The 71763-nt window shown below is 34.9% G+C and overlaps 6 protein-coding genes and 1 pseudogene across 8 annotated transcripts in view; 4 read left to right on the top strand and 3 right to left on the bottom strand.

Moving 5' to 3' along the window:
* The first annotated feature begins 17657 nt into the window (after window positions 1–17657).
* On the top strand, window positions 17658–25850 carry LOC109009333 (auxin response factor 4-like). 3 transcript variants are annotated; one of them, XM_018989780.2, is made up of 12 exons: window positions 17664–18467; window positions 18650–18706; window positions 18923–19108; window positions 19226–19310; window positions 19388–19478; window positions 19849–20013; window positions 22621–22740; window positions 22840–22915; window positions 23438–23600; window positions 23693–24432; window positions 24513–24703; window positions 25388–25850. In XM_018989780.2, exons 1-12 carry the CDS (start codon window positions 18126–18128, stop codon window positions 25536–25538), a joined length of 2367 nt encoding a protein of 788 aa, XP_018845325.2. In that variant the 5' UTR covers window positions 17664–18125; the 3' UTR covers window positions 25539–25850. The 3 variants fall into 3 exon arrangements, with proteins under 3 accessions (XP_018845327.2, XP_018845328.2, XP_018845325.2); XM_018989782.2 differs by lacking the exon at window positions 25388–25850 and having other exon boundaries at window positions 17658–18467; window positions 23693–24412; window positions 24513–24662; XM_018989783.2 differs by lacking the exon at window positions 25388–25850 and having other exon boundaries at window positions 17658–18467; window positions 24508–24599.
* A 5861-nt stretch (window positions 25851–31711) lies between these two features.
* LOC109009331 (isovaleryl-CoA dehydrogenase, mitochondrial) lies at window positions 31712–40273 on the bottom strand. Its single transcript, XM_018989778.2, has 15 exons — window positions 40003–40273; window positions 39633–39716; window positions 39500–39557; window positions 38465–38589; window positions 38331–38375; window positions 37279–37327; window positions 37063–37172; window positions 35912–35988; window positions 34966–35016; window positions 34802–34866; window positions 34349–34503; window positions 34204–34244; window positions 34065–34119; window positions 32728–32784; window positions 31712–32222 (listed from the first exon to the last, which is right to left on the bottom strand). Exons 1-15 carry the CDS (start codon window positions 40108–40110, stop codon window positions 32076–32078), a joined length of 1227 nt encoding a protein of 408 aa, XP_018845323.1. The 5' UTR covers window positions 40111–40273; the 3' UTR covers window positions 31712–32075.
* A 1848-nt stretch (window positions 40274–42121) lies between these two features.
* On the top strand, window positions 42122–45370 carry LOC109009330 (pentatricopeptide repeat-containing protein At2g27800, mitochondrial). The gene is made up of 2 exons (XM_018989777.2): window positions 42122–43884; window positions 44420–45370. The coding sequence occupies exons 1-2, from the start codon at window positions 42566–42568 to the stop codon at window positions 44451–44453; spliced, it is 1353 nt and encodes a 450-aa protein (XP_018845322.1). The 5' UTR covers window positions 42122–42565; the 3' UTR covers window positions 44454–45370.
* LOC109015958 lies at window positions 44757–45377 on the top strand (annotated as a pseudogene).
* Window positions 45378–46136: 759 nt separating this feature from the next.
* On the bottom strand, window positions 46137–56744 carry LOC109009332 (protein disulfide isomerase-like 5-1). Its single transcript, XM_035690463.1, has 5 exons — window positions 56502–56744; window positions 56163–56221; window positions 55863–56038; window positions 46631–46736; window positions 46137–46451 (listed from the first exon to the last, which is right to left on the bottom strand). The coding sequence occupies exons 1-4, from the start codon at window positions 56613–56615 to the stop codon at window positions 46642–46644; spliced, it is 444 nt and encodes a 147-aa protein (XP_035546356.1). The 5' UTR covers window positions 56616–56744; the 3' UTR covers window positions 46137–46451; window positions 46631–46641.
* Window positions 56745–59764: 3020 nt separating this feature from the next.
* On the bottom strand, window positions 59765–62452 carry LOC109009328 (vicilin-like seed storage protein At2g28490). Its single transcript, XM_035690421.1, has 5 exons — window positions 61879–62452; window positions 61444–61625; window positions 61029–61109; window positions 60495–60917; window positions 59765–60399 (listed from the first exon to the last, which is right to left on the bottom strand). Exons 1-5 carry the CDS (start codon window positions 62246–62248, stop codon window positions 59884–59886), a joined length of 1572 nt encoding a protein of 523 aa, XP_035546314.1. The 5' UTR covers window positions 62249–62452; the 3' UTR covers window positions 59765–59883.
* Window positions 62453–70561: 8109 nt separating this feature from the next.
* Window positions 70562–71763, top strand: part of LOC109009327 (pentatricopeptide repeat-containing protein At2g28050) — a 1636-nt gene continuing 434 nt past the window's right edge. Inside the window, exon 1 of the mRNA XM_018989773.2 lies at window positions 70562–71763. This exon is cut by the window's right edge and continues 434 nt beyond it. Within this exon, the coding sequence (XP_018845318.2) occupies window positions 70624–71763 (1140 nt within the window). The 5' untranslated portion in view covers window positions 70562–70623.

Below are 71763 nucleotides of genomic sequence, written 5' to 3'. Positions count from 1 at the left end.
ATTTCACCATCTCCTTATAAACAACATTAATTATATCAATCATGTCTTCTATATATGGAAGCATAGTTTTGAGTTCAAACTTACGGTTTCAAGAAATTACATAAAAATAAACTCACAAAGTGACACGGTTTCATACAATTCATTAGATTTACTTCACGATAAAAGTAATTTTACAATTTAACAAAGCATATAAAATCACGTCTCTCTGTAAGTTTACATTTATATAATCTTTTTGTGATTAAAGTATTTCTATACAGCAATAATATAAATATCAAATAAGGGTGAGAAATGGATTGGGGGAATGGTCCCCTCTTAGTTCAATCCTTTTCTTATCACAATAAGTACTTAGCCGTTGATGAAAGCTACTCTAGAAAAATATCTAAGCCCCAGACCACAAGATCTTTTATCCATTATAATGTTTCTGAGTTCAGCATTATCCTTAAGAAAAAGAATTTAATGATGAATGTGTGACCTTACTTTTTTTTCTTCTTTATAAATTTTTTTGTGTTGTCAAATATTAAACTTTGCTAAAAGCACCTACCTAGTTATGCTTGTTTGATGCCCCAATTGCAAGTTTGTAATCATGGGGATACCATTTGTCCCCTAAAACAGGCCCACCGGCTCTATTTTGGGAATTTACACACTTTTCTGGACTCCTTTTTTGAGGCACATGATAAGCCGAAGTAGACTAGCTAGCTTTTTAAGATACACAAATAAATTTTAGTGTTTTTTTACTTTTTATTTTTTTTTTAAAAAAAAAAATTAAACTAAGGATCACGTGGGATTAGAGTCTAAGTTATGACTCAAATCCGTCTCGAGGGAGGGCTTGCGCCGGTTCCCGCCATCTAAAACCCTCCTATCTAGTTCCCAACAGGTAAGATGCTATTATGATCATACGCTCAAACAGGAAAATCAGTTTTGATTAATTGTATCATCCTATTGATCTTTTTATTGAGGAAAAAATAAGATGATAAAGAAAAGGACTAGAGTATAGAGAATATTATCTCAACAACTTTGGAGGATTAGTGTATGCCAACCACCACTGGTTGCATGCATGCATGCCTGGTAGGGTCGACATCGTATAAAGACTTGGGCTTGGGGGAGACAATGACACATGAGAAAGGGTACGATGAATGCGGGCGATTAGAAACTAAAGAAAGGAAAGCTAGCTAGCTAAAACAAACAACAAAAAACACAGAGCACCAGACAGACATCATGTGTGCTTCACAGAATTGATTGAAGTTGAATTCACACCAACATTACATACCGAATAGTGTTTGTCAAGGATTGATCAATGCATGAGAGCATGCAGCTTGCACAAAGTAAAATGCATGGCTCCTCTCCTTTTTATCTCTCTGCATCTATCTTTCGAAGAAAGACTAGTACATGATGACTTGTAAATATATATATATACCTTTTAATAAAGTGGCTCTAATTATATATAAATAGAAAAGAAATTATATTTGTAATTTTAGGGTATACAAGCCAACACACTCTCTTTAAAAAAAGCAGGTAAATCTGATAATTACCATATGAAAAAATATATATTTTTTAATGATAGACCCGACCTTTTTTTAAAAAAAAAATACAAAGTGGGCATGGTACTTGCACACCCTCACTACAAGAAAAATAAATATTTATGATGAGTTATTTGCGACGAAAATATATATATAGATGGCTACATTAATTACAGCCTATAAAAAATAAAAAGAGTAAAATCAATAGGCTGTAATTAATGTAGCCATCTATATATATAAGCCGTCTAACTGGGCAACATTAAATTTTTAATAAATATGGTAATATCCACGGCGTTTAGGCAATATTAACTAAAACGTGCCATGAGCTAAATAGCTTTATTCTTACACACAACACAGAAAAAGTTCAATGTTGGGGCACAAAAGATTATGAAAATTTTTTCTTATCAGTTATTATTTACCATTTCACATTGCACATTCTATAAAAAACACCTGACCTCACATGATTTTATAAAAAAATACCGTACAACTCTATGAGATGTGCGATCGATGTGAATAATTGCTGATTTGTAAGAAAATTCAAAAATTATACATCTCAAAATTAAGTAGCTTTTTTAAGGTATAATGATGGGTGTTAATATTTATTAATTTGCTTAAAAAGTACTACTACTTATAATAAGCTAACTCTGATTAGAGTGCATGAAATTAAACTTGAAGATGATAACCTATTAATACATGAGGCCGATGTCATGTCATACTATTAATTAAAAATGATCATCAAATTCTCAATAAAAATAGGATTTGACTTGAGAGTTTTGCAGGCTCGCAGCAGCTAGCTTGTCAAAATCTTCATTAATATATATCATTATGTAATCATTAATAGATAGAACTCTCGCAACCCAAGCTGATCATGTTTCAAGATGGCTTACAGAAACTCTTCCAGCTTAATTTAGTACGTACTACTTGTGTCCTAGCTCCATTACTAATGGAATTAAGGTGTACGTGTAACATTCGGACCTCAACCTATCAAAACACAATCAATTATAAAAAGGAGAAAAGAAAGAAGATCAAGGTACTGCTTTTGCGACTGAAACAATATATCATGTATATATCCATGATTCACATCACTTGATGTCTACAAAATTAAAGACAATTTTGATAGGGACATGCATGATCACCTAAAAAAATGCTTGTCTCTGCGTTTGATCACCTTTATCCGATAGCTAGCTTGCTTATGCATGCAAGTTTCATGCAGATCAGATATCATCAATAAATATATATATATATATATATATATATATATTTATATATTCAAGCGTACTTCATGACCCAAATCAAACAAACGTCCTAAATCACATAATTAATATATATATATATAGTATAACTAATGCATGTTCATGAGCGTACGCGCATACGTGCCTTCGCTGCATGCATGAGGTTATACGTACACTACAACACAATTGCTTTTTAGTGACGGTTGGAAAATTGTGACAGTCCCTAGACCGTCACTAAAATGCATTTTCTGTGACAGTTTTTGGAAACCGTCACTAAAGATAGAATGAGATTTTTTTACATTCGAACGTATGGGAAATATGCGTTCGAACGTTACATATACGTTCGAACGTTATGTCTGTTTACGTTAGAACGTAAAATGTTTTGGCGCAACCGTTCGAATGTTATTAATTTTACGTTCGAACGTAAAATGTTTGCACCAATGTTCGAACGTTAAGTAATAACATTCGAACGTTCATTGTAAATTTAAATTAAATGACTTTAATTTAAAAATTATGTGATTTTTATTGTGCATAATTTGTGAACAAGTCTAAAAAATTGAATTGTATATATTTATATATACACACTTTGTAATATATAAATATATATTATTGATTTATATATATTTGAAATGCAGTGATTTAGTATTAAAGTTGGAAATTATAACATCAAAGAAGATTAAAAATTGAAATTAAAAAACGATAAAAATATTCAATAATATTTTTCGTTACAAATATTAAAAATAAAATACAAAATTTGATAGAATGTAGTAAACAACAGTCAGATGATAACGTTATCCGCAAAAGTCGAACTCCGTACTTCCTCAGTCAAGGTATCAACCTTGTCGTTGAGGATAGTTACACGATGGGTGAGTTCGGCAACAGACGCCGATATAGCCTCGAGCGATCGATCGATCTTATGATCAATATGCGCAGTCAGCTGTGAGATGACCGCATCAACCCAAGCAGGCCGCACATCTCCTGCAGATGTACTCGGTGTATGCTGACTACTACTCCCGACATGACCTGGCTCAGGCTGCGTTCGGAGGAACTAGATCCTCTACAGGGGGTGGCTGACGTCCCCTCGCCTGTCCAATGCTACGTCGATGTGTGGTCATGTCGAGGGGGCTCATATGATCTTTGACACGCTCCTCTGGCTGGGTCGGCACTTCCCCGTGCAAGTAATAGTCGGCTGATGAGGACACCATATGGGAGATTATCCGTGGAGACGATGCTCGCCTCGTAACGGATCCTCTCAAAAATGTGCAGTGGCAAATCTATAGGATCTCCACGTGCCACTCGTATCAAAAATTGTGCCCGAAGCCGACTAAATGTGGTTTTATGAGCCACAGGATCGACATTTGTTGCAACAATAAGGTGCAACATGCGGAAGAAATGCAGCAGATGGTTCTGGTTGAAGGCGTTCTTCCGCTCGATCTGCATGCGATCCCTCCCGGTGAGGATGTAGAAATCCTCGTCTCGGTCATCATCCCGAGCCTCGACGCCAGTATCCTCAGCCTCTGACTGGCCTGCATCTCTGGCTGATGCTGGCTCACATCCCCGGCCAGTAGATGATGTAGAAGTGCCTACATCCTCACGGGGTGTTGAGTGTGTAAATGTCTCAACTCCTCGATGAATCCCGAGGTGCTCGCCGATGACATCTGCCGATACCTCAATGGAAACACCGCGTACAGTCACGGTGTGAGAGGATGCATCCGGAGGCATGTCACACATCCCCATATAGAATTCTTGAACCATTGAGGGGTATACCTTCCCCCTCAATGTGCAGATATTTCCCCAGCCTCTACTGAGGAAAACATCTCTTAGGTTCGTCTGCTGCCAACAGAGTTCGTCGAACTCATTAATTAAGACCTCTCTCTCTACCATAACAGTACGAGCTCCGATACGGGCAGTGTCCGACGTGGCTTCTTCCCTCCCTCGTTTTCGTGTATGCAGTGGAAGAGTCATATCCTGAAAATAGAAAAGGAAAAAAAAATTATTTACAATAATGCATTTTTTTGTATTAATTTTAAGATGCTCTGTATTAACGTTCGAACGTTAAAGATAAAAACGTTCGGACGTTAATTTATACGTTCGCACGTAAAATAATGTAAATAAATTTACGTTCAAACGTAAAACAAATACGTTCGAATGTACAGATGTACGTTCGAACATAAGCAGTAAACAAATACGTTCGAATGTACGTTCGAACGTATTTGTTTTACGTGTGAACGTAAATATGAACGTCCGAACGTCGAAGCATGAATAATGTAGAAAATCACTACGTTCGGATGTTATAATTAAACGTCCGACCGTATGTGATTTACGTGCGAAAGTAAATATTCACGTTCGAACGTATGTCGTTTAATAATATTCACGTCCGAATGTAAGACGATTAACGTTCGAACGTGGAAGCCGTAACGGCTCTGTAATTTAAACGTCGTACGTTCGAATGTCTTGGTGAAACGTTCGAACGTTTCGACGCAGAATGGCTGAGTCGACTCAGCCATTATTGAAATCTCGAAAATTTCTCTACAAGGTTCTAAATGCCGAAATGTCACCATGTAAATGAAGTATACACTTCAAGAAACATTTCTACGGTGACTATTCGGCCAATGACTGGCCGTGGTGGCCGGAAAATGAAGTTGAAAATCCGGTAATACTTATCCGGTTTTAAACAAAACTCAATCCAAATCTCAATCTAAATCTCAATAAAATACATGTTATTTGCATAAAAGATGAATGCCTACCTTTTAGTGACGGTTGTGGCAGAGTTGACGGCGGCGGTGACGGAGGCGTGGCGGCAAAGAACGGAGAAGACGATGGATACGTAACCGAATGTCGTTTCGACGTTCGGTTTTGGCCTTATATACACAGAACGTTCGAACGTACTTATTATTACGTTCGAACGTTTGTCAATTTAATTTCCAAAATTTTATCTATAATATATTATATTATAAATGTTTAAGTTATATATTAGGATGTTATATAATATTATTGACAATTAGATTATTGGTTTTTTTGTGAGTGCTTGTTATATTTATAAAGTTTAGCAATATGTTTATACATGTTGTTGTGATTTTATGCTTACTCTTGAAATAATTGTGATTATTGTTTGTGAATTTTGTGAATAGTTTATGAGTTTATGGTGTTTATTGATGAATTAATAAGTAACAATTTAATATAAATTATTGATTTATATATATGGTATAGTTTATATATTATATACGTTGATGTTCTCATTTAAAGTATATTATGCTATCATACTATACAATGTTATTGATGGTTATAGATATATAAAATGTAGTATATATATTATACTATAAGTTAGTATATAATAAAGAATTTAATAAGTAACAATTTAATATATATTATTGATTTATATATATGGTATAGTTTATATATTATATACGTTGATGTTCTCATTTAAAGTATACTATGCTATCATACTATACAATGTAGTATATAGTTATAGATATATAAAATGTAGTATATATATTATACTATAAGTTAGTATATAATAAAGAATTTAATAAGTAACAATTTAATATAAATTATTAATTTATATATATGGTATAGTTTATATATTATATACGTTGATGTTCTCATTTAAAGTATATTATGCTATCATACTATACAATGTTATTGATGGTTATAGATATATAAAATGTAGTATATATATTATACTATAAGTTAGTATATAATAAAGAATTTAATAAGTAACAATTTAATATATATTATTGATTTATATATATGGTATAGTTTATATATTATATACGTTGATGTTCTCATTTAAAGTATATTATGCTATCATACTATACAATGTAGTATATAGTTATAGATATATAAAATGTAGTATATATATTATACTATAAGTTAGTATATAATAAAGAATTTAATAAGTAACAATTTAATATAAATTATTGATTTATATATATGGTATAGTTTATATATTATATACGTTGATGTTCTCATTTAAAGTATATTATGCTATCATACTATACAATGTAGTATATAGTTATAGATATATAAAATGTAGTATATATATTATACTATAAGTTAGTATATAATAAAGAATTTAATAAGTAACAATTTAATATAAATTATTGATTTATATATATGGTATAGTTTATATATTATATACGTTGATGTTCTCATTTAAAGTATACTATGCTATCATACTATACAATGTAGTATATAGTTATAGATATATAAAATGTAGTATATATATTATACTATAAGTTAGTATAGTAGGAATCGTACGTTCGAACGTTTCAAGTTAACGTTCGAACGTTAAACTAAGAGGCGGGAATTTTCCCGCTCGATTAAGGTATCTGTGTGATTATTCAGACGTTCGGACGTTTATACTATACGTTCGAACACCAAATCTGTTAACGTTCGAACGTTAGTTAAATTAGTGCGGGAGATTTCCCGCTCAAATATGGTAACACTTTCATGAAATGTACGTTCGGACGTTTAAGTTAAATGTTCGAACGTTTATCTATAAATTTACGAACGTTCGAACGAAAAATTGTGATACATTCGAACATAAAATGAGGAAAGTGCGGGAACTTTCCCGCTAGATTTTATGTTATATCATAAGAAGGGTACGTTCGAACGTGTATTGTAAACGTCCGAACATGCTGAGCGGGAATAATTTTAGAATATAACGTTCGAACGTAAAACTTAAACGTTCGAACGTTTAAACTAATAATTTTAGAACTTAATCAGTACGCGCACGGGAGGAAGTGCATCATTTCTTCTTCTCCCGTGCGCGCAACAGAAAGAGAGGGTCCTGCACAGAGAGAGAGAGAGAGAGAGAGAGAGAGAGAGCGAGAGAGAGAGAGAGAGAGTTAGAGTTAGAGAGAGTTGAGTTAGAGAGTGAGAGAGAGTTGAGTTTTGGTAAGAAAATATTTTTATTTCTTGTCTTTATTTAAATTTTATGATATTTATAGAATATGTTTTTGTTATAGAATATTTCTAATAAGTTAGTGTTGTATTTTTTTGTAGGATTGCTTGTTTTGGGAAGCTTGAAGATTTTGATTTGTAAGAGGATATTGTGAGTGCTAGGTATATTTCTAAACTTTATCAATATGTTGTTGTGATTTGATGCTTACTCTTTATCATATTGTGATTATTGTTTGTATAGTTTGTAAATAGTTTGTGAGTTATTTTAAATATGTTGTGATATAAATTTGAAATATTGTGTTTATTATTAGAAATATATTGTCATTAGGCTTTGTTAATACATGTTTATTGCTTACTCAAGTTTAGAAATATGTTAATACATGTGGCATGTTATTTTGTGAATATATTGTGAGTTATTGTGAATATGTTGTGATATGGATTTGAAAAATTGTGATAATAATATTTGAAATTAAGTAATAACAAATAAAAGTAACTCTTTTAAGAATTATAATAATTAAAATTATTGTATAACCATTGAAATTTAAGTACGATAATTAAATATTTATAATAATATTTGAAATTAAGTAATAACAAGCATAAAAGTAACTCTTTAAGACTTATAATAATTAAAATTATTGTATAACCATTGAAATTTAAGTATGATAATTAAATATTTATAATAATATTTGAAATTAAGTAATAACAAGCATAAAAGTAACTCTTTAAGAATTATAATAATTAAAATTATTGTATAACCATTGAAATTTAAGTATGATAATTAAATATTTATAATAATATTTGAAATTAAGTAATAACAAGCATAAAAGTAACTCTTTAAGAATTATAATAATTAAAATTATTGTATAACCATTGAAATTTAAGTATGATAATTAAATATTTATAATAATATTTGAAATTAAGTAATAATAAGCATAAAAGTAACTATTTACGAATTATAATAATTAAAATTATAGTATAACTTTTGAAATTAAGTATATCAATTAAAATTATACTTTAAGAATGATGATCTTGTACACAACGAGGGAATATTATCTTGAAGAAATGTTGAAATTTTAATTTAATTGCTTGACTGTCATAGTCTCTTCGGCCTTGAGAGTTGTCAAGGTCGGACAGTTTGTGACGGTTAAGTAATTAGACTAAAATTTAAACATTTCTTCAAGATAATTCTCTCTCGTTGTGTACAAGGCACGAAACTTAGGGTCACATAATTATCTTCCATCTCACTTTAATTTAACAATATAACACTACTTGAAGGTGACATTGTTAATGTAAACAACATGGAGACATTGTTAGTATGATTTTTTGCTAGATGCGTGTGACATTGCATAAATACCCTTAGACCCGTTTGGGAATCAGTGTACATTTATGTGTCCACTGATTCCTGAATTGTCCAGTGTGGACAGTTTGAGATTATATTATCTGTATTACACATTTTTGTTACTCGCTACTTTCCACGTTTAATATGAAGTTTCGGTATCTTCTTCTATTGTTCTTCGGGTATACTGTTCGTAGGGTCACAATCCCGATATTTGAACATGTATACTTGGAGAATTATGGGGAGGTGCTGCCGGAATTTCTACTAACGTGGAAATTAGTAGAGTGACGAGATTTGTGTAATATGGAGAATATAATCTCGAATGGGATAGGACCAACTACTTTATCAAAAAAGTAATGAGAATTGGAGCATGACATGCATGTGAATTTTCAATATACGTGTTATTAATATATAGATGTTTTTAGAAATGGACAAAAATTGGATGCGTCTGGACGATAGACTTGGAAAGGATTACGTACCCTATGCATGTGGAGTAAGAACTTTCATTAATTTTGCACGGGCCTCTGCTGATAGTCGTGGTTACATTAAGTGTCCATGTCGAGGGTGTAAAAATTTGTGTGCGATAGGATTGTATGAAGTAGAGCGTCATATATTTGTGAACGGTATGGATCTGGGGTATACGCGATGGGTACTACATGGTGAGCCGTATGAAGGGTCAGCAGATGTATTGGTCGATCCATTCTGACTGTCCACCATCGTGCCGGTTCAAGGTCATTCCACCGTCTTGCTAAAAAAATAGTAATTAAAAAATTATAGAATTCATTTATTTTCCTGATATTCTTTCTGATAAGTACTAACATTATCTTTTTAAAATTGCTAATATTGTCGCTTTGTTAGAAACGTGATGATCCTGAAAACTTTTCCCTCATTCATGTCTATGCTGCTGCTCACACTAATGAGCATAGTGAGTGGATGGATCCTGTCGCTGCAGATAATTATGTAAGCAGTGTTAATTTTGTTAAATAAATTTTTTATAGAACATTTTAATAATTTATTTCTTATTTCTATTTCTTTTAATACGTTACTAATTATTTACGATCATTACCTTTTAAATTGCAGAGCAAAATGTTGGAGATGCAGTCGACTTCTGCGGAATCCTCTCCTAGTGACATAGACATATTCACCCAAGTGCTCGGGCCGCAGTCTAGTATGGCAAGAGGTTTGGGACGATCTATCAAGCATAAATGTTCATCCTCCTCAACCTCATCGGCTTCACAAATTAATAATCTTACAGCAGATTTAGAAGCTGCACGGCGTGAGAATGAGTATATGAGGTCGAGACAGCAAGAGTTAGAGTCTCTCTTAGAACGACAGTCTCATTTAGAGACGCGTTTGCAGGACCAACAGAGAGACCAGGAGGAAAGAATACGCAGTGAAGTGCAAGAGCAAGTGCAACGAGAGATGATAGTGCAAATGGAGCGTGTTATGTCGTTGCAACAGAATCCCCGTGGGCGAGGGAAAAAGAAGAAATAAATTTTATCAATATTTCTGACTAGTTTTACTATCTAATTTTGTACTTTTATAAGACATTGTTACTTGTTAATTGGGTATGTAATATGATACAATTGGTATTTTGTTTTTAAATTTTATTAAAATAGAATTTCTGATCTGTACGTTTGAATATAAATAAAAATCGTTCGAACGTTGGCTCACACTATAACAAACGTTCAAACGTAAATACAATTGAATCGTTCGAACATTAAACCGACTAACGTTCGAACAAAGAACTTGCATTCGAACGCTCCTTCGTTTACATTCGAAATAACGTCCGAACATTAAACGCGCTACGTTTGAACATTTACGTTTATGTTCGAACAAATATTCGAACGTTTATTGTAATTAACGTTCGGACGCATTGACATTAGAACGTAAATATGATACGTTCGAACGATATCCAACAAACGTCAACTTCTCTCATTCGAACGCCAATCGGTCGGGTATAACGTCCGAACGTTTGATTTTACGTCCGAACGTGATTTTCTGTGACAGTTCATAACCGTCACAAAAAAAGGAACGTTCGAACGTTGTACCGAACGGAACACTTCCAACCGTTACTAAAAATATTTTTTGTGACGGTTGAACAGTAAACCGTCACCAAATGTTTTCTGTGACGCACTTTAGGTGACGGTCATGGTGACGGTTTCAAACCGTCACCAAATATGTTTAGTGACGGTTTGCTATTTTTTTGTGACAGTTTCCTCTGTCACAAAACACACATTCTGTTGTAGTGGTACTTACTACACGTTCGATTGACGTTTCAAATCCAATATATATTATGGTTAGCAAAAGATTTGCTTTACTTTTTAAATAAACATGATCTGGCATTGCATGTTAAAGGATAAGATAATGTGCCTTTTTCTACTATCAATGTCGCCTAGCACCAAAGATCAGGAAAATGTAGAAAGTGACGAGAGTACGTAATACTGTATTTAAATTTTAAATGTATAAATTTTTTATAAAAATGCGAACCCATAAAAAAAGTGAGTCTTCGTTTCGAATTTGTGCGAGACTTGTCCATATATAAATTATATATATAATTTCTCAAGTGAGAATGCATTAAAAAAAAAGCTAGTAGAACATATATATAATATTATAATCTATGTATATAAATTGTGTCATTAATCATTCCTAAATCCAGCCTAGCTAGCTAGGTAGTGGATTAATTAACGTAAATAATTAAATTAATAGTACTCCCATTTAATTTGGAGTAGCTTTATTAATCAATAGATAATCTTATTTAGCTTGGATTTGTTGATGTTAGATCTAAAACTGTTGGATGTTGGATATATGTTTGTCTCATAATATACTATAATATATATGATGATGTGTAATTATTAAATGATTGGTAGATAAACGATAAACGATAAATAATAAATAATTTATGTTGATAGATAGTATTTTTTATAGTTTCAATGTGGACTTTCAAACCCATGCAGGTTGTGGCATAACTTTTTAACCTCCCTTTCCAAAAGAAGTCCTATGCCTAGTTAGGAATACGTGACAGTCCATGCATGCCTAGCTAGCTTGTTGAGCTGTGCACGTGACGTGGGGATTGCATTATTTTTTCTTTTATATCCCAAAGAAAGCAAGGTCACATTGTCACACAGATACTGAGATGTCACACCAACATTTGTCGCTTTATATATATATATATATATATATATAAAGTAATGTTAGATAGAATTTTATAAGGTTCATTATAAAAAAAATTATTTATTTTTTATTGGTTATTTTATGTAAAAATGATTACTTTTTATAAAAATAAATATATTTTGGTCGCAAAAAACACATCATAAATATTTATTTTTTTTGTAGTGAGGGTGTGCAAGTACCACGCCCACTTTGTTTTTTTTTTTTTAAAAAAAGGTCGGGTCTATCATTAAAAAATATATTTTTTTCATATGGTAAATACTAAATTTATCTGCTTTTTTCAAAGGGAGTGTGTTGGCTTGCACACCCTAAAATTACAAATATCATTTCTTTTTATATTTATATATAATTAGAGCCACTTTATTAAAAGGTATATATATATTTACAAGTCATCATGTACTCTTTCTTCGAAAAGATAGATGAAGAGAGATAAAAAGGAGAGGAGCCATGCATTTTACTTTGTGCAAGCTGCATGCTCTCATGCATTGATCAATCCTTGACAAACACTATTCGGTATGTAATGTTGGTGTGAATTCAACTTTAATCAATTCTGTGAAGCACACATGATGTCTGTCTGGTGCTCTGTGTTTTTTGTTGTTTGTTTTAGCTAGCTAGCTTTCCTTTCTTTAGTTTCTAATCGCCCGCATTCATCGTACCCTTTCTCATGTGTCATTGTCTCCCCCAAGCCCAAGTCTTTATACGATGTCGACCCTACTAGGCATGCATGCATGCAACCAGTGGTGGTTGGCATACACTAATCCTCCAAAGTTGTTGAGATAATATTCTCTATACTCTAGTCCTTTTCTTTATCATCTTATTTTTTCCTCAATAAAAGGATCAATAGGATGATATAATTAATCAAAACTGATTTTCCTGTTTGAGCGTGTGATCATAATAGCATCCTACCTATTGGGAACTAGATAGGAGGGTTTTAGATGGCGGGAACCGGCGCAAGCCCTCCCTCGAGACGGATTTGAGTCATAACTTAGACTCTAATCCCACATGATCCTTAGTTTAATTTTTTTTTTTTAAAATAAAAAGTAAAAAAACACTAAAATTTATTTGTGTATCTTAAAAAGCTAGTCTACTTCGGCTTATCATGTGCCTCATAAAAGGAGTCCAGAAAAGTGTGTAAATTCCCAAAATAGAGCCGGTGGGCCTGTTTTAGGGGACAAATGGTATCCCCATGATTACAAACTTGCAATTGGAGCATCAAACAAGCATAACTAGGTAGGTGCTTTTAGCAAAGTTTAATATTTGACAACACAAAAAAATTTATAAAGAAGAAAAAAAAGTAAGGTCACACATTCATCATTAAATTCTTTTTCTTAAGGATAATGCTGAACTCAGAAACATTATAATGGATAAAAGATCTTGTGGTCTGGGGCTTAGATATTTTTCTAGAGTAGCTTTCATCAACGGCTAAGTACTTATTGTGATAAGAAAAGGATTGAACTAAGAGGGGACCATTCCCCCAATCCATTTCTCACCCTTATTTGATATTTACATTATTGCTGTATAGAAATACTTTAATCACAAAAAGATTATATAAACGTAAACTCACAGATTGACGTGATTTTATGCGCTTTGTTAGATTGTAAAATTACTTTTATCGTGAAGTAAATTTAATAAATTGTATGAAATCATGTCATTTTGTGAGTTTATTTTTATGTAATTTCTTGAAACCTTAAGTTTGAACTCAAAACTATGCTTCCATATATAGAAGACATGATTGATATAATTAATGTTGTGAGAGTGAAATTTGAGCCAATTAATGACATCATAATTAATGACAATTAATTCAAGTAAAAAGAAAAGTCATAAAAATAAGATATATAAGATAAGCCTAATGAATCACAATTATGAGTCCCAACTGTTTCCTTAATTATATCGAGTTTGGTGTCTGGTTTGGAGGGGTCGATTTGGTCGAATATTGAAAGGGAAAGCTGAGTTAATATGTTGGGTTTGGTTTTCAGCATCATAGGAAACCAATTTCCATCGAGGTTATGACCAGAACTTTCTATTGTTTCCCTTCCATCGTACCAATGTCGACTAAAACCTCCAAATCTCAAGGATTCTGTGTGTGCGCATGCGCCCCTTTAGCTATCCAAAAAATGGCTGTCCTGAGTGACCAGACACAAAGGAAATCTGTGACCCCTTGCATGTGACTGTGTCGTTTTGGGAATACGACGGCCATTAGACCACCCACATCTTTTAGGCTATATGACAAAGTCTAATGGTCTGGCAATGGGATATATGGGGTCGTATTGATCTCTCTATCCTCTAAAACAATGGCTTGGTACGGGATTGAAGTGACATTTTGTTTTGTGCAGAGGAAACGTCATATTGGCATAAGCCACTTGAACCAAATTCCAAGAGGCTTTACCTCTGATCATGACGTTCCAAGTTCTCGTGAGTTTCTCAACAAAAATCCTTTCCATTTTACTTGAAATCGATAGTACTATTCATTTAGTTTGATATTCGCTCATGTATACTAACAGTAATTAGATTTGTTAGGGATAAAGTTAGATGAATGAGCCCTACAGTAACAAAAAATAGGCCAAAATCTTGTAATGGGATGATGGAAAAGAGACCAAAGGGAGAGAGACAACACATGGAGATCAGGACTTTGGGGCTTCACTTTCTTAGTCATTCTTCTCCCTAGATGCCATTGTAATAGATAACTTAGACGAGAGGATGCGGTTAGGGGTTGCAATTTGTGTTTGTGTCATGTCAAGTATTCACGGACATTCAATTATATGAGTCAGAATATAATTCATTAAGTTAAACGGGTCAGATCTTCAAATCTTAACACGATTTACTTAAATAACGGGTGATACGACATGACCCATTTAAAACTAATTAGAAATGACTCAATACGACAAGACCTATTTCAACACATTTTATGTAAATAGGCTGAACTGACTCACATAACTCATTCAACTTTAGTAAAATTATTAAATAATTTTATTATTTAATAATCGACTATAAATTTGTATTTATTATGAACAACAATGCATTTAATAAATTATTCGAGTCAAATTTAAATTTCAACAAATCGATCTTGAAAGACTTTATGTAACCTAGTGGCATTTACTATCGGATGTAATGAAGTAATCTACTTGCAATTGTTTTTTATTTATTTTATTTTTATCAATAGGCTGTAATTAATGTAGCCATCTATATATATAAGCCGTCTAACTGGGCATGCAACATTAAATTTTTAATAAATATGGTAATATCCACGGCGTTTAGGCAAAATATTAACTAAAACGTGCCATATAACATCACTCAACACAAACACTTTTTTAATTTCAAATATTCAACTTTATTATCTAATTATTACAACTATCTCAAACTTCCAATTAACAAAACACAAAAAAATAATACAACTTTTTCAAAATCTGAAAATAAAAATAAAATTATAACAATATTTAATTTTTTAATTTTTTTTTAATTTTTTTTTCTTCTCTCATCTCCAAAATCTAATAAAATATTTTAAATCAAATCATTTTATTATTATTCATAAATTATTTTATTACCATTTACAAAATTTTCAATTCATTTCATTTTCCTAACATTCCGTAATCTTTTGAAATCAGTATCTAGGGAGGGAGAGAGAGGCATTATTCCTTTGTTTTGTTATCTCTCACAGTCACGCCTGTCTTTTTAGGTCCAAAATGTCGGCACCAACACACATGTATATGTTCCTTTTTTATTTGGAGAAAAGGACCAAATTGCTCCTTTTTTATTTTTGTTGGCACCTTTAGGATCTAAACTTTAAACAAATGGTAAGAAACGTTGATCAATAATCCAACCTACATGTACAACTTTTCCAAATTATTAGTCTTCTTCAGATATAGTAACAGTTTCATCTCATTATTATAGTTTTTTTAAATTTTTATATAAAATATAATAAATAATTAAATTTTTTTAAATCTCAAAATAATAATAATATTAAAAAATAATATTTTATTTATTTTTTATCTAAAATTATTTCATCTCACTTTCGAAACCTTATAATTTATGACTAACGATCCTAATCATATTCCTCAGTAGGAGCCTTTTTATCTGTGAACCCAAACCAAATTTATTCCCATCTGTAGAACAAATTCCAACTAAATGTTGACCTTTTTTTTTTAACACTTTTTCGTTAATTTATATTATCATCATTAAATTGATTTTGACTTTCGTTTGATTAGACCATAAAATTGTCTACTCTAAATTTTAAAAAATTAAGATTTTAATGAAGTGATACAAATTTTTATAAAAATAAATATATAATATTTTATAAGATATATTAAATCTATTTTATAATAAAAATAAATTTTTATAAAATCTTTTTATAGTTAAAATATTTATGAAAACTTTAATAAAAAGAAATATAAATATATAAAATAGTTTTATAAAATTTATTATTATTCGTATAAATTTTTTGAACAACATTAAATATTATTTATGTATTTTTTTTAACATCGAAATTAGAATAAAAAAATTAAGAGAATATTGGCTTATACAGATGAAAAGTCGCTTATTTGTTTACCAAAAGCAAAAAGTCCTCTGAAAAGACGAAAGAAGCGGTTGAATGATGAATGGCACTGTGTTTCTGGTCGAGTGAAAACAGGGAAACAGTATCTACAGCAAAACAAAAAAAAAAAACAAAACAAAGAGCGATGAGACTTGAGATGCATGCCGCTGAGAATATTTTATTATTATTTATTAATATTTAATATTTTTTTATTATTATTATTTATAAAATATTTAAAATCATTTCGCTATCCAAACACAATCCAAACTTTGCATCGACATCTCGAGGGAATGTAACAAAACTGGAAAATATATACTTAAAAATGATATTTGTAATTATAAGATGAGTAAATTTGTAATCTTTTAAAAAAGAAATTATGTAAATTTAGAATTTATATAAAAAAAATCATTTTTAATTATGAATTTTACTTTTAAAAAAAAGTGTGCAAAATTTGCAATACTCTAAAAGAATTAACCGTGAATTGGATAAGTTTGTAATAAAAATGAGTTTTTTTTTAAGCTACCTAGAAATTTTGAGGCTATAAATGGGATGGGATTTTAGTTGGGAAAATTAGCTCATGTTGCATTGAATGATCCAGCTCCTTCCTTGTCTTGGTTGGTGTAGGGCCTCCTCTACCGTGGAAATAAATTATTAATAAAAAAAATAAAATGAATATTATGTATTAATTATTATTTATTTTTATATTTTATTTTTATATTTTATTTTTATAATTAATTTTTTTTTTTATAGAGTATGTGATGTTTTTTTTATTGAACGTAAGGATGAGATAACGAATGATGATTAATTTGAAAATTTTTCAAAAAATAAAGCTAAGACAAAGAAGAGAAGAGAGGGTGGGGGAGTGTGGGTACTGTACTGTCATGGCTTGTCCCCCGCACCCAACATGGTCTCCCTCTCTCTCTCTCTCTCTCTCTCTCTCTCTCTCTCAAGCCTAAAAGCCACTACCGCATTGGGTTTTTTTTCTTTTTCTTTTTTTGTTGCCTTTTGTTTATGTGCTTCCAATGCAATTGTCTATGTCTGCTGCTTCTGCACCCTCTCTTCAGTGCCTGCAAATGGGGGAGGAATCCTACTTTGAATTTCTCGTTATTATTTGATACCCTTCTCTTTTCTTCTCATCTTGTAGCCCTCTGGTTGGGTATCCTTCCAAATATGACTTTCTTGTTGTTTTTCTATCCATCCGCTACATTCCTCTTCTGTTTTCACTTTGTGGGTACCGCCTCAAAAATATGAATTCCTTACCGTGATTTGACCCCATTTCCAATTTTCTATTGTTTCGGCTTTTGTTGTACCCTTCTTATGGCCACTTGATTACTCTCATCCCCTCAGTTTCTATTTTTCTTTTTAATATTTTGTTAGTGGTTTGTTATTTTGGGTGTACACTTATTCGGCCACCCAAGAACGGCAGGGAGGTGTTCATGGAAATTGATCTGAACTATGCAGTGACTGAGGTAGAGAAGAATGCATATTGTAATGGGGACTGTGGCAAGGGTGGTTGTGTTTGCTGTTTGTCGTCTTCAACTTCTTCATGTTCTTCAAATTCGTCTACAGCTCCCGTTTCCTCTTCAATTTATCTGGAGCTTTGGCATGCTTGTGCTGGCCCTCTCACCTCTCTGCCCAAGAAAGGAAATGTGGTTGTCTATTTCCCTCAAGGTCACTTAGAACAGGCTGCCTCATCCACTCCCTTCTCACCCATGGAGATGCCAAACATTGATCTCGAACCACAGATCTTCTGCAGAGTTGTCAATGTCCAACTACTCGTGAGTTCCGAGTTTCTCCTTTTGAATTGAATTGTGTGGAAACTACTTAAAATTCCTAGTTTCTCCTTTTGAATTGACTTGTGTGTACTTCCTTCTTACAGCTTCCTCCAATTTAGCTCTTACACAATTTCATATTCTTTGTTTCTTTTAATCTGGTTATGATATTTATTCTCTTGAAACAGGCTAATAAGGAGAATGATGAGGTCTACACACAGGTTACTTTACTTCCTCAGCCAGAGGTATGCTTCTTAATTTCGTACCATGGCTGCATGGTTTTAATAGCCCATTCGTATTTTAAGTACAGAAGTTTTTTTTTTTTTTTATCTTTTTCAGTAAGGGGGTTGTATTAAAGTGACTTGTATGGTTCTTATTTCTGTTAGAATACTAATTCTTTCTAGGAGGGAGCTCAAGCATATGCTATTGTAGTGACGATGTCAATTCTGGGTGTTCTGTAGTTGGTGGGGAAGATTTTAGAGGGCAAAGTGCTTCAAGAGTTGGGGGTGGATGAGGATGGAGGTGGAGGACCGCCTACAAAGTCTACTCCTCACATGTTCTGCAAAACCCTTACCGCTTCTGATACCAGCACCCATGGGGGGTTCTCTGTTCCTCGTAGAGCTGCTGAAGACTGTTTTCCTGCTTTGGTGAGACTTTAGGATGTTATATTATCAGCTTTTAAATAAATAGCTTAGCTGAGTCATTGTGAAAGAGTTTTTTTTTTTTGTTTTTTTGTTTAAATGTTAGGATTTCCCTTATTGCAGGATTATAAGCAGCAGAGGCCCTCTCAAGAGCTTGTTGCTAAAGACCTGCATGGGGTGGAGTGGAGGTTCCGACATATTTATAGAGGTAATTTTGAAAGAACTCGGTCATGAGGTTTATCTGAAGCAAATATTGATTTAGTTTAATGATATAACACTTGACAGGTCAGCCAAGGCGGCATCTGCTCACAACAGGATGGAGTGTTTTTGTAAGCCAAAAAAACCTTGTTTCGGGGGATGCAGTTCTCTTTTTGAGGTATACATGCTTAATCAAATTCCTAATGTCATTTGGACTCCACATGGTAGTTAGCCCATTTCATTCTTTTTTATTGGAATTGAAAATAAATTTTATATTATTTTCTTCATTGAGAAATATCTACATGACCACACAAAAGGCACTATGGATATCAAAATGTTAAAAGGTTTCAACATATGAAAATAAATTGAGAGATTTCATGTGCTTCCTAGTTGAGCTAAACAAATAACAAAAATCTAGGGGGTAAAAATTTCAATGATATGCCAACATAATTTCAAAACCTCATTTTCCATTTGGTATCCAAATGTCCCCAATTGTGTCCACTATCTATTATTCCTAATATCTTCAATTAATATCTTGGTCTTTCTAGGGGTGAAAATGGAGAGCTGAGGTTGGGAATTAGAAGAGCTGTACGACCTAGAAATGGTCTTCCTGATTCAATTGTTGGCAATGAGAATTCTTATCCAAAAGTACTTTCTCTAGTAGCCAGTGCGCTATCCACGAAGAGCATGTTCCATGTTTTCTACTGTCCAAGGTACTGCCGCCATCATCCGCTAATTTAATTTAAGAAAGTTTACCTTACAGATTATGATTGAAGTTGTGGTTGAGATCTGCTGAAATTATAACAATAACAAAATGATTGAGATCAATATATATATATAGGAGAACTTTAGGGGTTTTGGAAGTTCTTGAAACTGCACCTAAAGAATATATACATAGCATTCTCCTAATAAAGCAACAATAAATCAAAATGATTGAATTTTTTCCATTTTTAATTATCTTACGCGAATTCTTGTTAGGATAGATTATTTGTAACTGCATATATACATATAAACGTGGATCAGTTGGACCTTTGATTTGTTACCATTTTTTTTCTCTTTTCACCTCTCCCCTTCTTTACTTGTCTTCATTTGCTAACTAGATGCTTACGTGATGATTCATACTTCGGTCCCTCAACAATACTTATATTTTGGCTAGACCACAGGTGGTAAAGGGCAGTAAGCCATGAAAGTGATGCAAAATAATCAATTGATATTGTGTGTTTGTGTTTGTGTTTGTGTTTGTGTATTGATAGTCATCCTCTGTGTGTGTGTGTGTGTGTGTGTGTGTTATGTGTATTGATAGTCATCCAATGAGGAGGATACAAAGGTATGCCTTGTCAACTTGGACATAGATATAGACAAAAGAGAGCAAAAGGAGTTCATAATTTTCTTTTTCCTTTTCTTTTTTATTTTTTAATCAAAGTGGGTCCTGGCAATGTTGTAGAGTATAGATTAACATTTTTTGTGCTAAAATCTTTGGTCATTTCCTTCTCAATATAGATAACTAAATAAGTAATAAAATCATCCTTCATTTTGTTGTGAAACCTTTTTTAATGATATTTTTGTATTAACTATTGAAACTAGAAGATGGAACAAAATAAGAATCAATTTATCAGTCAAATGATATATCTTTGACTTCCCATTTTTAACCAATACTTGAATGGTGAGGCACACCAAGGTCAAAATATTGCAATTGGTATCTCAAATGAATCTTTTCTTGCTACGTAAAAATTGATGGAAAAAAAGACATACTTTTGCAAATTATTCCTTAATTTAGACAATAGAATGCAAGTGCACAATTTCAAGACAAAGTATGAACGCAATACACTAATACAGAGCATAAATATATTATGATTTTTTTTTTTATGAATACATAAATATATTATGATATGAGACGGGAAGAAAAAGAGACTCACTTTTGCATAGAAGCATGGATGTGAAAGCCAAAAGCCAATGAAAACTATATTACATAATTTAGTTATTGTATGCAATAATATAAAATTCCAAAATCTTGAGACACCTTATATTTGTATTGATAAGGACAAAAGGAATGGAATGGAGTGGTTCACGGAGTTGTTCTGTGTTCCTGCTTCCTTGCATGCTGCTTGGATTAGAAAAATATAAGGAGTTGAGAAGCCATATGTGAGGTGTGAGGGCGGGTGAGATGGACGAAAGAGAAAAGAGAATAATGAAAAGAGGCTATGTGCCATGTGATGTAGTGGAGAGGCTTAGAAAAGGTAATTTTTTTAGAAGTTCTGCCAGTCATGAGTTTTTGTTGTGAGGCCTGTGTTGATTGAGATTTCTCTTTGGGCCTTTTTTTTTTTTTTGGAGGGGGGGGGGGCTAATTGGTATTAATGGGCTTGGGCTCTATATTCTTTTTACCTGGAAGTTCTGGGAGGTGCGGTCTTAGAAAAAGCCTGGGCTTTTATCTTTTGCCTTTTTTTTTGTGAGGGCGGGGGAGACATCCGCCATTTACATTTCTTCTTTCTGGGCGTAGAAGTTGGTAAAGAAATTACTTATCAAAAAAGAAGTTGGTAAAGAAATCACTTTTTTGTGCCTATCCTCTAACATGGTAATGTTCATGTGGCTACAGTCCATCAAGCCAAATGGCAAACTTCTTTTTCCTTTGGCTATAAATATAGCTTTAGCTATTTTCTTTAAAGTAAGTTTTTCTGTTAGTGGGCAGCGCCATAGGTACATAAAGCTTTTGGTGTATGTAGGAGGCTCCACTTAACAAAATGGAGAGAAAAGTTCCAAAGGTCTTGCAAGGTCAAGAAATATGCCCATTAGAAGGTTTAAATTGTTCTTTTTATTTCTGTATTTTTTCAGCCTAGTAATTTTAAAGGTTTCAATCACATAGGAAGCTGTAAAAATGTACATCAAGACGTCCAAATAGTTTTTATAAAAACAATTTAAGATATGATGAAAATTTTTTCAAAGAAATCTAGGGGCTGTATTAATGTGTACGAGATTAGAGATATTGACAAACAAATATTCATTGGATAGTAATCTAAACTGCCTCTCCATGGTATTCCTTATTTCAAGATAATTTTTTTCCTCCTCTCTCCCGCTGTGAAAGAAAAATTGAATCAATGCATTTTGATGATTCTTTTAGTTGCTTTCTTTCTGTGCCTTTTAGAGTCTTCCCAAATTGAGAAGCATTAATCATGTGGTTTGAAGTTGTAGCTGTTATTTGCATGTAGATTGGAAAACGCATCTATATGTAGTTTTACTGTTCGCTGAAAATTCTAGTGATACTTGGTCGGCCATAGGCGTGGACAAAAAGAACTCTTAACATATATGGAAATGTTGAATTGCAGGGCAAGTCATGCAGAGTTTGTCATATCCTACCAAAAGTATGTCAAAAGCATCACCAATCCTGTAACAACTGGAACGAGATTCAAAATGAGATTTGAAATGGATGATTCACCAGAAAGAAGGTCTTCTACGATTTCATTTCATCATATAGAATGACCAACAGGTTTTCTCCATCTTGATTATATTCTCAGAATATAATGTCAGATTCTGCATTCTTGCAGGTGCTGTGGTGTAGTCACTGGAATAAGTGACTTAGATCCCTACAGATGGCCCAACTCTAAATGGAGATGTTTGGTGGTGAGCTTCCTTATTTTTCGTAAATATTATAAACTATGATGAATGGTCTTAAATTTGAGGTAACATCGAATTTTACTTGCATGATTTTGCTAGCTATTTTCTTCATCAATGAATATACACCATTTTATCAACTTTGTTTTGATGTGCCTTCTCTTATTCTTAGTACCTCACCCCCACCCAAAAAATTAGAAAAAGATAAACAAAAAATCATGCTAAAAAAAAGCCCTCGCCTGGAAGTTTCCGTTGATTGTCCAAATCTCTTAACCACCACTCTGGAATCGAATAATTGTCCATGCAACCACTCTTTATCTGCAGGTCGTTATGTCCATCAGAAAGAATTTTTGGTCTGACCCTAGTACCCATTAATGGACACTGCTTTCATGGAATTTATATGCACCTCATGAATAGACAAAATAACCCATCCTTTTTGTGTAATGAAATTCATTTGAGGAACTGGAGTTCTCTAATGGCCAGGTTGTGACCATTTTAGTATCTATATATCCCTTTTATAATATCTGACAGATCAGATGGGATGAAGATATTGCAAGTGATCATACAGATCGAGTTTCCCCATGGGAAATTGATCCTTCTGTTTCTCTCCCGCCGTTGAGCATTCACTCTTCACCGCGGCTTAGAAAACTGAGGACAAGTCTACCAATAATCCCACCTGCCAACCCGATCACTGGTACAGATTCTCAATGAGAGCGAAAAAATAGCATTTAGTTTTCTGTATTTTCTAATCCATCCACCTTTTTTGTGTTCTGGTTTTTCTTGCAGTGAGAGGGGGTGGGTTTTTGGACTTTGGGGAGTCTGTAAGATCCCCTAAGGTCTTGCAAGGTCAAGAAAAAGGTTTCAGATCGCCCTTCTATGGATGTGATACTGTAAACCACACACTGGATTTTGAGATGCGATCCCCTGCACATCAAAATCAATCGTCGATTGGGATAGGAAAGTCTAATATTGGTGAGTTTTTGAAGATCCATCCCACCACTTACTCAGGCATTGCGGAATTTGATAGATTTCCGAAGGTCTTGCAAGGTCAAGAAATATGCCCATTACGATCGTTGACAAGAAAATCTGAGTTTAGTTTGGATGCTTGGGGAAAACCAAATCCTGGTTGCAATCCTTCCAACATGTATCAAGAACCAAAATCCAATTTTTTCCCTCTGCAAGCAGAGACTATTCAAAGCTTATATCTTCCCTATAATGACTTCTACCAAGCTGGCCAAAATCCCAAAATGCTCTCTCATGCAACTAACGTACCAAGAGAAAATGTCTCATTCAACCCATCTTCTATTCAGACAGGGGTTATGAAAAATGAATTTGGACTGCAAAATCTACAAAATGAACGTCAGCCGGCTGAAAATGTGTCCACTGCCCCCATTTCAGGGACAACTATGAGAAATCCAAAAGATGAAAAATTTAATGGGAATGTGGCTGGCTGTAAACTTTTTGGGATTTGCCTGACTGGGAAAACTCCAAACTTGCAAATTTCTGGTAAGAGGAGTTGTACTAAGGTAAGCTACAATAGCATCAACTTCGCATAATTCTGTGCCTTTTTTAACTCGCTCACTTACGTTACATAACATTAGTGAAGGTTCACAAGCAAGGGAGCCTAGTAGGAAGAGCCATTGATCTCTCAAGACTGAATGGATACAGTGACCTGCTTAGTGAACTAGAGCGGCTGTTTAGCATGGAGGGCCTTCTACGAGATCTGGATAAAGGATGGCAGATCTTGTACACCGACAGCGAGAATGACGTGATGGTCGTTGGGGATGATCCATGGCAGTAAGTCTCCTTTGTAATAACCTTCTGTCATTTGTTTAGCCATTTCATTGCATGATGGCAATGTAATTAAATAAAATTATACACCTAGGCACATTTTCAGTGACACAAATTTTCTAATTTAAAGTGATAAACGCCAATTTGGCAAAATTCTTATCATCGAATTTGAAAAGAAATGGCTGGGATTTATAAAAATCCACTTGATAGATTACCCTACAAAATATAGAGGATCTTAATCCGAAAGGAAAATCAGACAAAGGACGGTGAGGATCTCTCTCTCACTATAATTATTTTCACAGTAGCAACTGAAAAAAGTTGTTTTTAATGGTGGCGATAATAATAATATTAGATGGACGTGGCCTGAGCCCTAAGTTTCCACACATTATGCGCAAGATGGCATCTGATGAACTGATTTTCCTTTCCCCTACGTCATTAAGCAATATAGTTGCCTACTTATATAGATCATGATAAATTAAAAAATAATGAATGAATTATGAAGCAGTAAAGGATGAATTTCTAGGAGATAGAGAAATTACATTTATTTATGTTTATTGTGTACAATGGCTATTGCGCCCACTGTGCAACAGAACCTGATGGCACTGTCACACCTACTAATGGTTCTCTTCGACAACCTTAGATATAAATTTTGACTCGTATATGATTCTTGTTTTTCTTCTCTGGTGGCAGTGAGTTCTGTGATGTGGTTTCCAAGATCCATATATATACCAAAGATGAAGTAGAGAAGATGACCATTGGAATGACCAGTGATGATACTCAGAGTTGTTTGGAACAAGCACCGATGGTAATGGAAGCCTCGAAATCTTCATCAGTGGGTTAGCCAGGTTCTTCACCAACAGTGATTGGAGTTTAAGTATGAGTATTGTCTTAATTATCATTTATGCTTCCTACGTTTGTATGTGAAACTTATGGACACCTGCATCTGGTTACTTATCTCCTGTCTAGTGAGCTCTAAGTTCAGTGGCTGCCACTGACAACAGGACATATAGAATAAGTTCAGAGCTGTGTTTCTCCTCATGGATATGTAGTGCTATTACCAATAATGAGTGTAGCTTGCTCTAGTTGGTTTGTGTTGTATACAATTATTGGTTTGTGGCATTGTGTGAAAAGTAAAGCAGTTGTTTGTCCATCACCGGCAAAGCTGTTCCTTCACAGCGAGAAGACCTTTATCCATTGTGCTATTACTATTTAATAAGGGTAAGTGCAGCAGGAATAATCATTTGTGGGATAGAAACAAAACAAGTCAGGTGTTAGAAATGATTTTTTTTTCTTCTTTTAGGTTTATTTTAAAACAAACAAGCATTTTTACAAGAATAATGAATGTTGATCAAATATTAGATGCGGTTTGGATAGTGAGATGAGATGGTTTTAGATGAAAGTTGAAAATTGAATAAAATATTGTTAGAATATTATTTTTTAATATTATTATTGTTTTGGAATTTTAAAAAGTTGAATTATTTATTATATTTTGTATGAAAATTTAAAAAAATTGTAATAATAAAATGAGATGAGATGAAACACTTTCACTGTCCAAACGAGGGCTAAGACCTTATTATTAATTGGTAACTCTGCTTTTAAAAAAGATAAAAAAAAAGTAACTCGTACCTCAAAAGAAACTTCCAAAAAAACAAAAAAGTACCTCTGCAATGGATAGTGGTGCATATTGTGTGCAAGATGGCTCGACAAAAGAAATGTAGCATTTTTTTTATTTGGTACCTCTTGCACAAACAAAGCATTTGCCCATATAAACTAGCATTACCAAATCCTTCGTAATTAGGAAAGGTGTAAAGTGTAACACTCACCAAATCATGCAAGGGGACCAAGAAGACATTGGGATTTTGGCAATAGTGACCAACAGGGCTAAGTGATTATATAGACTTTTAGAGGAAAATATCTTTTTGAGTACTTAGAGTTAAGATTTAGCCAAATTGACTTCCATTACTTAAGATAGGAAGCATCTTTGGGAAAATGGGCTTTGTGATGAACCTATAGCATACTATGGATCTTAGAAGGATGTGAGGAGGACTCAAACTTAGTTGAATGATAGGTCCAACTTTTGAAGAAAGAGGCCAAAGATGAGCCCAAGATGAAGCCTCATATGAAGCCCAAAGCTAAGGCCCAATTTGGTAAGATAGGGAGGCTCAATGAAAGGCCCAACAAGCTAAACCTAAGGCCCAATAACATGGCCCAACCCAAAGCCCAAAACCAAGCCTAGCCTAACATATAAACTTGGAGCCAAGTTTCCTAAACTTGGAGACCAAGCCAATAACCTTGCTCAATTGGCTCTAGGAATGCGACACCTATTTTACCATGGCTGAACCATGTGGTGCCCTAGAAGACCTTGGATGCCAAGTTTTGCCTTCCACCATTATTCATGAGACAAATTCTGAAATTGTTATGACACTATAGGACAAACACACAACATGATGCCATATATACTAGGTATTGGCCGATTGACTCAATCTCACTTCTCTTAAGAAATTTTTCTAAAACTAGCATCTTTTCTCTTGTATTAGGTCAAGCAACAACAGAACTAGGCTAGGAACAAATGCCAGCACATGTCATGCACATTTGAGACATGTCAAAGACGTGCACTCCACACAAACACCTTACTTAGTATAATAAGATACCCTTCAATGAATGCCATTGGTTTTTAATCAAACTTGTGTATAATTTTTTAAACAAACTCAGCCCCTCTCAAGAATCAAATCTGAAATTTCAAAACTAGTGTAGGGACAAGAGCTTCACCTTTTTACACATTCAAAATAGGAATAGTACACCTAAAGTTCAACCGAGTACCATCATGAGCTCACACCATTTAGCAAACAAAATCAATCATATTCCCACGCCATAAACTTTGTATCCAAGGTTGGATTAGAGTTCCAAGATTCCGATTTGACCCACACACATGTCTTACTTAGTCACAAAGACAAAAAAAAAACCAATTTGGTCTTCTTGGCCGATGCACATCTCTTCCACCATCTTCCATTTCTTTCACAAGGTTAAGCCAAGTGTCCCTTACCTTCATCTCTCATTCACAAGAAATGAATACCTATGCACCTACATGGACTCTTAGAGCTGAATTGGTTAGGAATCAAGTGGTATTAGGTGATGGTTTTAGTTTGAGAGAAAAGTTTGCATACTTAGCCGATTCTTTTGGGAACTTGAACACCTTTGAAAAATTTGAAGTCTACACCCCACACAAACTCAGTTAGGTCTTCAACCAAAGGGATACAAAGAGGTTCTCCTACCTACACATGAGAAAGCAAAATGAAATACAATCATAACTCCCTACCTGATTGCATCAAGATGAATTACCCTTCTCAAATTCAGTCAAGCCGTGTGATGCTTAGCTTCTTACATGATTCTCTTATTTTTTTTAGCCCTATAAATATCAACCTTCCTCCCTCACCTTCATCCACGCCACTTTCAAGAGCATATGAGTATTATGTGAGAAAACATCCAAAAACACTAGTTAAGAGAGAAACCAAGCACCTTTGCAAGGGAGTTGGTATTGAGTGACCCCTAAAGCTTCATATTGGTAAGTGATTCTACCATAAATCTTTATTGAAAGATGGGTTAACATGTTCAGCTTTGATGTGTGATATAAAAGTGAGTTTTGGGTTGGATTTGGTAATGATTAATCATTGGAAAGCTTACTTGGTGCAAATTTGATGTTTGGTTGGTTAATCGTGTATTAGACTTGGAATATGATCATAAAATGTTTAGATATGAATTGATAAGCTTAACTAAGGTCTTGGGATGATAACTAAGAGTTGATATTTGGAGAAAAACTACATGTCATGCCAAGTTTTAAGTTGATATCTTGGATTGATCATCACACTTGTTTCGGTCTTTAATTAGTTGAAGTTTATCTTGTGAGATTTTGGTTAAGTTTCTCAAATCATGTTTAGTATCATCTAGAGGCATGTTCTTAGTATCATTAGCAATTGGAATATATGATTCCTTAAACCTCTTAGTGTTCATAGGCAAAGTATAAGCCATAAACCTCATAAGTAGTCTCGACTTTGTGAAATGATTTTCGTGATGATAGTAGTTATGTTATAGATGATTATATGATGATAAAGGATATAAATCTAAGGTAATAGTTTGATAATAAGTGTTTTTTTTATGATTGATTTCGGCTATAGGCTTAAATCACATATAAAAGGGATATGATGATATGCATGACCACGGGTTGAGTAGATTTCTCATTGTTAGAGTATGATTCTAAAGCTTTATATGGATGTAGAATATAGAATATATGAGCTTTGTGAATTGTGATGAAGTTTTGGGATCAAAATGCTAATAATGAAGGTTTAGGGTGATATATGCAATTTCGGATAATGTGTGGACAGATTTGCTAATTTGGATTTTGTGTAGTAAACTTTGTACTTTTAGTATATCTCTTGTTTCAGCCACACCACCCTTAGAATTTAAAAAGTTTGTAAGTTGGCTTCTAACTTACTCTTGAATAATATTTATATAATTTTGTATAAACACCACATTCATGTTATAAATGTTATTTTGAACATAGAATGTTATATGTTACATAATGAGCATTTGGTCATTTATATGACGTGTTGATAACTTGTTAATTTTGCATGAACATGTACTATTGAGCATGATACATGAAAATATGTCATATTTACATGAAGCATATTATATGTCATGAAAAGAAGCAAATGTCATGAAATATGTTTTGTCGTGAGTATAGTATGAAAAACATTGTATCACTACCCAATGTTAGGTTGGGGAGATATTCTAATGGAACTCCTTTATCCACTCTGGAATGACTAAAAATGTAGTGGTGACCCCTAAGTTGACCAAGAATAGTCAACGAGCTTTGACTAATTCCTCTATAAAGGATTCCAGGTGAAGTCATGGATATGGCATCTAATTTTGGTGGGTGCATGAGTATGAAAAGTTATGATCAATGCATTGAAAAATATATATGCGTAGCTCGATGATATAGTTTCAACTAAAGTTGTACTACGGTCAGTGATAGGTACTCACAATGCAAATGGGGAGTCGTGATGTTACCATATGTTAATAATGATTCTGATAAGAGAAATGAGATATTTTGAAAAGATGAAGTATGAGATGTTCTCTGTAAGAAAATGTGCATCAAATTTTTCTGGAAGATGGTGAGGAATCTGTGTGAGACATACAATTTTTATGCATCTCATACAAGCATTGCATGTTTATTATTTGTCATGTTTATATTATCTTTGTGTATGTTGGTTGTTAACTTACTAAAATTTTAAGAAATCCCACTATGGTAGTCTAAACTACCATTCTCCTCGAAATAATAGAAGTGATGATAGGACCAAAAGATGGTGAACCAAACCCCTTGCTAAGGATGATTGAGAATGAACCAAACCCTGGCCGCAAGTTGGAGCTGATTGTGTCTTTCCTGGAGATGGTCTTGTACGCCGTACAATGCATTAGAGAGATGCTTTAGAAATGCTTTGTACCCGCTATGAACCCATTTTGTAATTTGTATTAAGGAGATGTGTTCTCCATAAAAATATTGAACTATTGCCTTACTACTTGGACACCTACTAAGTAAGGCATTTGCTATGTTTAATTAAAAGTTGTGATGTTTTAGTTTGTTCTGGTATAAAAAAATTTTACAAGTCACATTTCCGTTGCGAATTATTATATACTGCTAGAAATATGCTAAGAGGCATTGCATAATGTTTATCATGAACAGGGAGAGTAGCCTTGTGTTATATATTCCGATACTTCAAGTCTATGTTCCATCCCAAGCGAAGGTTGAGAGTGTCACATATAAAGGGTCTCTAAGTTTAGTACAATTGGGTCTCTTGTAATGTGCTTGTGAGGAGCTAATTATGTATTTAAAGTCAGGTGTTGGAGGCAACATAGCATGGGAATTTATTTTGCATCAGAAATAGAGATTCAGTCCGCATACTTGCTGTTGGGATGAGTTGTTAATTTTCACAAACTGTAATGCGCATTTTATGCATGAATAATGAACAGAAGACAACAAGTGAATCTGTGGACTTTTATCGTCGGCCCTTTGACTCTGAACAAATGTATGAGTTTCAACTTTCAAAACTCTATTTGCAAACTTTATTTGGATATTTTATAAATAGTATAGTTCTCGCAGTAAATACCGCGCTTACACATCAGCTTGTAACTGGCGTAACTCTTTAATCTTAGGTCAATCACTTGTTTGGTGTATAAAGACCTGTTACTAGCTTAGATCTCACAAGTACATAACAAAGTGGTATTAGATCGAGCTAGCAGAATCATAGATGGATGAGCAGAGGACAGGAGAATGATGATATTGTATACATGTCTCCCAAGTCCCATGTTCCATGCTTTAGCAGCACAATTAGACAAAGGCCATTCCTGATTTGAGTATGAGTACTGAGAGAGTAGAAAGAAACCATCAGCATACTAGAATTATCCAAATTAATTGAGCATTCAACTGAAAATCACAAAATTGGATTTTCCCCCATTGAATAGATGATGAGAATCCAACAAGTTGGATTTGCAGTGTAAAGTAATCTTTTAAGTTCCAGCCAATTCCGACAAAAGACCGAAGTGCTGTTAGCAACATAGGAAGATGAAGATCGGTTGGCAGAAGCAGGTTTGGGATAATCCACTTGTTGAAGGAGGTGGACTTTCTCCTTTGTTACTCGTCATCCTCACACTGCATACCACACTTTTTTTTATTTTTTTATTTTTTTTTTATTCTTCTTAAACTAATTAAATTCGTCTACTCGTCATCCATACACTACACATTTGATAAGATAAAAAAAAAATTAACAATTAAAAAATTATGTGTAGTGTATAGCGTGAGAATGATGAGTAGAATAATGGAACGAAGTGGGCTGAGACCGTCTACCACAATATTTACCATGGAAGAAAGTACATGAGGAAAAGCATTTGAGGCATAATCCTCATCCGATTTTAGAACTAAGAATCCGGCTCTAAAGCAAAAACATAGATCAATTAAGATGATGAGTCATTGTAACCCGACGAGAATTTCATTAAATATCCTTTGAGAAATTGACATTTACAGAATTCATAGGAATATGAGGCCCCAGCATAAATTTTTTGTAAAAACATTAGGCTTTGAGAATTCTACAGATTCACCTTTATAGTGTCCTATAAATGTTGTGTGAAAACATTCACATCCATGTAATGAATCGATAAGCGCATATGCACCTTAATGAGAACTTTTTTCTTTGGTTGAAGCAAACTTTCACGCTTCACTGTAAAGAAACATGAACAGCAGGGGCTGCGTAAATGATTGTCCTGGATGAGGAACAGACCACTAGGGTATGCTTTAGTCCAGCAACTGCAAAAGTTCACAGCTTCTCTCCTACTGCTCCTTGAAGAGTTCACGACCTATAATCATTCTTCTAATTTCACTAGTGCCAGCTCCGATTTCATATAGTTTGGCATCTCGAAGCAGCCGACCAGTTGCATACTCGTTCACATATCCATTACCACCCAGACACTGTATAGCCTGCAATATTGAACTTATCCGAGTGAAACAGTGGACAAACCATTTTGTGGGAAGTGGGAAATATACTTGTACGGGTGTAGCATATTATTCAGTGAATGAACTCCACTCTTGCCAAGAGGGGAAAAAAAGAAGAAAGAATGAACTCAATGGTTGCTATAGTGCTATTGGTCCCGGGTCAACATAAGGAGGGACTCTGTTGGATTGGCTGTCCTTATTTCTCAGTGAAAAAACCATTGGAATTTTCTTTTTACAAGTCGGTTAAAATGTTATTAAGATAAGAGAAAGGTGTTAACCCAGTTTACAGGAAGTATACAACAAAAAGAAGGTATCCACCAAACTAGGAAAAGGGAACTACAGATTATTTGTTATGCTAGCATGGGCTTTTTTCTTTAGGGGACGGGGGAAGAAAAATCGCAAGTAATAAGGTTGCATCAAATGATATATTTCAAACAATATATAAGCAAAACATGAAATGAACACAAATAAGTGCTGCAGGAACTTTCACCTGCAAAGCCACTTGGGTGGCTCTTTCGGCTGCACAAAGTATAACTCCAGCACAATCCTGAAAATTTGTGTTCCAAGTAAGTTGGCTTATGTTTCAGTTTAAGCATCCTATGGTACTATACGAGAACCTCATAATTTCTCTCTTCCATTATTGGACACTCTAATAGTCACAAGAATAAACAAGTAAAGAAATAGCTGAAACCAGAAAGCATTGCATTTGTTAAAAAATCATTCATAGAATCAATAGAAAAATAGAAAAGCCACATTTATATAAATAAGAAATGAGTTTTGCTACTCATCATCCCCACACACCACACACCACTTATTTTTATTTTTTTTAAAAAAAGTTTTTCGTTTTATTCTTCCTAAACTAATTGAATTCTTCCACTCTCATCCATACACCACACATTTGGTAAGGGAAAAAAATTAAAAATTAAAAAATTGTGTGGTTTATGGTGTGAGGATGATGAGTAGAATTTTTCATAAGAAATTTGGTACAAAGAATAAGAAAGAAGCCATTAACCCAAATTTCTTGAGCTAAAATGAAAATGGAATTAACCAGAAATCATGAATCAACCTTGCAGCATTTATTCAGACTTGGTCAAAAATTACAATAAACACATGAATGAAAATCAATAGCTAAAAATATGCACCGCAAGCAATGTATAGATTATGATTGCCTACATGGAGATGTATAATGATAAAATTGGATCTTCAGTTCACCTAGAAATTTCCATGTGCTTTATGGCTGCTATTATGATGGCAATTATAATAAATATTCAATCGTAAATGTCAGTTTATAAACCTTGAAATAAATGAGGGTTTTGAATGTACACAAAAAAAAAAAAAAACGATTACCAAAACAAGGTTTGACCCTAAAGAGAGAAGGCACATATATAATCTTGGAGAATAGATTATCCTAAAAGAGTTAGCAATTAGAAATAGCCCAATAATTTATATCACTTAAAACACTTTAACGACCATACAACATAGGAATTGATTAGCCAGTATTTGCAGTCAAAACAGGTCAGTCTTCTTTACTTGCTCTGCCATGGATAACAGTGGTGCTACTGCTACCTAATAGACAAACTGAAAAAAAAAAATCGATTGTACAAGACTACAAGTGAGACATAGTTAAGAGCTTTTATGGTTGGAATGGACGTCAGAAGCTCCACCATAACTGGCAAAATTATTTTATTGTAGAAATATGTTTAGAAGATGAATGTAAGACGGAAAATATTGATTAGAGACCCTAAACCTAGAGAATATATACTTGGACCAAAATAAAGAATAAAGGTAACAAATAAAAATGAAAGAAAAATAAGTGTCAAATAGCACCTTAGGGTTAACTTTTCCATTGTCACAGTCCCTTGCAACAGAATACACGTAGGACCTGGGGCAAAAAAAGATATAGTTAACCACTGCCATGTGAAAATTGATGACTCAAAAGCACTGTCATGAAATCAGAATCCCATACCTTGAGGACTGTAAAGAAGTATACATGTCTGCAAGCTTACCCTGTAATTTCGGGTCATAATCAGCATAAGAAAGAACTAGATACATGAACAGAAATCGACTACACAACATCTGAATGAACACTTGTTCATATAATAATCATGAACCTGTATAAACTGAAATTCTCCTATTGGACGACCAAACTGCTCTCTCTGTCGAACATAAGGAAGAACAACATCAAGGCATGCCTGCATGATACCAAGAGGCCCAGCTGCCAAGACAAGCCGCTCCAAATCTAGCCCTGACATCATGACATAGACTCCTGAAATCAAACGCAAACATCCATTAGAATATCACGTTAGGGCAAAGACTAAAATTGAAAGATACGAGCATGTCTTCATTACTTGCTAGAATGAGAATCGGAAACATTTCAGTTGCATTATCACAATAACAATGTTTAGACCAGCGGCAACTATGTTTGCTTAAAACAATCAACACAACCAAAATTACAAGAGTAGTCAAATTTAAGCATGCAACATGCCATCGCTGGCATTAGAGACCCAGTATCATTAAAGTGATTCCTTTCCAATAGCAAAAGTATGAGTCAGGAAATGCAAGACCTTTTCCTTCCTGCCCAAGAACATTTTCTTCTGGAACAAAGCAATTCTCAAAGACAAGTTCGCATCTGCTCAGAACATTGCCAGTATTAGTAGAATAATGAAAAAGAGGAGCAGGAATTGGGATTCTACATAGAGAAATTCACTTAAAAGCAATGCAGACATACGTGTCACTTCCTCGCATCCCAAGTTTGTCTAGTTTCTGGGCAGTACTGAATCTGCATTTAATAAAATAGCATTTGCTTTAAAATAAATAAAATCAAGGATGCAAGATTTGTTGTTTCAAACTCCTATGGTTAAATAGCCTGCCTAATTTTGGTTTCAAATCATTTCAAGTGATTTTCAGTGAAAAATAAAATTTAGAATCATTTGGTTATAAATGAAAGGAATAATACCACCCTGTTGTAGTATCTATTCATTTACCTACTGTTGGAATACAATTTAAATAATTAAATGTAGTTCTTCCCATCATCTTAAACTATTGGCACAAGTGGTGATTTAACATAGTATCAGAGCATAAATCTTGAATTCGAACCTCAACTCTACACTTCACCACCCATCCAATTAAGAGGAGGTTTGGATAGTAAGTTGAGTTGAGATGAGAGTTGAAAGTTTGGGAAAGTTGTAATGATTAGATGAGATGAGTTGAGATCAACTCATTATCCAAGCAAGGCCTAAATACTCCATGTGTTGGGCCCAATTATGAAGGGAGAGTCTGGCCCACACAGGAGAGGAAGTGTTAAAATATAATTTAAATAATCAAAATTTACCTCTTTCCACTAGCTTAATTTTTTAGGACAATTGATGATTTACACCTATTCTAAAATATACTTTCTACAGCTGTTGTGGCAGTCACAATCATTTCTTAAATAGCATTGATCATGTGACTGCTGGTCCAACAATTCGAGCACCATCAAAACCACAATGTATATTAATGCTAATTGAAAATAGTGTATATGCCATCTATTAGTCACCATTACCAAAACCCACTCTTGGACTGGCTACAGACTATAATGAGATAATTACTAGAGTACGTTTCACAATGACATTCAATAAAATGTTGGACTAGCACATTTGAAAAGAGAACCAGTGAATCAGCTTTTGTGCAACTACCCAGGCATTCCCTTCTCAATGATGAATGCTGTGATTCCTTTTGAGCCAGCTGTGATGTTTGTTTTTGCATAAACAACCTGGCCCAATATTCAAAACCAGTTATAATAAATTTATATAAGAAACGTAGTGCAACCAAGAAAGCAAAATTGATAGTTGTATAAGCTATTAAATTCTCTTTATCCACGTGTTTTTTTTCTTTTCCCTTAAATTAATTAATAGGATTAAGAAAAATTGCAATTAGAACTTAGATGATGTACGATTGTCTACATGCATGACTATCTAAGCACATATGCTGATAGATAATCTATTTACATGCAGAAGAATATAGCTCAGAAGCAAACAACTAATTATTCAGAAATTTTTTATTTTTTCCTTATTTTCTAACTTTAAAGGGTGCCTATAGCTGTCCAGTGGATTAAAAGTATCTTTTTTCAACCTCAGTCATTCTCGAAGAAAGAATTGGCTCTTTCTCCCTACTGTCAATTAAATGGCATAGATGAGTGTAAGGATAGTATCTTGTCAACTGGAACTGAAGAAAAAAAAATAAGCTAAGCTCGCATTCCTTACAAAAATAATAACAATATATTGTAAGCTAAAGAAGCCACTTTATAAAATAACACAATCTCTGACCACTGAAACATAACCTCACAAGATGATGGGCCTAACGTATGAACAGAGCTGACATTGGTGTTTCAGATTCAAATAGAAGCAACCTCCTGCTCCATGGTTTATATGTTTTAGTATTGAGATTAGTTTCTTTCCAGTAATATTTGAGACACTAGAGACAGTAAAGAGTTTAACACTGCCATAGAAAGTAATGGCTATTTTGTGAGATTATCATGAAACTAGTTATTTATGTATTGAAACATGTTAGCCTATTCTCTCCACTGAGAACTATAAAAGTTCTGAAACCCTCTCCATATTAATGAGAAAGAAAATCAGAGTGTAAATTTCAAGTATACGCCATATGTTCTTTTATAGGTAAATTGCACACCATATGTTGGCTGACATATATCTTATACAGAGGAAACTGACACCTATTTTGCCAACATATAATGATTGCTTTATCCATTCTACATGCAGTATACAATGAGCTAATTTATGATGATAAGAAACATGAAAACAAGAGGAAAGCAATTCCTACAAAATACCAATGTCTGGGCAACTGGGCCATTGGTGCACCACATCTTGTTCCCGCTTATAATATAGCCCCCATCTACACGATCAGCCTTGCATTTCATACTAACAACATCAGATCCAGCTGAAAACAACAGAGACAAATCAGCCACCCTACATTAAGAAAAGCTAGGTAGCCTTCAACAACATCTATAATATAAGACCAAAGCAGAGTAGTTGCTATAAGTTACCATTGGGCTCACTCATTGCAAGAGCTCCTACATGCTCCCCACTGATAAGCTTCGCAATAAGAGATTCACTTGGTTAGCCACAAAGAAGTCTATCACACCAGAGAGAATTGATTTGACAACAAAAATTGAGTATGTGAGAGGCCAAGTGGTGTCATGCATTAGAAGTGAGAGAAAAATTCAATTCAATTAATAAGGAGCACTCAGATTACCAAAATTAGTGAAAAATATGACCATATTAAGGATTATACAACAGGCATATAAAGTTTATCGCATAAATATACTTTTGACATTGATAAATCAGTGGAGTTCAATTCCTTTATCGCATTCTCATATTCAAATTTCTCTCTTTTGGACTCATCAAAAGCTTGCACTTCAATGAGATTTCGTGGGGGAGTGGTCTACCTTCTCTTCTCCTCTGGTTCTTATTATAGCCTGGTTGGGTTCTTAATATCTCCTTGTTCAATAAACTACCTACAGAATCCAGAAATAGCACCATGGGCAACACCCATCTCCCTCCCCTCAACCCTACTGCCTTCCAAACTTATGTACATTATACATAATAACCCATTTCTAAAGGCTGGTCTTGCATCAAAGGATATAATAAAAACCTTAATTATTGCCTCTAGATGAGTCTAAAAGCCATGCTTGCAATTCCATTTCGTAGCCTCATATATGTCATAATTACTTGAGTGAACATAATTTGCTTAGTTTGGTATCCATTGTAAACTGCTATATCAAAGATCTTCTGATGCTTTACTTGATGAACCAGTTGAACAATTAAGCATAGAATAATTTGAACATATAAGAACAACAATAATAACACAAGCAGAACAGATCTTGGTTATAAAATAATTTCAAGTTGAAAATAATGTGCATTTTGGCAATTTATATATTTAGCATAGTGATTTTTCAAGTATATAAATAATCCACTAAGCAGCATTAGTACAACAAAATCAAATTGAAGTCGGCCAATATTTGTCATCAGAAATAATAAGGCATGGTTATAAAAGTTCTAATAGAAATAACTAATTTAAAATTGATTAATATGGAACCTTTGGCAAGTATTTCTCCTTCTGAGCAGGGTTTCCATTCCTCACCTACAAAAGGAAGGAAAAAAGCGGGATTGAGAACAGTTAAATGACACCAGTGATTATTAAAAAAAAATGAATATCGGTCTCTAGATTACCAACTGATTAATGCACAGGTTAGAATGGGCACCATAAGAGAGGCCAACAGACCCAGAAGCACGACTTATTTCTTCCATTGCTATACAGTGATACAAGTAACCAAGACCAAGTCCTCCATATTTCTCTACAAGAGAACCAAGAGTTAAGTACTGGATTCTAAAAGTCTGGTACAACATGGTCAAAATAAAGAATGAGCTGAAATACTGAACTAGTACTTATCCTGGACTATATTCAAGAAAGTTTCTAAATGACAGAGATATAAACACAAATTTCAGTTAACTTAATAAAGATAAGTCATTTGGAAATAGTGACAGTACTAAACATGAGTTTACTGTAAAATTGCACCAACGAATTCATGTCATGGAGGGAGCAGTGGCAGAATTTGATTTACTTATCCATTTGGAAGGTATGCCCACTCACACACACTCTTTCCACGGATAACCAAATCATACTCTGCGAGTTAATTGTGCATTAAAAGCACATAAAAAACCCCAGAGTTCTCAAAGACAATTCTCCTACATATGTTTGTAGTGAGAGTGTCCACAAGAGATCAATTCATAGCCCATAGCACTGATTGCGGCCAAAAAAAGGATGTCACGCACATTCCCTGATTCCAAATTCCAACTTTGAGACGGTTGTTGGCAAATGATAACTACAAATCCGAACAAATCCATCCCAAAAATTAATGCCAAAACTATAACACATATTCCATATACTGCAGAACCAATTTATAATATATAGAAAGAAACTCCAGAAATTAACTCTCTCATTTTAGTGAATTAATGAAGATCAAAACAGAACTCCCGTTTGGATATAAGAAGTGTTTCATATCATCCCACCTCATCTCATCTCATCAGTACAATTTTTTCAAATTCACATACAAAATATAATAATCAATTCAACTTTTTCAAATCTCCAAAACAATAATAATGGTAAAAAATAATATTCTAACAATATTTTATTCAACTTTCAACTTTCATCTCAACTCACTATCCAAACGAACCTAAAAGTCTTATACATAATGAAAACACTACCTGGTGCTGTGATTCCATGGAGGTTGAAATCACCCATGAGTTTCCATAAGTTAACCTCCTAAAACAAGAAATACAATTATATTTAAACAATAAGGGAAATTAAAACCATGAAAAGAGCATGAATCCAAAATACCTTTGGGAAATAATTCGTTTGGTCTATCTTTGACGCATGAGGGGCGATGTTTTCTTGCGCGAATTGAGCAACACTTTCTTTGAACTATATTTATTGCATAGGATGATGTCAAATTGCAATAGGCATGATGGGATTCACTTACCAAACAACAAACATATGATTGCTGAAGAAGGGCTCCATAAAAAAACAAAATCTATAGCTAAAAAGCTTCCAAGTCAGATGAAAGTAATCAAAATCCACAAATCATTTCTCTTATTTCCCATAAAATAAAATCAAGCCAAAACGCCAATCCAATCCCTTCATGAGCTGGTACGTATATTACATACCTATATACCGAGAGAGAGAGAGAGAGAGAGAGAGAGAGAGATACCTGTATCTGAGTATCATCAAAGAGTAGAGCCGTAGAAAAGGAAGCGCACTGTCTCTTCCCTCGGAAAACAGAAGCGCATAAAGACCTCTTTGAGAAAAGCCTTTGCATTGTCCCTCTCTAATCTTTGTTCGAATGAAAGAGAGAGACTTTTCAGATGGAGAAGCAGATGAAGGATGAAGATGATGATGATGGAGAAGCAGATAAAGATGGTGAAGAAGAAATGTCTGGCAACGCGAGGAATGATTATACTTCCGGCAGAGGATATGCACTCGTCATAATAATTTTAATTGCAAGGACAGGTTTTGGCCCACTAGTGGATTTGTTTTTTTATTCTAATTTTCGTAAAGGCAACATTACAGCTACTACAACACAAATAAAATAAAAATAAAAATAATATTTATAATTTCAGAATGTCTCGTGCATTTTTTTTTAAATATTGATAAATTTATATTATTTAAAAAAATTATTTTTTTAATAATAAATTTCATTTTTTTAAAAAGGGAATGTGTAATACTTATACACATTATATCTAAGTATTACTCAAATAAAAATAAATATTGGACCAAAGGATTAGACCCTCACCATTTTAACATTTTCTTGGATTAACTGAGAGGGGAACCACATAGAAGGTGGTTTTTATACAATTTGACTTGTGCACTATGAATCCACGTCTACAAATCGTCACGATTTGGGTGGTGCTGCACTTTACTGTTTTGGATAGGTTGCTGAAGAGATTTGCTTTGTTTTTCTCCTGTTCTAAGATGCTGAAAACTTATTCTTAGAGATGCTACCCGCATACGCAGGACGGAGTTGACCCTTTCCCGCACCTTATCCCAGTGCCAAGGGGCAGATGAGTAGCATTACTCTTAAATAAAATCTAAGACGGAACTAGTGTACTGTGGCTAGAAGAAGTGATGAGATGATTTCAAGGGTGGATGTGGTTTGCGGGCAGTAGTGAGTCAGTCTTTCAACTTAATTTTCTACAAGTATGAGGAAATGTCAGCTCCTGACTTTTAGGAAATGGTAAGATAGATGGCAGATTGGACCAATCATAGTTTGGCTGACTTTTGAGGGACAAAAGGTTGTAGATCGATCGTTTTTGGCCATGGAGAAGAGAACTTAAGGGAAATAACACTAAAATGGATATGGTCATAGTGAGAGGGATGGAAGGAGGGAGGAGGGAAGAGCTGATTCATATTAGTAAATTGCTTAAAAAGAACAAAAAATTTATAATTAGCATACTAAAATCTACAACAAACAAACTATCAAATATTATAAGAAAAATAAAGAACAACACAACAATAAAAGAATACACTCATAAACTAAAGTAGTTCAACAGTAAGACTTATGTTTACAGGTTAGATATAGAAAAAATCATAACAATAGAGATTTAGAATTGCTCATATATCTTGAAAGCATATCAATATCCGTTTTTTAATATATTTATCTATCTATCGATAAAAAGATATAAATTTCTATTTGAATTTATCTCTATATCTAAATATGAAAGAACTAACAGTTAAAAGATGTAATCAATGGAAGGTTCTCACCATGTTCTCGAGATTGTTCTCCGGCGATGCCTCTGGATGAAAGAGACCACCATTTTCTTTCTTTTTTCCTTCCTCGTTGACCACGACGACTGAAACGATGCAAAAAATCTAAACCCGAAATGACACCTATAAACAATCGGGTTTTTTTTTTTTTTAATGCATAGTCAACATGCTACATAAAAAAAAAATTAAAAAGATATATAGTCACTATGCTACATAAAAAGAAAAAAAAACAAAGAAAATGACAAGTTATAAAAAAAATCAAGTAAATAAAAAAACTAATGGCCTAGATTATTCAAGAAGAGGAAATTTATTAAATGGACAAACTAAAAATAGAAAAAAAGTTAAAATTTGAAAAATACCTAAAAACATACCAAAAAAAAAAATATGAGTTTTGCTACTCATCATCCTCACACACTATATACTTATTTTTATTTTTTAAAATTTATTTTATTTTATTTTTCTTAAATTAATTTATTTCTTCTACTTTTGATTTATATATTGCATATTTAATATTAAGAGAAAAAATATATATATATATAGTATGAGAATGATTAGTAAAATTTTTCAAAACACAAAACATATAAAATTTGAAAAAAAAAACAGGAACCGACTTGCCTGTTTGGTTGTCTTCCTTTTTCCATCTCCAGATCTTCAAACCATAAAACCGCACTGCTCATCACTCTTGGTCTCCGTCTCGTGAGATCGGTGTTTGAGTTTCCAACTCCCTAGTGGTGTACAAATACGTTCCGGGATTTGGTAAGTATCTGCAATAGCATAAAGGTCAGGCTCCAACTTTTCACTCCGTCGCTCTCTTCTCCCACTTCAGATTAGCATTACATCGTTCACTTGAGATCCGAGCAAATAGCAGAATCCGTTTCTTTTTCGCTATTCTGTATTCCTAACATATATTTTTTGTCCGATTAAGATTATGAGTGATATTAAAACATTCCTTTTGGTTTAAGCTGTGATAGGCCACACGCTATTCCTTTTTTTTTTTTAATTTTTATAGTATGTTTCTTATTCGTAGAAATTGCAAGAACTATCCTTGCTCGGGCAGAAATTCAACCAGTCCGATATTTTCTAGAAACCGATCTAACCATTTTAGGCCACATTCAAGAAACTTCTCTAATTATGCGATTCCCAGTAACCTAACCTTGAAGCATATACACCTTTTGAATCAGACCCAAGTTGGCCCACATGCCAGAGTAGCTTCAAATGGAATTCTATGCCTACATGCGCGCGTTTCCTTGAATTTAGGGTACTCCACTAAAACCCCATCGAGATCTTTTAGAAGGAGAGAGTGTAAGAGAGCAAAATCTAATGCTGAAGCCCCTCTCAATGAGGCACAATTTCAGCATGCGGTTTCCAAACTTCCCCCGAGGTTCACTGCCGAAGAGCTTTGCAATGTCATAACCTTCCAACGAGATCCTAAAGTGTGCCTGGAGTTGTACAATTGGGCGTCACAACAGCGTAGGTTTAGACATGAAGTTTGCACTTATCACACTACAATAAAGAAGCTTGGTGCGGCAAGAATGTACCAAGAAATGGATGATGTTGTAAACCAAGTGCTTGCTCTTCCATATGTTGGTTCAGAGGCTCTTTACAATACCATCATCTATTTTTTCACAGAGGCACGGAAGCTGACTCGAGCAGTCAATATATTTAATCACATGAGGAATAGCAAAAATTTGGATTGCAGGCCTTCGGTTAGAACCTATAATCTTCTTTTTGCGGCATTCTTGAGTCGGGGAAATAATTCTTATATAAACCACATGTATATGGAGACTATTAGATGCTTGTTTAGGCAGATGGTAAATGATGGGATTGAACCTGACATTTTTTCTATGAATTCCATGATAAAGGGTTATGTGCTTTCTCTTCATGTTAATGATGCTCTAAGGATATTTCATCAGATGGGTCCTGTGTATAAATGTTTGCCCAACTCATTTTCCTATGATTATTTGATCCATGGGTTATGCGTTCAAGGCCGAACAAATAATGCAAAACAGTTGTGTGATGAAATGAAGGGAAAAGGGTTTCTTCCAAGTAATAAATCATACAATTCGCTCGTTAATGCTTTGGCTCTTGGTGGAGAGGTTGACGAGGCAGTGAGGTACCTACGGGAGATGAGTGAAAGGCAGAGGTCAGTTGATTTCATTACTTACCGGACTGTCTTGGATGAGATCTGCAGACGAGGAAGGGTCGGAGAGGCCATGAGGTTGTTGAAGGAGTTTCAAGAAAAAGACCTTGTGGATGGGGATACTTGCAAGAAGCTTCAACATGTGCTCGAAGATGACTTTGGAAATTCAATTGGCAAAAATCAGTTCAGGTACTGAGCACCGGTTATCTTTAATGGTTATAAATGATCTATATCTACTTTGGATTGAGAGTTGATTGGAACTTCTTTGTAGTTATCATAGAACGAGTGTGCTCTATATGCTGTTTTTGAGAGGTTGTGTGGGTAAGCTGCTGGAACAGAGCTTTGTCAAATCTCCTTTTGCATAAGTTCTTATTAGGTCGTCAGAAATAGTTGCAGCAAGTTCTTGTGACTATTGAAACTTAATGAAGCAACATTATTTCATTTTTTATAACCTAGATTCTTAACAAAACATGTTTGAACTTGTGTTTGTGTAAGAGTTTTTTTATTGTGGGTTTAGTTTGCTGTTTCATCATGTATACATAACCAAATATGTCTGCCAGCAACTTAGGACTTGATCAAAGAATAAAATTGAAAATCTAAAAAAAAAACTTAAGGAGTTTGTCCAAATTTTTAAAGTTGATCATATTAATTTTTTGTTCCTTCTCATTTTCATTTGTTTTAAGGTTGAATATGTATCATGTTGCTTCTGCTAACTCTTATGTAGATGGATGCCACAACCCCAAAATTTTCCAAGGTGAGGTATGATTGAAATAGTCAAGGAAGTCTCATCCTATTTGAAGAGGATTAGTACAACCCTGAGAAGATCCCCTTGGTCCCCCCCTCCCCCCCATCTCTGCTTTTGAGGTTGACAACATGGTTGAGAGGTCAACCAAAGCTTGACTGGTACAAGGGTCCCAACCTTCTTGTGGCTCTTGATATGAGTCACATGATCCAAGAGCCTTAGACAAGCCCCGTCTATCTCCACTTTAGAATGTCTACAAGATGTTGGCATTGGAACTGTCCCTATTCGATGTGTGGAGACTGGTATCCTCTAGCCTAGAATGAATGTGACCATTGGCCCCAATGGGCTGACAACTGAAGTTAGGTAAGTGGAGATGCTCCATGAGGCTCTGACGCCCTTCCTCGTGACATCATTGGCTTCAATGTGAACTCGAAATTTACATCCCTGGGCATCATCATGAACAACCTTGGTCAGATAGGTGATGGGTTATGCTCCAGTGCTCAACAGTCACACCTCTCACATTGCTGTGATGTTTGCTGAGCTCTCAACTAAGATTGACAGCCTCTCTCTGGGTACCCACCACTTGGTTGTTTTGCTGCAAGGGAAATGCGTCAGAACTTGGCTTTTGTTGTCATCAAGAGTGGTTGAGAAGAAAGGATCCTTCAGGTGCAAAGTTCCCAAGTCCGCAGCAAAGTTGGAAATTGAAATGTGCTTCTCAGATCTATAATACTTAGACTTGTTTTGTCTATACCTTTGATTCTACTCTTTTGCAATTTTGGTTTCGTCATTTTGGTAGTTTTGAGGCAGCTTTAAGTTTTTATCACAGTTCTCTAGCATTGATTTTGAGGATGAAGGGGGTTATTGAAACTTGAGCAGTTAGATGTCTTCTGGGTGCTAAACCTCCATCTCGCAATTCAAAGTGCTCTTGCTTTCTATTGTATTTGTTGGTTTTCTTGGCTCTTAGTTTAGTTGTTGCATGTTTCACTTCCATAATTCATTGGTGATTGGTGGGTGTTTTCTATATTTCCTTGTTTTCTCTACAGCACTGGTGGGAGAATGGCAATATTTGTTCTGATTGTAACTTTCTTTTTAACTAAATCACATATGAAACTATTTAAAATTTGTCGGATTAACAAGTGTGATTGAAGGCAACAAAATCCAAAACAAAGAACAACATTGCTCAGTAGAAATTGTTTTGACATCAGGCACGGGGAATGGGGACTTGCCTCACAGTGAAGGACTTATTTGGATCGTTGACAAGCAAAAGATGGACGTAATGCCTAGTATTCTTCTATCATCCTCATGGGGTTTACACCTTTTTTTGTTTAATTATGTTCAGAGACTGAAACTGAAATGGTTCTGCTCTACTTTATCCTCCCACCCTTCCCTTCTCCAGTGAGCCTAATATGCCTCGAAGTTAGTTTTGATTACTGGAAACCATTAAGACCCAATTGATAGTGAAGTCGGAGGAGATAGTTTTAAATGAAAGTTGAATAAAATATTATTATTATTTTAAATTATTTATTATATTTTATAAAAGAATTTGACAAAATTGTAATGATAAGATGAAATTAAATGAAACTGTTTCTATATCCAAACAGAGCCTACAACCGTATCACTCTTTTCTGAAACAACTAGAACAAACTTTGTAAGCGATAACCAAATTAAATTCCATATGCAGATAACTAAATCTTGGAAATATGGTAATTTCGATTGACAAAAACCATTTGATGCCGTAATTATAAATGTACATAGCAAAAATTTACCAAGAACAAGTTAAAATGAGATTCAAAGTTCATCAATACAAACTAATTCTCTTTGCCCTCAATACTAATTCTAAGTTGGTTGTCTTCCAGATTAGACAAATTCTGATCAAAAGTACAAAAATGGGGTAATGTTTTTCTTTAAAAAAACTGCTAGAACCCACAAAATGATCACTGAGCTGGAGAGCCCATAAACGTCCACTGCTGTAAAGAGCAAATGGCCCTTCTTGTCCATGTAGGAATACCCCACACTGCACCACAACAAAGTATTTAAATGTCAAACCATTCCAAGTGATAATTGGAAAATAAATCGCTGGAGTGACAGCTAGAGATTTTGTTTATCAAGAATAATTTCATCCTCAAAATTTTACTAGGGATTCCAAGCCCTTTTTTGTATGGTACAGCAAAGAAAAGTTAATGAAGTTCCTACCTTAAACATCACTACAATTCTTTATCACTGCCAAACTGTGCTTTCGTTGCTGCCTTCTCAGCTTCTTCTAAAACGAAATTTTTCAGTGATTCGACGTTCCTCGGTCCTGATAATTATTACAGTACACAAATGAAAGTCAGACATCACTGTTGCAGGAATCCCTTTCAATGAAAAACTCAAATTAATAATCAGCCTAGAATTTACTATGTAGCGCTAAATGACTTCACTTGGCTCAAGTTATAACTCAAACAAGTACTGTAAGTAACACAGAAGAAGATTATGTCTGCTGGGCTTCAACATAAGAATTCAACTCGTTTCATTGTGGAACGATGATGCCCCCGGGGGGGGGGGAATGAACGACAATATGATTACAATAAATTGGGAAATAGAAACTTGGAAGCTTGAACCTCTACATCCCATTACAGTAGTCTAATACAATAAATTGCTACAATATGTTGCTATAACATTCAGAAGCTGTTTAGAAAATCATTTCCAGTCTAATGATAATGAGCCAGAAGATGGCCAAGGCCTCACAGAAATTTTGCTTCCATGAGGATGGGGTGATATGTGAAATCAAGCATTCAACTCCCATGAGTGCGTCATCATTTGCCAAAGCTAGAAATGAAAATTGCCATATAAAAAATCTGGAAGCCTAAACCTATTTCTGGAACCCAAAGTAGTTTGCTAGATCCAAGCGACAGATCATTAAAATGGTCAAACAAAAGCTCTGCGCTGAATGACAGCCAGGAAATATTCATCACATTTTCAGCATTGCTGCTAACACAACTTTCACTATGACCTATATCATCATCATTACCACCACCTTTTCGTTAATAACTCTAGATAGCAATGTTGCCATATCACAGGTATTATAACAGCCCCCTGTCCTTTATAGTCGTCAAGAGCCACTGCAGCTATATCCATCAATACCATCACTAATTCACTATCCACTTCAAAGTATCATGAATTTTACTTGGAATATTACATCATCATTAGTTGCAGTCATCATATCAAAATCATTATCACAACACTTTCTGTACAGCATCATATCATTTAGATTAGCACTAAAATCATGCATTGTTTTCATAAAATGAAATTACCAGCACCATTATTCTGACCCTCATATCTTATGATGTCCCAGCATCATTTGTTTTGGTTATCATGTTAGTTGATATAAAACTATCGTTTAACTAACATAGGATCTTAGAAACAAGTATAGTATTATATTCTGATTTGGAATGGAGGCAGAGTCACACTAGCTCATCAAAATTGGGTATAACAGCCCAAAGAAGCCACATCTAGGCCCAAACTCCAAAAGACTTACCAATATTACAATTTTTTTTTTAGAAGTACTTATCAATATTACAAATTGAGCCCCTTACAAGGCAAGAACTTCTCATTTCCAAGCAACGTGGGATCTCCATTCACCACCTTCCTATACTTAATCCGGGGTATTACAATCTTCCCCCTTGCATCGTCATTAGGCCATCCCATCATATGTGACATGGCTCAAGTCCTACACTTTTGGTTATAATTGGTTTCGATACCATTTGTAATGACTCAATGAAGGCCCAAGTCACATCTAGGCTCATACTCCAAAATGACTTGTCAATGTTACAATTGGAGCCCTTGAAATCATTATAAAGGGCAAGAACTTCTGCTTCCAAAGCAGTGTGGGATCCCATTCACCATTTTAGAGAATTAGCATTAGATTATGCAAATGCAAATATAAAATTTGCATAATATGATATGATTTTGCGTTTGGCTATTCCACTCAAAACTTAATTCCACATTGGATTATCTATCTATTAGTCAAAATAATAATAAAATATTATAAATTTAATAATATTTTTTTTCAATTTTTTTTGTTCTATTAATTTTTTTTCTAAATTAAGACCTACAAGAAAATATTAATGTTATACAATATGAGACTTGGAGTATACAACCATTCATGATACAAACATTAATTGGAAAATTAATACAATCATTCATTATACAACAATTAATGCTCTTAATGCTATAGGGAAAAAATTGGATTTAACAATTACTGCTATTAATGCAACAGGGAAAATAAAGGGGAAAAAAAAAAGGACAGATAAACACAAGTGCTGTTGGAGAGGAAGAACACGTGGGAAGAAATTGAAAAAAAAAACGAGAGTTCTGTAGAAGCCAAAACTAAGGGAAGAGAGAGAGCATGCAAGGAAAAAAATATTTTTTATTCCCTTTGGTCATGCTATAATGACTATCAAATGACCCAAAGAACTAATATACTGTAGCAAAAAGTCATCCATTTTTCCATTTGCATAATCCAATGCAACACATTTTGGGACTCTATTAGCCAAACCCTACATTGGATTTGCATTTGCATAATCCAATAAGAGTGCTTTTACTATACTAAATCAGGGTAACATTGGGGCTATGAATTGCCACTTCAACATATTGACAGGTTTAATCATTATCAATGCTTGGAGGTTGCTCAAGATTAGCCTTGGTGAATTTTGAATTATTTTTTTTTTATAGGTAATCAAGAAGTTTTATTCATAAAAGTAGGCAAAGCCCAAGTATGCAGGGAGTATATATGAGAAGTAAATAACTAGAGTTTACAATAGAAAGAAGAAAATCATGGACATTTAAGCCCATTACAAACAATAGCCCCCGCCCATGAGAACAATGATTTAAAAAAGAAAACTTTCGGCTCCTCCATTGTTCTCTCACAATCTTCCAAACTTCTATTATTTTCTCCCGCCCGATACACCAACACATACATATAGAAACCATTTTCCAGATTGATGCCACTTGTGAGTTACCCCTGAGGCCTCTCCAGCTTGCTAGGAAATTCACCAATCTAAGAGACATGACCCATGCAAGTCCAATTCTCGCAAAAAAATCATCCCACATGGTCCTGGCCACCTTGTAGTGTAAAAGCAGATCTACTCATTCACCATTCTTCTTACACATACAATATCAGTCCAACACCATTACCCAATGTTTCCTTAAATTATTTGTGGTGAGAATATTGTCCAATGATGTTGTCCATATAAAAGAAGCTGCCTTCGAAGGATGTTGTCCATACACATGTCCAATGATGTTGTCCATACACTCTTCCATGGGAACACGATTGTACCAGGGCTATTAAAACTGGGTGGAGTGATCTGACAGTGACTCTTACCTTTCTTGGAGGAGCTCCAGTTCATCTTATCTATGGTACCCTCGGTCATGTGTATGAAATACAGTGCCGTATAAAACTCGGTGAGGATGGGGAGGCTTGGGGAGGAACTTCGTGCACTTGTCTCCCTCCTTAAGCCAGAATGCCCTTGATTTTTGTCTCCAAGAGATCTCTACCATCAATGTTACTCTTTCGAGTTCTGTGACTACCTGACTCTTGCGACTTCTCTCTGATTCAGAGAGAGTTCTTGCCTCCTCCTCGCCCACTAAACCCTGTAACTCCTCTAAAAGAGAGCTCCTTTGTTGAATCACTTTGCTAAAAACTTATTCATTCCATTGCATAAATTCATGTTTCAATGCTTTTAGCTTTCTTGCCATTATGAAGCTTGGAGAGCCTTATAAACAGTAAAAAGACAAACATTGCCTGACCTTGTCTACCAAACCGTCAGATTTAAGCCACATATTTTCAAATTTAAAATACCATCTACAATCTCGGATGCCTCCACAGTCTAAGATGATAGGGAAATGATCAAAACATAACCTCGGTAATCTTCTTTGAATTATTCCGTCAAATGTAACTCCCAATCCAAAGTTAACAAAAACCTATCAATCCTCAACCAAGATGGGAGTTCACGGTTGTTGGACTAAGTAAACATAACTCCAGTTAATGGAATATCCATAACCTCCTGTTCTGAAATAAAGTAAAAAAAATTCCCTCATGGCAGGAGTGATGTGAGACCCACCCGACCTTTAACTCGAGAAGTGAGTTACACTGAAGTCGCCCCCCTATGCAGCTTGGTAACTCCCACCAACTAAGAAGTCCTAGCAATTTTTCCCACAATGGCCTCTTTGAATCAATGTTAGGGCCATAAGCTCCAGCAAATGCCCATTGGAAACCGTCTTCTAAATTCATAAAAGAACAAGCCACAATGAAATCACCCACACCTTCTTCTACCATTTCCACCACCCTTTTATCGAACATAATTAGGAAGACACCAAATGCTCCTTTGGAAGGCAAGTACGACCACCCAACATGTTTCCCTCTCCACAAACTTCAGACTAGTCTTCTTTTAATGAATTCCAACTTAGTCTCCTGTTGGCAAATAATATCCCCCTTCAATAGGCAACGTAAATTTCTGATTTGGAGCCGTTTTTTATGCACATTCAACCCCCTTACATTCCATGATATTATTTTTGGCTCCATATAGCAACCATCTTTACTAGGGGTGACAATTCATATTAGCGAGTCGCGTTCGTGTTGAGTCTAGTCATTGGATATTTGACTATATGGCTCAACCTGAACCCAACCCGTTAAGCTAAACGTGTCAGATCTTTAAACTCTAACACGAACCATTTAAATAACGGGTCATGTCGTGTCACCTGTTTTGACCCATTTAATAATTAATTAGAAATTAATCAACACAGCATGACTCATTTCAACCCGTTTCATGTAAATGGGTTGAACTAATCCGCATAACTCATTTGACCTGATTAACATAATTTCACATAAAAATTAAAATATGTATTTATTAGTAGCCACAATATCTAGACTACCCACTAATAAAAAATATCAATATTTTCATATTTTAATTTATAATAAAATCAATATTACAATTTCAATATTAACAAATATGAGTATAGGTTCAAAATTATAATCTCAACAATAAAAACATAAGCATATTGAAAAATACCAATATTACAATTCAACCATAATAAAATTGTGATTGCGAGTAAAATCTAAACGGGTCATAATGGGTTGGTTTCGTGTTAAGCAGGTTAACCCATTAATGACCTGTTTATAAATCGTATCTTAACGGATCAACCCATTAACATCAAACCCAAACCCACTAATTTCATATCGTGTTCATGTTTATATTGGGTTCATACATCGTATCATATATTGTCACCCCCAATCTTTACCCTCCTCTTGGGACGCCCCCAGTTAGAGCTCTTCTCCCCACCATCATCATTCATGGCCCACGTAAGCCTCTTGAGTTCTCTTTTTTTACCCAAATTAAAGGAGGAATCAGGTTTGGATTGTGCATACCCAGTCTCTATTGCTTAAGTAATGCCATGAATTCATCTTCAAAACCATCACATGTAACCCCAATACAGTGTTTTATCTCCAAAGCTTTCTGAATTACCCAATCTGATACAATGGGATGAAAGGAGTTTAGAGGAATGGGTTCTTCCACCTCAACAATAGATTTGCCCCTCCCTGTATTCTCCCTCTCTCCAGCCACCATCTTTGGCAACTGTTGTATCTCCCCTCCACTGTTAGACTCAAATAAAACCAGTGACCCTTCCATGTCTTCCCCATCATCTTTGGCAGCTGTCATGCTCTCAAAATCAATAGGCAACTGTATTTCGGCTACAAAGTCTTTCCCTGGCATCGAAAAAGTCAACTGCACGGCACAGAGATCGTTTGTTGGCATAGAGGTTGTTCGTCAGCACAGTGATCACCAACGGGAGTTTCTGTGGAGTCCCGTTGTGCTCCAAATCTCCCAATGACTGCCGCCCTCTCATCTACCAGGCGCTAAAACAACATCTCGATCTTCGATGCAGGGGACGTCACCTTTGCTGTAGTGGTAAAGGAAGGCAGCCCAGAAGATATCGGCACTTGGGTCTGTGCCACCCCACAAGACAATGGCTCTCCCGATGATGCACAGTCCAAAGCCAACAACATAGGCTGCTTAGTAGACACCGGCTCTATGTTTTCCGAGCAAGTGTTGCCGGAAACAGTCCCAAGTGTAGCCAGCGCAAAGATCTGAGTCTCCCTGGACCAATGTAATGGCGTCACATCAGGCCTAGCGGTGGATGTAGAACCCTTTTTAAAGGAAGGGCCCAATCCATTTCAATTTCCACTTCATTCTGGGTGAGCGAGTTGGGCCTATCCGGCCCAATCCAATCTTGGCCTTTCCTTTGTTGGGCCTGAGAGGACGTTGGCTTGCCCATGGCCCAAGCCCAAGCCCAAGCCCAAGCCCATGTCCATGTCCACTTTATTGATGAGAGCTTCCACCGCCTTCTTCAAAACACCAATCTCTTCTTTCACGAAAAGTCATCCCGAACAAGATCCCATGCATCCCACTTTCGCACCGACAGGCACAAGACAGACCTCCACTCCCTTTTTCCAGTACCTCACATCGACCAACCATCTTTGCATTATTGGTACATTCTACTGCTATGCCTCTTGTTCTGTCCATTTCGTTTTGCTGTAACGCCAAGGAGTGGCCCATACCACTGGGCATTGCCACCCTTTTCCCTGTGTCACCCAACGCGGCCTTGGCATATGACTTAACCTACCTCCCCATTGCCTTTCCCTTGTCTATCACTGGAGCCTTGTATGCCAAAATAGGCATGGACAAAGCAAGCTTCATCTCCGTGGAAAACTCTTCCAACCCTCTCCTTTTGTACCTCTCGAGATCAGTGGTCTGCAACTTCCAAGTAATGCCCAAAAGCGTTAGCATGCCTACGAGCAAGTAGAAGCTTGGTCTCGTCGCGATAGTGAGCACTCTTCCACCAAATTCACCAGCCAATGAGCACTAGCAAGGCTGAGCACCATCTCCTTGACCTTCCTACTCCTATCAGTGATACGAAAATGGCTTCCTCCATCCAACGATAGAACAAACACCTTTGTTTCTATCAATAAGTGTTTTAGGAAGCCCATGCTTGCCAAGGAACAATTGAATAATTATAAAATGGCTAAAAGAAAATTAGTTCCGGCGAAGATTACAGGAACAGTTCTCCCATCGTAAAAGTGTACGGAGAGGAAAAGTGTTGTTGAAGGTATTTTAACCCTTACTCCTTTGAATTTTAAATTATACAAGGCCAAGCAATTTAATTATTCTATAGATTCTAGAATACAACATATCTTAACAAAGTAAATCTTAAATTGTAACACCTCAAGGGAGGCTCAAGCCACATCTAAACCATACTCCAAAAGGACTAGTTACTAGTATAATTGGAGCCCCATTGAAATCATTATAAAGAGAAAAAACTTCTCATTCCCAAGAAATGTGAGATCTCATACACCATCTATGCTCATTACTCAATATGGGGTATCACAACCTCCCCTTTAAATTATTGACGTCCACATTAGGCCCTTCCATCATATGTGGCATGGCTTAAGTCCTACACTTCTAATTGGATAGACTCTGATACTATTGGTAACGCCCCAAGGGAGATCCAAGACTCATATAGGCCATACACCAAAACAACCAGTCAATGGTACAATTGGATCCCAATTGGCATCATTATAAAGAGTAAGAACTTATTCCTCCCATGCAATGTAAGATCTCATACATCACCTATACTCATTACTCAGTATGGAGTATCACATAAGCCCACCAAGGTTTTTTTTTTCCCAGACAACTGGGGTTAGGGAATTTTGAGCCCCTAGATGTTCCACATAGGGAATTTTGAGCCCCTAGATGTCCCATAGGGTCCCATACCTAACCTAGAGTTATTTTTTTGTTCCTTTGAATGCACGTCTTACCATAAACATTGATTACGGTGCAAAATAAATGATTTACATATTCTGGCTCAGTATCAGCATTGATTATTGTTGCCTACTCAAAGCTGCAACTTAAAGTTAATGCTAAGCTTCAAAATTCTCCCCTTAGAGAGTCAAGCATACAGTGGACTAGTTGAGTGATCAGACATTTTTACTTTTCATCTCTCTTTAACAAAGGAAAAACTATTTCAAGTTAAAGAAAAGAATTAATGTGGTAATATCTGTTGCAGGCAATGAATATAGAAACACTTCAGGGGAGTGAGAATCAGTAAAAAATTCACCCTGAATACAAAACTCAATACATGGGCAGTATCACATGAAATGCACTCGTCTTTGGAAGTGAACCTGGTGCTCAGAAGTTCGTGTATCTTGTCTATAACAACTAATAGATGTATTTATAGCTACATCATTTATATCGAAAGGAACTATGCAAAAACTTTACACCTGATGACACAAGCAATACAAAAGTACAAAGAATACAAGATTCACAGAATTATCACCTGAAAATATATAAAAAGAATTTCCTTTGATCTCTTTCCACCCAAACAATCTCCAATTAAGTATACAGTTCCAAGAGAAATAAACTGCCAAGTTTGGCAATTCGTTTTCCAGAGCAACATGGGGATTTGATGCAAGGTCACTCAATTTGCACACTAAAATAGCAAATATCTTTTAAGTTCAGGACGACCAAACTGGGGATGACTAGAAACAAAGCACATAATTAAGATTTTGAATGACAGAGGTAAAAGGCATAAATATGTTGGCATTCCCGCATGCATGCACACACATCCTTTTGCCACAGGTATATGATTATGTGATGTTTGTGCTGCATTTCCTTCAGAATTTTCATGATCTTATGATCAACCACCTGTTATTCAGGTCCTTTACCTTGATCAATGTCTCCAAGTATGCCATAGCCCCAACTTCACAACTAACTAGATGGAAATTTGAACTACTAGACAGCTCAAAAATATCAGCAGTGTAGAAGACAGTTCCTATGTCTCATATGGTGTATGTGGAAAGAAATAGATGATAGAAATTTTGAGGATCGTAAACATAGAATAGAGGAGCCCAATACTTCCTTCTTCAACACTCTCCAGGACAACCTCCATAGACTTCAATGGGCTTACTCTCCATGATGTTCTTGTATCCTTTTCTATTTCTAGCTTGATGACTTTATTGTGCACTCCTAGTTGTACTCAGAGTGCGTCTTTAGCATTTCTAAATGATTATTTAGTATAGAAAAAACCCATTGGACAATATGTAAAACCAAGGGGTGGAAAATGTGTTGGTTCTTCGAGAGGCCCAAGAATTATGGCTGATATATGAAGATTTTTAAATGTAATTTCAAGCGAATCGATTTGAAGCTTGAATATAAATCAGGAACAACCAAAAAGTTTCTGATTGAATGTTTAAATGCATTGCTTCTTGAGTACGAATCTCAAAGGCACTTGAATAGCATTATCAACGAATATCAACAAGCATTACAATAGAGATCAACAGAACGAAAACACCCTTTTCTTCGCGTAGAAAGAGATAAAATGTGAAAGTTACCTTGATATTTGATAACTTCTTCTCCTTCATAAAAGACCTTAAATGTAGGATACGAATGAATATCGGCTTTGTCACACACTGGTTTACTCACACCGCAATCAACCTCTCCAATCTCTATTTCGTCCTCTCCTTCCATCACCTTCCCAAGGTCCTCCCACAATGTCCCCAAGTTCTTACTGAAATCCAGTTCTTAATTATTACTTACAAAACATTACAAAATAAAAAAAGGAAATTCAATATATGAAGTCTATCTTATTCAAACAATGAAATATATTCTTGGGGGCATATTTCCGTAGTTACCAATGTTTACACCACGGAACACAGAATTTCACAAACCACGCCGTGTCTTTCTCCTTCACCTAAACGAAACAAACAATGATTATTGGTCTTAAGATAGTGATTTTGCAAATCACCAAGAGAACAAAATATAAATCTTTCGTATATTCTTCAATTGATAGGTAAAATAAAACGAAATGGCACACTAAACTCTAGATCTTGGATCGGACAGCTGCAAAAAGTGTTTAATCGTGAGGAACCGATCGAGGATCTCAGTGATGATTTGATCAGTAACATTAATAGTAAATGATAATCTTGAAAGGGGTAAAAAGATAGGTTCTTTTCCCGGTGGGGTGCTCTTACCTTGTCGGAGAAAGTGTCTGCAGTTAGGGTTATGACTTCAGCTCTGCTATGAATTGTTAGACGGAGGAGAAGGAGAAATGAGAGAAGAACGAGAGAACGAGAGTTTGGTTTCATCGCTGATGATTCTGATCAGACTCTGATGAGTGTTTCCTTTCCTTGTCCGGGAAACAAACTCTATCAGCGACGCCCCCGCCGGTTTGGTTTGTTCTATTTGTATGTTTTTGTATTCTTTCTCCCTCTTTTAAAACCTGCATAATATATTTTTTCAAAATTAAATTTACATCTCAAATTACAACTTTTTTTTAAGAAAAAAAATTTATACCGTACTTTTATGATTTGCTTCCTCAACTCATCTCAGTTTATCATTATAATTTTTTTAAATTTTAATATAAAATATAATAAACAATTCAACTTTTTTAAATCTCAAAATAATAATAATATTAAAAAATAATATTCTAACAATATTTTATCATTTCAACTCAACTCAGTTCAATATCCAAACACAACGTTATAAAATCTAATAATTTTTAAATTAAAACAAAAAATAATATTTGATACAGTTATATGATGTGCAATTCTTGCACACTTTTATTTTAGAAAAATAAGATCCACCATTAAGATCTTATTTTTTGTGGAGAAATAATATTTGCAGTTATAGAGTCTGTTAGTGTACCGTAGATTCTTTTTGAAAAAATGAGTAAATATGATATCTACGTAAAAAAAATTAATTTTTTAATAATAAACTCCACTATTTTTTAAAATTAATATGCAGTACTTGTACAATCATGATTATATTTAACATTATTCACTTTTATGTGAGTTTTGAATTTATCTATTTTTTTTAAAGAAGATTTGCATACGGTAAAAAATGAACAAATCATTTCTCAAAAATAAAATACAATCAGATACTATGGACTTAGAGGTGACTCATGGTACATGAACAGAGTTTTTCACGAAATATGCACTGATCCTACAATTTTTAATGAGGTACAAAAAGAATTGCATGTTTCATGGAAAACTCTCTATGTTGATCTACAAACAGAACCGCTTTGGAGCGGTACCTTCTGTTTATGTGGAGAAACCAGACTCAAATAAGAAATTGTTACCTCATTAATATAGTAAAATCTTACATGAGAACCACCCCATCAGAATTTTCTCCAAAAATCTCTAAACATTTTTTTTCTCAGCATTTCACCTCACCTAGCCACACGTTCCCACACCCATCCAACTGTTGCCGCCATCAAATGCTGCCACCAGCACGATGTAGCCACCAACTCGACGCAGCCACCAGCCTGACTCAGTCAGCCACCAAACACCTTCCCTGTATAGCATGTTATTTCTTTACTGAATACTTACATTACAGTTCATTGGTTCCCTTATCACAAACAATACAAAATCCACCTAGATTAACAATAAACTTCTATCTCAAATCCCATATCAATCCACCCATTTCAAGCAATAATTCATACCAAATTTATTGGAAAAACGTATCACACCTATCTCAAATCCTATCTCAGTCCAAATCGATGCTAGATAAACATTATATGGAAAAAAAAATCCAATGCAATACGTAACACTCTTGGACTGGCTGGTGTCGATGGGTATTTGATGAGAGAGAGAGAGAGAGAGAGAGATGAGCTCTTTAGTGTGATTGGGAGAGACATAAGAGAAAGAGGGAGAGTTGACCTCTGTGTGATATGTTTTCTAAGAGAGAGAGATGAGCTTTGGTGCCCACTCTTGGGCTTAGTTTCGTCGATGGGTTCTACGAGAGAGACAGACGAGCATGAGGGAGAGAACAGCTTCAGAGTTTTCGAAGGGAGAGACACAAGACAAAGACGAGGTTCGGTGCGGTGTGTTTATTAAGAGAGAGAGATGAGGTTCGATGCGGTGCACGACCATTCCTTCAACAATGGGTGGGCTACGTGGCTTTATTATATTGGAGCCTATTCTCAAGCCTACTTCAGATGTACCGACCAGAAGGTTTTCTCATCTACAAATTCAGCAAATAACTTGATTACATAGTGCGCAATTCATTTCTTAACCTTAGCGTGCATGAGACAAATTCTCCTTATCTAATAATTAATAAAAAAAAATTATCTTAAAAGTATCTATTTATTTAGATTGTATTTGGATAGTAAAGTGATCTCAAATATTCTGTGAATAGTAGTGAAAAATTAATAAAAAAGTAATAGAACATTGAATAAAAGTGAATAGTAGGTGAAAATTAATAATAAAATAAGAGTAATGCTACATGCATGCAGTACTCGTAAAATGCGTAAGCGTTGTGTAGTCGTTTTGAAAAATAATAGAGTTCACTATTAAAAAATTAATTTTTTTTCATGTGGGTTTCGTATTTATTCATTTTTTTCAAAGTGATTGTGCGGCGTTTACACACTCACAACTGTAACTATCTTTTCTCATAAAATAATGAATATTTCACTATCCAAACTAGCCCTTAATCGTTTGGATGCATGACTAATCACCACAAATTATGTTATCCATAATCCCAACTTTAAGAACAAAAAGCTTAATTAAGAATTCTACCACTAACATATTTTTTAGAAATAGAATAGAACATGTATTAAAAAGATTATTAACTTTCAACTTTCACACCACCTCATATTAATTTTGTGGGGGAAAAAAACAATGAAAGCTCACTTATCTCATAAGCTTATATTGAGAAAACGATGTATATTTAAGAGTAATATTACGTATAATCATAAAATTTACAAGCGTTACGCAATCATTTTAAAAAAGAGTGAAGTCTATTATTAAAAATTTAATTTTTTTAATATAAATCTCATATTTATTTATTTTTTAAATAAATTATACGACTCTTGCATATTTATTATTGTAAATATCATTTATGTTTCTCTCATCATAAAAAGCTTTCAATTTGAAAGTAGACAAGGAATTCTCTCAAGGGTAAATACCACCTGGCGCGCATAATTATGCATCGAGACTTTTAGGATAATAATATATGAAAATGACAAGAGAGATTAGAGTTATAAAAAATTGCAATGAAATTCACTTGTTCAGCTAGAGGATGATCTACCTACATCAACGGTGCAAATGCAATGAAATTATTAATTCACTTGTTTAGAAATGAGAGGATCTGGCTACATCAACAATGCTCAGCCCTACATTTTACCATATAAAAGTTTATAATTTTACCTTCTCTTTTCGTTTTTTTTTTTTTTTTTTTTTTACAATTCTCTCGTAGAATTCACACTGATCATTAAGAGGCAAGTAAATTAACCAAATTAGAAAAGAAAAAACACATCAAGTCTTATCTTATTCACAGCTATTGAAGTGGATGATCATGAACAAACTATATATGACAATTATATAGCTAAAATAACAGCTTAAATTATCTCTCTTTCTAATCAAAACCCATAATCATTTCAGTCCCGAAGCTCTTAATGACCTTCGGCACTTCCTCAAACATCCTCTCCTTCTCCTTCTCCTTCTCCTTCTCCTTCTCTCCTGTTTTCTTGCGCTTCATCTTCTCGTTCGGTGGCGCTGCCTTCGGCGAAGGCAAGATAACAGCCTCTTCCTGAGCATAAACAAAGCGCTGCAACTTATCCTCGCTTACACCGAACGCAGCCGCCAGCTCAGGGCCTAGCATGGTCCGGAGAATTGAGCTTGCACCCACCAAGAACTGCGGCCGGTTCGTGCGCGCTGATGTCGTGAATCCAAAGAACTCGAGCGGTCCAGTTCTGGATGCAATCTGGCAGAACGGGAAATACTTCGGCACCCAAAACACGTCTCCTTCGCTTATCTTAGCATTCATTGCCGAGGTTCCGTTTGGATACACAATTTGTATCGTCCCAGATCCGCTCAACACAATCCCATACTCCGTTGCCGTCGGATTCACATGCGGCGCCATCATCGATCCCTGCCAAGAAAACGCACATCAACATGTTTTCTTGAATCATTCATGAATATATATATATATATATATATATATATGAATCTGAAATAATAGACTACCGCAGTGAGATTGACGAGAAAAACGCTAATGCCGGAGTGTTTGAGAGGGGTATAATCAGATTCATCAAGGGCAACGCTCCATCCGTAGTTGTTTCTGAAGTCGGGGCGTCTTTTGTAGAGGTTGTAAGAGTCCGGGGTTCTTCGAGTTCTCTTATCGCCCCTCTTGCTGGGTTCCTTTCCCAACACAGAATTCAAGAGCTTCCTCCATGACCAAGTAATTTGCTGCTGCTGCTCTTCTTCTTCTTCTTCATCATCATCACGAGGTTCATGGAAATCCACCAGTTTCTTGAGGTGCTGCAGTCTGTCTCGCTCTTTCATTTGCAAGAACTTGGACCACACGCTTGGCGAATGAGACTCCGGCACGTACACGATGGGACCCTCTCTCTGCCTGCTCAAGATATCTTGTACTTCTGAGAATGAAACCTGTAATGGACGTTATGTTAAGAGGAAGGTTTTAGTATGCCGCTAGGGAATGTTTTTGGTGGGTTATTTGTTGAATCTGATGGCTAATAAAGAAGTGTGTAAATTGCTCACGTTAAATGCATTTGAAAGCGTTTCACGTTCAAATCCAGCTAGTACAGATGTTGGATATTTTCCTCCACCAATGAAGAAAGACTGCAAAAGTGAAAAACAATGTAATATCAGATCCGATCAATGAACCACTTGCTGTCTTGTCACCAAGCATTTCCGGACATTTGCCCTACTTTTGATCATGTCATATGTTTTCAAGATAGATCTCATCCGACCAAGTTCCCACGTCCAATGGATCCAGTTTCAAACACAAAGCCAAACCTAGCTGGCTCATGTTAGAATTGCATGACTAATTTCCTTCACCCTGTAGCTGAACTATCCATATATACTTTGAGCTTCTCAAGGAGTATGGAAACAGCAAAACCTAAAACCTCGGATTTTCTTTCTTGTTTTGCCAAGTGAACTCTATTTATTATACCTGGAAAGTACCGATGCCCAAGCTCTCAGAAGGGTCGATGCTGCAAATAATGTGAAGCCTCTGGCCCTCTGCTGTGTTCACCAAATAGAATGCTGAGCCGGCCGGAATCCGGTACAAATCACCCGTCTTCAATCGCCTCTCCCCCAGTTCATCTTTGTATATCAATCCAATTTTTGCTTCACCTGCAACCAATTACGCAAACAAATCAATCATCACATGATTATATATCGCATACACCATCAAGATATAATGTTTGTTCAGCATTTTGAAAGTGTGCAAAACACTAATCAAGTGGAAATTGTAAGCACAAAAAACAGAGAGAAGGGACGTAGCAAAACACATGCAACTGTCTTTTTCAACAGTCTGTCAAATATATAGAGTTAGATTAGACGGTTCCGGGTCAGGAAAAAGTGAGAAAAATATTATGATCAGCACCTCTCCGGATGAAGATCATCAAACTGGAGTCGAGATACTGAGGGATGAATAAGGTTTGTGGCTCCATGGTGATGAATCCAATATGCAAAGGCCTATCCCAAATCTTTCCCCCAAGGCTCTTTATCACCCTCATCTCCCCTGCCTCGGTCCTCATCACAGACTTTGAATCTTGCAACAAGAACCGGTCATCTGTCTCCTCTTCTCCCTCTTCTCTTTCACTCCTCCTCTGTTCCCTCTCTTTCCTCTCTTCCTTCTCCCGACCAAAGTCTTCTTCTTCAGCAAAACTTACAGCCATTGCCTTTGCCATTCCATAGCACAGTACAAGGACTAGCATCAAAAGGGTTGCTCTGTTTCCCATTTTTGCCTTCATCTTTCACACAAAAGAAGAGTACTTTCTCTATGGAGTTTCTGTTGCTAGGCCAGATGGGGTTTAAGAAGAGAGGCGGGAGAGAATTGAGGAGAACGCGTGTCGTGCATGCAGAGTTTGTGTGTTTGCTGGCGTGTTTTGGTTCAGACACAATTTTGAGATCCGGCAAGAAAGTATCATCCGACCAGAATTTCGCTTCAACATCCTAAAATTAAACCATACATTTTTTCTTATAAATAAATACAAAATGAGTCCAAAATATACTGTTTTTTAGAGAAGAACGTGTGTCGTGCATGCAGAGTTGTGTTTGCTGGCGGGCTTTGGTTTAGACACAGTTGGGATCCGGCGAGAAGTATCCGATCAAAGTTCTTGCTCAATTCTTTGTAAGAGCAATGCTAGTCTTCTTGGTTGGAAGCATGTAGCCTTTTTGGGGGCTTCCGTCCCCTACAAAATATCCATAAAAGCTTTTTGTTTTTGGAAAAAAAAAAAAAAAAATAGACCTCTAGGTACTTCTATAAGATAAGAAAAAAATTACTATGCCTCTAAATAGTTATCGCTCCATTTTATCGTTAAGTGATTTTTTTAATTTAATGATAAAGAAAGTGATTTTAAGTATATTAGTGTATTTTTTTATTATTTTTAAAAAATATTTAAATATATTAAAAATTTTTGAATAAAAAAATAAAGAAAAAGTTATAAAAATAACTAGCGGTAACAATAAGCGCTGATACTCAAGCGGTAGAGTAGCACCGTTGATAAGATAAACTTCAATAAAAATTAATTTTTCCCCTCAAATTTAATTTTCTTTTTATAGTTTTGTCCCCAACGTTCACATCCTAATACAACACTTCCTAGTCTTGATCATGTGTGATTAAAAGATAGAAAACAATTTATTTATAAAAAAACAAAATTTTTTTATTCTGTAATAGGCTTAATTATAACATTAAAAGTTTGTGTTTCATTTGATCTCATTATTACAATTTTTATAAATTTTCACACAAAATATAATAAATAATTTAACTTTTTCAAATCTCAATTCAATTTTTTCAAATCTCAAAACAATAATAATATTAAAAAATAATATTCTAACAATATTTTATTCAACTTTCAACATTCATCTAAAACTATTTCATCTCATTTCACTATCCAAACAAATCCTAATAACTTGGTTTCAGTCATTTTAGGAAAGTAAAGTAACATGAGCATTTTAAGGAGATATTTACTTCTTCTAATCTCACAAAGGAGGATATTGATAGTTGTATCAGTGTCATTGAGCCAAGGATGTCTGTATGAATGAAAAGTTGCTTAGGGAGTTTACTAAAGAAGATATTTATGTAACATTGCAGTTGATGGGTCCCCTAAAATCCCCAGGACCTAGGGGTGGGCAGCAGGGCCCCGACCCCAGTTACCTCGCCCCTGTCCGCCCCGCCCCGCATGGAACACCCCATGCAAGGGGGGGCGGATTGACCCTGACGGGCCTCCGCCCCCCGCTCCACAGTCCCTCATTTTTTAATATAAAAAATTATAATTTTTAATATTTATATAAATATATTGTATATAGACAATTTGTTAAAAACTTGAATTTAACTTCAAGTTAATAAATTGTCTTGACCTCCTAGGCCAACCATTATATAGGAGGCCAAGGCATTACAGTAAGTCCCACATTACTTAACTATCACTATTGTATTGCCTTGACGTCCTATATAATAGTTGGCCTAGAAGGCTAAGGCAATCCAAAATATAACTCTAATCAGTTTATATTTTTTTTAAATGTATAAATTTCAATTTATACTTTAAATTATATTATAATTTGGGTCTAAAAAATATTTTTTAGACTAAAACAATTTTTATACAGTGGATTGAGCGGGGGGCGGGGCAGGATATGAAACCCTGCCACCCGCATGGTGCGGGGCAGGAGGCGGGGAGGGGGTGCCCCCGCCCCGCACCATGCTGGTAGCACCCTTACCAGGACCTGATGGTTTTAGAGCTCATTTCTACCAATCCTATTGGGGCATAGTAGGAGAAGAGGTATGTAATGTTGTTTTAAGTATTTTAAATGGGGTGTTTTTGGATTCTTGTATTAATTTTACATATATAGCCTTAATTCCTAAGGTTAATTCTCCTGCTACTGTTAGTGAGTTTAGACCTAGTAGTCTATGTAATGTTCTTTACAAACTTATATCCAAAGTTCTAGCTAACAGGTTAAAAAAGGTATTGAATTACATCATCTCAAACAACCAAAGTCCTTTCATCCCTAGGCGCCTCATTACAGATAATATAATGATAGCCTATGAGACTTTGCACACTATGAAGACAAGATAAAGAGGAGAATCAACAAGCATGTCTCTAAAGTTAGATACGACAAAAGCTTATGATAGAATTGAATGAAGTTTTCTTGAAGCAGTGATGAGGAAGCTAGGGTTTGAAAAGAGATGAATTAGATTAATCATGGAATGTGTAACCATAGTTACATATTCTGTGATTATGAATGTGCAGCTTGGAGAGATTATTAAACCTACTAGAGGTTTAAGACAAGTGGATCTCATCTCCTCTTACCTTTTTGTTTTAAGTGCAGAAGGGTTGAGTGCTCTTATAAACTCAACTGAAACAGGTGGAAAAACAAGAGGGGTTGCTGTTTCAAGAGGGGGGATAAGGGTAAATCCCTGTTATTTGCAAATGATTCATCTTTGGAAGGGAAAATCTGTTAAAATGGGCTAATACTCAAGAACTACTTCACAAATATGAGAAAGTTTCAGGATAGTTTTTAAACAAGAACAAGACTACTATCTATTTTAGTTCCAACACTGGAATGGCAGTAAGAAGACATTAGTCAGGCAGCAAGGGTTAGGTAATGTGGGTCTTATGAAAAATATTTAGGACTACAACTTATGGTGGGTAGATCAAAATATAATGCTTTTAGACATTTGAAAGAGAAGATATGGGGGAGAGTTCATAGTTGGAAGACCACATTTTTAGCACAAGAAGGGAAAGAAGTGTTGTTTAAAGCTGTGATTCAAGCTATGCCAACTTTTTCAATGAGCCTTTTCAAGTTGCCAAGGAAGTTGTGCATGGAAATCACTTCGATTATGTCTAAGTTCTAGTGGGGCCACAAGCAGAATATGAGCAAAATACAGTGGAGGAGCTAGGTTAGAATGGGGGAATCAAAAGAATGGGGCTGGGTTTTAGAGATGTGGAGTCTTTTAATAAGGCTATGCTTACAAAACAGTGTTGGAGATTACTTAAGCAGCCTCATTTTTTGGTATCTAAAGTAATGAGGGATAAATATTTAAGCATGGTGATTTGTTGAATGCAAGAATAGGAATAACCCTTCTTTTATATGGAAGAGTTTGTTGTCTGCAGTGGACTTGCTCAAAGCTGGTTTGTTGTGGAGAGTTGGTAAGAGGGATAAGATAAAGGTTTGGAAAGATGGGTGGCTACCTGTCCCAATTTCATATCAGGTGCAATCTCCATTAAAACATATGGATGAAGAAGCTACTGTTAGTGAGCGAGTAAGGGATAAGTGAATGGAAGACTCAAGTAATTGCTGATACATTTAGTAATGCTGGGGTTGAGATAATCATGAGTACTCCTCTGAGCATATTGAGAATTGAAGACCAACTAATATGGATACATAGTAGGGATGAGAAGTTCTCTGTTAAGAGTGCTTACCATTTAGGGCAGTCAAGGAGGAGAATGGCACGAGGGGAGACATTTGATTCTACTAACATGTCAGAAGGCTGGAAACAAATCTGGAGTCTGAATGTCGAAGGGAAAGTCAAGATGTTCCTATGGAAGCTAGGACAAGAAATACTACCTACTAAGTTGAATTTGTTTAAGAAGAAGCTTGCAGTGGATGGCTTATGCCCAGTATGTGGAAGGGAGGATGAGCCTTCTGTACATATTGTAAGGAGTTGTCTTGCTGCATCAGACATTTGGTCTGAAATTGGCAATCTAGTGCAGAAATGGGTGTGTTCTGAAGTTGGTTTCATGAACTTATGGAAGAGGCTAAATCAGCAGTTATGTCTAGAGGATATAGCTTTAGTGGCATAGGTTATGAGATTAATTTGGTTGAGAAGGAATTCATTGTTTTTTGAAGACAGGTTTGATCATCCAAGAGACTTAATGCTGAAGGCAAAGCAAGTTCAACAGGAATTTGTTGAAGAAAATCAACTAGTCTTAATTATAAGGCAAATTGGGATGTGACAATGGATAAGCAAACAAAAAAGGTTGGTATGGGGATTATAGTCAGAAACAGTGAGGGCGAGAGTATGGCAGTACTATGCTCGAGCTTAAATTGTGTGGTAGAACTAGTTATTGCAGAAGCTTTGGCCCTAAGGAGAGCTTTGGAGTTCTGTGTTGATTGTCACAAGTTATATTTGAAGGGATTGTCAAGCAATGTGAGGAATGTTAATAGTATTGATGATATTGATACTAGCTATGGAAGTGTGATAAAAGATTTTAGAGGTATGCTAATTGATAGGCTAAACTCGAGGGTCTATTTTACCTACAGAGAATCCCAAAATGTGGCACGTATGCTAGCAAAGTTAGCCCTCTCTTTTCGAGAGGATAAAGTTTGGATTGAGGAAGTACCTGCACAAGTAGAGAACTATGTCACGAACGAAAAGCTTTGTAATGATTTTGAGGTTATTGAATAAATAACAAAATTAGATCTTGTTTTTTTTTTTTTAAAAAAAAACTTCTAACTACTTCCATAAATTTTCGTTTAATTTTTTAATAGGTGCATCCGATGTGTCAATCAATTAAAAATTGGCACGTGAAATAAAATGTCACGTCAGAAATTCTACGAAAAAACATAATTAAAATACATTGTACAATTTATATATAAATGATTTTAAAAACCAAAAAAGTTTAGGAATACCTAAATATGTATAGAAAATAGGAAAACACAAAACCTCAAAAAGTAAAATATCATAAAAAATTAATTATTTTTTTAAAAATCGCCGCAACAAGTAAAAACATTTAAAAAAATAGTAACAGAAAAATGTTAACAATAGAAAATAAAAAACCCAAAAAATGAAAAAAGAAATTAGGGGACGCGTGACCATGATTGTGGAAGAGACATCCTTCTACCGTTGCTGAAGTAAGAGAAATTTTATATAGAAGTTTTACATCATATATTTTTATCTAATTAATATATTATTTGTCATTTTTGTTATTTTTATCTTAGCGCTTAAATATGTATATTTAAATGAAAAGATAAAAATAACAAATCACTTATTGATTAGATGAATGTGTATGATGTACCGCTTTCTTATAGCATTTATCCTAAAGTAATATCTAGGTTGCGGGAAAGAGGTTGCCCCCTCTCTTTCAAGCTAGGAAGGGGTTGGTTGGGGGTCCCCTATGGGTGGTGCCGCTTCGCCTGGCTCTCCACAGCTAGGGGACCTTTCCCCATTTTTTGATCATTTTGTTGATTTTTTTTAATTTTTCTTTTTCAAGATATTTTTAAATTTATATATATATATATTAAAATATTAATTATTTAAGCTTCAATGATTCCACTTTCCCTTTTTTCAAGGTTATTCATGATTTTTGCGAATTTCAAAAAATCCTGTTTTTATGATTATTATTATTTTCTCTAAGCAAGTTTAGCATTTTATAGATAAAACTAAACGATTACAGGATACAAATTTAAGTAGGGTGGAAATCTCCTACAGTCATTTCAAAACTAACAGATACATCACATAAAAATAAGAAAAAAAAGAGATCTAGAGCCAAGTAATTGGCTCCCCCCGTGTCCCACTAGGGAACGCCACTTGAAGCAATTTTTGTATAGTCTGTTTTACGACTAAAAGCCGCAATAAATGGGGTTGTGCTGCATCTTGATGGTTTGGACTGACTGGAAAAGACTGTCACACCCACTTTCACTTGATTCTTAGTTTGGAAAAGTAAGAACATAAGATAGTAGTTTGAAACAAAGTTGAGTCACCGGCGAAGGACCAACACAAGCTATGGCGGCGCGTGATCTGTTAGAGTGGAATGGAGGGTCGGATCCGAAGGATCCTAAGCCTCTAATGTTAGGGGAGCCGCGCATGTCCAGATAAGCAACTTCAGAATATGGTGGCGCGTGGTTGGTGGGAGGGTGCCAGAAAGAAGGAGATCGGCTTGTTGCGGCACTATGGAGAAAAATCTAAGACAAAACACACAAAGAGTAGATAAAATAGGAAAGAAAATTAAGCTACTACGGGTGGCCAGTGGAGCAACTTCTCCTCCCAATTAATGGACTGGAATCTTGATAACGACAAAAGGTATTTTCACCTGGCTAGAGAAAAAAGATTATGATTATTTTACTTTTATAGGTTATGTACTTTGCTATTTTTGTACTTTTTAAGCTTTTTGGGTACTTTTAGGTTATTTTTTTTCCTCAAATTTCTCTTAGTATCTCACTTGTGCTATTCTAAAATCATGTTTTCATATCGATAATTTTTTAGGTATTTTTTTAAAACTTTTTTAATACAACTGTTTATATATACATGTATATATACACAGAGATTCTACATGTTAGCTTTTAATTTGCCGAAGAAATTAAAGTTTTTTATTTTATAGAATTTCTTACGTGGCATGATTTTAAATTCTTCAATCAAAGTATTCAATTATTTCTTAATTCTTTTTCTATACCATTAAATAAGAAAAACATCATATTCTATCTTTTAATTTTTCTATCCTTCATATTGAATAAAAATATAAAAGAAGTGAATACATCATATTGAGTTCTATCGGGAGTGGCAAATCGTGTTTTTGAGTAGTGTTCGTATCGTGTCAAATCATGAATATTCGATTATATAAGTCAATCTAAACTTAACTCATTAAGCTAAATATATTAAACTTTCAAACCCTAACCCAAATTGTTTTGATAACGGGTCGTATCGTGCACCTGTTTAATAATTAATTAGAAATATGTTAAAACGGCACGACTCATTTAAACCTGTTTGTTTCATGTAAATGAGTTGAACTAAAATGCATAACTCATTTAACCTAATTTAAAATAATTTCACATAAAATTTAAAATCTATATTTATTAATAATCACAATATCTTAAAAAATATATCAATATTTTTCAAATTTTAACATATATTAAAACCAATATTACAAACTATACAATGAAAAATATGAGCATATGTCTAAAATTACAATCATAATAATAAAAATAATAAAAACATAAGCATACTGAGAAATACCAATATTATAACTTAACAATAATAAAATTTTAATTTTGAAATAAATTCTAAACGGATCAAAACGGGTTGATTTCATGTTAAGCATGTTGACCTGTTATTGATCCGTTTATAAATCGTGTATTAACAAGTCAACTCATTTTTATCTGAATCCGTTAGCATCAAACTCAAATATACTAATTTTATATTATGTTTGTATTGAATTCACGGGTGGTGACACCTATTGCCACCTCTTATATCATTTTATACAAGAAAAAGAAATCATTTCTAAAAAATAATCTAAAAGAGATAAATACATTTCAATATGTTAGAATCCATTAAAGTCGAACTAAAATTAATTAGAATCAGTTTGAATTAACTGATTGAACTAGTTTGGTGAGTGATTAAAAATTTAAAACAATTGGTCGTGCTTTGGGGTGTAAATCAGTCCGATCTGATCTAGAGGTGATGGATTGAAATTTTTGGTCCATCATTTTTCCCGTATCGGATTAGACCGAATATCCATAGGAATTGGACCGGACCGGTAACTGTTGGTCTGGTCTGGCCTAATTGTTTTTTTTTTTCAAATAAATTAATAAAACAAATTTATTTAAATCACTAAATTAAAATTAAATGAATTATTAATATGAATTATATAACTAACTCATTAAAAAAATATTTTATATGATCAATACTAATAAATTAGATAAAAATTACATCATTAACTTATATAATTACTATATAAAAATAATATATTAAATTATTAAAAATATTTTTAAATATATATAGGAGTTCGGTCCAGTCCTGTTTAAAATTTATAGATCCTGGAAATGGACCGAATTTTTTTAATTAACAATTTATGAGACCGAGACCGACCGGTTTGGAGTTCGGTCTGGTCTCCCTGTGATTGAGAAGTGATCTCAATGTATTTCATTTCATCTCATATAATTATTATAATCTTATCAAATTTATAAATAAAATATAATAAATAATTTAACTTCTTCAAATTTTAAAATATAATAATATTAAAAATAATATTTTAATAATATTTATTTAAATCATCTAAAATGTGATCTCATCTTTTAATTAGAACGAGAGCTCAATAAATGGGCCGGACACGGGCTACTCGTTTTTCAGCTCCGATTTCTGAGAAGAATGAATATGAGCTGCAGCAAGGGTTGAGGTTGGGCGTAATCCCAAATCATGGCTCTTCAAAAGTACCTCAAAACCCTCAAAACCCTCAAGAGAAGTCATCGTCCCAACTTCTGCCCTGAACCCCGCCATGCCATTACGGAAATCATCTCCAAAACCCTAAACTCCTCAGCTCCCAAACCCCTAACCACAACCGATACTGCTTCCTTCCTGTCATGTCTCAGCCCCACCACACTCCTCCACATTATCACGGACCCAGAGCTCAAATCCTCAAAATGCTTACGTTTCTTTAATTTTCTCCTCCGGAACCAATCTCTCGTATCCTTCGAGCCTGACCTGCAAGCCTACTTGACCCTAATTTGCAGGCTTCTCAGAGAGAGAAGGTTCTCGGATGCTGAGAAAACCATAAAATCCGTCTCGGTTGGCGAACACCCCAGGTACCCATTTTCTGTACTTGCTCCTACGGTTTGGAATTGCTGCAGTGACCCCAAAGTGCTGACAAAATTTTTCAATTCTATGCTTAATATTTATTCTGATTGTAACATGTTCGACGGAGTTTCGGAAGTTTTTGAATATATGAAGAATCATGGAATTGGGATGGACGAGAGGACTTGTACTGTACATTTGCTTGCCCTCAGAAGGTCTGGTCATATGCAACTGGCTTTAGACTTCTTTTATCGAATGGTCGATTCGGGCATTGAGGTTTCCGTGTTTTCTTTGACAATCGTGGTGGAGTGCTTGTATAGGGGTGGAGAGGTCAAGAGGGGTAGGGAATTGGTGGAGGAGATGATTGGTAGAGGAATCAAACCAAATATTATAACATTCAATATAATGGCAGATGCTTGTGCCAAGGCACGGAATTCTGGGGAGTTGGATATGGTTTTGCTTTTGATGGACAAGGAAGGATTGGCATTCAATGATCGCACGTACAAAATATTGATAGATGGATTTACGAGTTTTGGGAAGGTTGAAGAAGCTAAAAAGTTGGTTTTTGATATGCTTAACAAAGGTTTAAATGTGTATGCGTATTTGTGCAATTTGATTATTGGTGGCTATTGTAGATTAGGATCTATGGACGGTGCAGTTTTCATGTTTGATGAAATGACGAAAAGAAGCATCCTTCCTAATGCCGATACTTACCGGGCTCTGATAAGCGGTTTTTGCAAGGCTGAAGAAATGGGAATGGCAATG

The sequence above is a fragment of the Juglans regia genome, chromosome 5 (genome assembly GCF_001411555.2).
Source record: "Juglans regia cultivar Chandler chromosome 5, Walnut 2.0, whole genome shotgun sequence".
Taxonomy (NCBI): Eukaryota; Viridiplantae; Streptophyta; class Magnoliopsida; order Fagales; family Juglandaceae; genus Juglans; species Juglans regia.
The sequence above is the reverse complement of the archived record's forward strand: the minus strand, read 5'-3'. Positions and strand labels throughout refer to the sequence as shown.

Bases quoted from the DNA above. Each gene is read 5' to 3' on its own strand.
- LOC109009333 (XM_018989780.2), top strand. From the start codon at position 18,126: ATGGAAATTGATCTGAACTATGCAGTGACTGAGGTAGAGAAGAATGCA. The intron at 22,741-22,839 runs GTCTTCTACGAT...GCATTCTTGCAG, and splicing joins GATGATTCACCAGAAAGAAG to GTGCTGTGGTGTAGTCACTG. The intron at 23,601-23,692 runs GTACAGATTCTC...TTTTTCTTGCAG, and splicing joins ACCTGCCAACCCGATCACTG to TGAGAGGGGGTGGGTTTTTG.
- LOC109009331 (XM_018989778.2), bottom strand. From the start codon at position 40,110: ATGCAAAGGCTTTTCTCAAAGAGGTCTTTATGCGCTTCTGTTTTCCGA. The intron at 38,376-38,464 runs GTAATCTAGAGA...TTCCTTTTGTAG, and splicing joins ACCTGTGCATTAATCAGTTG to GTGAGGAATGGAAACCCTGC. The intron at 37,328-38,330 runs GTTCCATATTAA...CTTATTGCGAAG, and splicing joins AGGAGAAATACTTGCCAAAG to CTTATCAGTGGGGAGCATGT.
- LOC109009330 (XM_018989777.2), top strand. From the start codon at position 42,566: ATGTTTCTTATTCGTAGAAATTGCAAGAACTATCCTTGCTCGGGCAGA. The intron at 43,885-44,419 runs GTACTGAGCACC...ACTCTTATGTAG, and splicing joins ATTGGCAAAAATCAGTTCAG to ATGGATGCCACAACCCCAAA.
- LOC109009332 (XM_035690463.1), bottom strand. From the start codon at position 56,615: ATGAAACCAAACTCTCGTTCTCTCGTTCTTCTCTCATTTCTCCTTCTC. The intron at 56,222-56,501 runs GTAAGAGCACCC...TGTTTCGTTTAG, and splicing joins CAGACACTTTCTCCGACAAG to GTGAAGGAGAAAGACACGGC. The intron at 56,039-56,162 runs GTAACTACGGAA...ACTGGATTTCAG, and splicing joins GTTCCGTGGTGTAAACATTG to TAAGAACTTGGGGACATTGT.
- LOC109009328 (XM_035690421.1), bottom strand. From the start codon at position 62,248: ATGAAGGCAAAAATGGGAAACAGAGCAACCCTTTTGATGCTAGTCCTT. The intron at 60,918-61,028 runs GTGAGCAATTTA...CGTCCATTACAG, and splicing joins CGCTTTCAAATGCATTTAAC to GTTTCATTCTCAGAAGTACA. The intron at 60,400-60,494 runs GTAGTCTATTAT...TTTTCTTGGCAG, and splicing joins TTCTCGTCAATCTCACTGCG to GGATCGATGATGGCGCCGCA.